The sequence below is a fragment of the Myodes glareolus genome, chromosome X (assembly GCF_982192425.1).
Source record: "Myodes glareolus chromosome X, mMyoGla1.1, whole genome shotgun sequence".
Lineage (NCBI taxonomy): Eukaryota > Metazoa > Chordata > Mammalia > Rodentia > Cricetidae > Myodes > Myodes glareolus.
In genome coordinates, this window is record NC_142053.1 from 93,703,746 (window position 1) to 93,775,834 (window position 72,089).

Below are 72,089 nucleotides of genomic sequence, written 5' to 3' on the forward strand. Positions count from 1 at the left end.
AGCAACAGTAAATAAATGGACCTTCTGAAACTGAGAAGCTTCTGCAATGCAAAGGACACTGTCATTAAGATAAAAAGGCAACCTACTGAATGGGAGAAGTTCTTCACCAACCCCTCATCAGACAAACGTCTGATCTCCAAAATATACAAAGAACTCAAGAAATTTAGACATTAAAACTCTAATTAATCCAAATAAAATAATGGGGTACAAAACTGAACAGAAAATTCTCAACAGAAGAAGTTTAAAGGGATGAAAGACACTTAAGGTCATGCTCAACCTCCTTAGAGATCAGGGAAATGCAAATCGAAACAACTTTTAGATACCATCTTACACCTGTCAGAATGGCTAAAATCCAAAACACCAATGATAGTCTATGATGGAGAGGATGTGGAGTAAGGGGAACACTCATCCATTGTTGGTGGGAATGCAAACTTATGCACCCACTGTGGAAATCAGTGTGGCGGCATCTCAGGAAACTGAGTATCAACTTAACTCAGGATCCAGCAATACCACTCTTGAGAATATACCCAAGAGATGCCCAATCATACTACAAAATCATTTGTTCAACTATGTTCATAGTTGCAATATTTGTATAGCCAGAACCTGGAAACAACCTAGGTGCCCCTCAATAGAAGAATGGTTAAAGAAGGTGTGGAACATATACACATTACAGTTTTACTCAGCAGTAAAAAACAATAACATCTTGAATTTTGCATGCAAATGGATGGAAATAGAAAAACGCTTTACTGAGTGAGGTATCCCAGACCCCAAAAGAGGAATATAGTATGTACTCACTCATAAGTGGATTCTAGCCATAATTTAAGGACTTTGAGCCTATAATCTGTGATTCTAGAGAAGCTAGATAAGAAGGTGAACCTAAAGAAAATCATATAGTTATCCTCCTGGATTTTGGTAGTAGACAAGATTGCCAGGCAAACTTGTGTTCAGGGGCGGTGGGGGTTTGAAGCAAGGGGAGATGGTACCTTCTTTATCTATTCTTCTATTGAGGGGCACCTAGGTTGTTTCCAGGTTCTGGCAACACAAATATTGCCGGGAGAAATAAGCAGAGTCAGGCAGAGTCAGAGAGCCACCCGCCATGAAGCTGCCAGGTCAGACATGTTGAATCTTTCCCAGTAAGCCACGACCTCGTGGTGAAATACAGATTATTAGAAATGGGTTGAATCAATATGCGAGAGTTAGTCAATAAGAGGCTGGAGGTAAATGTCCAGGAAATGTTTAAAAGAATACAGTCTTTGTGTAATTATTTCAGGTAAAGCTAGCTGGGCGGGTGGTGGGAAGCCGTCTGCTGTTCCTACTACAGGTAAACCCAAAGAAAAACATATTGTTATCCTCCTGGATATTGGAAGTAGACAAGATTGCCAGGCAAAAGTTGGGAGCACAGGGGTGGGGGTGCGGTGGGGGGAAGGGGAGATGGGGAGAGAAAAGGGAGAAGGGGAGGATTTGGGAGATCTTGGGGGAATGGGATGGTTTAGATGGAGAAAGGATGTATATGGAAGCAAGGAAGTAGATATCTTAATTAAGGGAGCCATTTTAGGGTTGAAAAGAGACTTGACTTTAGAGGGGTTACCAGGTGTCCAAGGGGATGTCCCCAGCTTGTTCCCTGGGCAGCAGAGGAGAGGGTGCCTGAACTGGCCTTATCCCATAGACACACTGATGAATATCTTGCATATTACCATAGAACCTTCATCGGGCGATGGATGGACCTGAGCTCTCAAGGTCCAAATGAAGAGCAGAAGGAGGGAGAACATGAGAAAGGAAGTCAGGACCTCAAGGGGTGCGTCCACCCAAGGAGACGGTAGGACTGATCTAATGGGAGCTCACCAAGGCCTGCTGGACTAGGACTGAATGATTATGTGATCAAATTGGACTCTCTGAATGTGACTGACAATGAAGGCTGACTGAGAATCCAAGGATAATGGCACTGGGCTTTGATTCTACTGCATGGACTGGCTTTGTGGGAGTCTAGTCTGTTTGGATGCTCACCTTCCTAGACCTGACTGGAGGGGGGAGGACCTTGGAATTCCCACAGTGCAGGGCACCCTGACTGCTCTTTGGACTGGAGAGGGAGAGGGAGGGGGAATGGGGGAAGGGGGAATGGGGGAGGGGGAAGGAATTGGGAGGAGGGGCGGAAGTGGAAATTTTTAATAAATAAATAAATAAATAAATAAATAAATAATAAAAAAGGTGAACTCCCCCCAAAAAAGAAAATGACTTTGAGATACCATCTTATACCATTCAAAATCACTAAGTTCAAAAACACTTATGGCACCCTATGTTGGAGAGGATGTGGAGTAAGGTGAATATTCTTCCACTGCTGATGGGAGAGCAAACTTGTTCAGCCATTCTGGAAATCAGTATGGTGACTTCTCTGAAAATTGGGAATCAGTCTACCTCAAGAACCAGAAGTACCATTCTCTGGCATATACCCAAAGGATGTTCAATCACACCACAAGGACACTTGCTTAATTATCATCATAGCAGTATTATTTGTAATAGCAGAACCTTGAAACAACCTAGATGCCCCTCAATCAAAGAACGGATAAAGAATGTGGTAACATTTTCACTATGGACTATTACTTAGATTAAAAAAAAATTACAACATGAAAATTGCAGAGTGGATGGAATTAGAAAAAAAATCATCCTGAATAAGGTAACCCAGACTCAGAAAGACAAATACAGTATTTACTCACCCATAAGTTCATACCAGAAGAAAAGCAAAGGATAACCAGACTGACTATAATGTTCAGTTCCAGAAAATCTAAGTAACAAATGGTGCTCTAACAGGGAAGCATAGAATGGTCTGGGAAGGGGAAATAGATGAGATCTTTAGGGTACACTAGGGGTGAGGGATGGTAGAGGGGAAGGTAATGGAATGATCAAGTTGGGGAGGGATGGAGTGGGTGATTAATTAAAGGTAATGGAATGGTCAAGTTGGAGGAGGGATGGAGTGGGTGAGAAACTTGATAGAGGGAGTCATTATGGGATTAGGAAGAAACCTGGTGCCAGGGAAACACCGAGGAATCCACAGTGATGACTCCAGCTTGCCCCCTAGCAATAGTGGAGAGGGTGTCTGAAATGGTCTTCACCTATAAACAGATTGGTGAATACCCTAACTGTCATTATAGAGCCTTCATCAGTAGCTGATGGAAGCAGATTCAGAGATCCATAGTCAAGTACCACGCTGAGACCTGGGAGTCCAATTGAAAAGATGGAGGATGGATTATATGAACAAGGGAGGTCAAGATCATGATAAGGAAATCTACAGAGACAGCTGAACCAAGCTCATGGTAGCTCATGGACTCTAGAATAACAGCTGTGGAGCCTCCATGGGACTGAACTAGGCCCTCTGCACGTTGGTGATAGTTGTACAGCTTGGTCTGTTTGAGGGGCTGCTGGCAGTGAGACCTGGATCTATCCCTGGTGCATGAGCTGGCTTTGGTGGGATGCCTTGCTCTCCCTTGATGCAGGGGAGAGGGGTTGGTCCTGCTTCAACTTAATGTGCTATTCTATGTTGACTCCCCATGGGAGACCTTACCCTTTTGTTTGAATGTATGGGAGATGCATTGGGGTGGTGGTGGGGGGAGGGCAGTAAGAGGGGTGGGAATGGAAACCGTGGTTGATGTGTAAAATATATAATTTTTTATACAATTACTCTAGAAAAAATTATGATCATCTGCATTTGTATTATTCTTCCCTAGGATATAGAGTATCCCTGTAACAGAATTCCCCAAATAGACTAAATACAAGGCAGTGAAAGCCTAAAAGATTATATAAGGAAAGCAAAAGAGAGATAATTTTTATTGTATAGTGGCAAAATATACAGTAAGATCTTAATCACACAAACAAGAATCATATCAGATAACTAAAGAATATATATTTCCAACATAAGTAAAGAAAATATACAATATTAATAAAAATTAATGGTTGCTGACAGATATTTTTAAAATGTTACAGGAAATAGGTGAGTTCACAAATTTTGGATTATTTGCAAAAGCAAATGAAAAAGAACACTAAGATTCCTTTATTTTAGGAAATATCAGATCACAATGGATTAATATATGTTATAAATGACATAAAGAACTTCGATTTTAAATCATGTAACTCAAAAGCAAATATATATATGTATATGTATATATATATATATATATATATATCTTCTGAAGTATTTTGAGAAAAATGGCTTATTAAAACTGAAAATTGAGTTTCAAGAGAGATAAAATGAATAATAGTCCACCATCTAAACTGTGGCAACATTCATGAATGTATATCAAGATTGATTTCTGAGCAATGTGATAATGACTACAGAAATTCAAACTAACATCAGCTAAACTACATTTTTTGGAACAGCGAATAATATCATAGCCTTATAGTGCAAGAAATTAAAAACCTAGAGATGGGCACAAATCTCAAAACTCAAGGAACAGAGCAAATGAAAGATTTCATTTAGTGAAGAGACTGTGATTGTTCCTTTTAAGATCCAGAGATTTGAACAGTCAAATGGAGACTTGGGAAATTGCTGAGTGGATGCGAGTCAGTGCTGGCTGCTCAAGCATGAGGACCTGAGTTTTGATCCCTAGCCCTTATGATAAAAATCTGAGTGTGCCATTTCATTGCTGTAACCTCAACACAGAAGACATTAAGAGACATGAGGACTGCTTGGGATTACTGGCTTCCAGTCTAGCAGAAACAACCAGTGTACTACAGGCTCAATGAATAACCCCAACTGAGGGAATGAGGCAGAGATCGAGCAATAGAGAATATCCTATGGCTGTCCTTGGTCTCTGCATACATGGGCAGGTGCACAACCCTACACAAACAGATGCATGCACATACATATTACACATGTATACACCATACACACAGAAAAATAAATAAAAAAGGGAAACTAAACAGTAGGAAGCTGTCTAGCTTTTGAGGGAATGGCATAAATAAAAGTAACCATTTATGTTAGGAATTGTTTATTTTACTTTGTTTTGGTTTCATTTTGTGTGTATATGTGTTTTACCTGCATATATGTATATATAGCTCATGTGTGCCATTGGGTGTCAGAAAAGAATTGGATTATCTGAAACTGGAGTCACAGTGAACATACCATGTGGGGCCTGGAAACTGAATCTGAGGTTTATATGGATCAAAAAATCCTGGTCAGTCTGGGTAAATGGAACATATTCTTTGTCCCCAATTTTAATTATGATCTAAGAGAATAATAAAGGAGAGTTTGTTGTGGTTTTTAATCTTAGTCATTGTAATTGGGTAAGAGGAAATCTCTAAGTGATTTCAATTTACATTTTCTTGTTGCTAAGAATATTTAACAGATTTTGAGATTTCACACTCAATTGTATTTCTTTTGAAAAAAATCTCTGTTTGGATATTTATCTATTATTTATTTATTTACTTGTTTTTACTTGGTTGTTTCGTTTGATTTGTGTTTTTCTCCGAGGCTTTTGTATACTGGATGTTAATTCTCTATTATATGTGTAACCAGCAAAGATTCCATGGCATTCTGTAGGCTCCCTCTTCACTGGATTAATTATTCCCATTGCTGTACAGATCATTTTTTTTCCTTTTTGTTGGAAATAATTTTTTCCTTATTTATTTATTTAAAGAATTTCCACTTCCTCCCCTCCTCCCAATACCCTCCTGCTCCCCCCACTCCCTCTCCTCCTCCCTCCCCATTCCCAAGAGCAGTCAGGGTTTCCTGCCCTGTGGGAAATCCAAGTTCCTCCCCCCTCCCTCCAGGTCCAGGAAGGTGAGCATCCAAACAGACCAGGATCCCGAAAAGTCAGTCCATGCAAACTAATCAAGACCCAGTGCCATTGTCAATGGCTTCTCAGTCAGCCCCCATTTCAGTCACATTCAGAGAATCCGGTTTGATCACGTGCTCGTTCAGTCCCAGTTCAGCTGGCCTTGGTGCGCTCTCATTGGATCAGTCCCCTTGTATCAGTGGGTGAACGCACCCTTCACAGTCCTGACTTCCTTGTTCATGTTCTCCTTCCTTCTGCTCTTCATTTGGACCTTGGGGGCTCAGTCTAGTGCTCCAATGGGGGTCTCCGTCTCTATCTCCATCCATGGTCGGATGAAGGCTCCCTCTGGTTCTGCTTTCATTGCTCACGATCTCCCTCCCTCTGCTTCTAATTTGGACCTAGGGAGTTAAGTCCAGTGTTCCAATGTGGGTCTCTGTCTCTATCTCCATCCTTCGCCAGATGAAGGTTCTGTGGTAACATGCAAAATATTCATCAGTATGGTTATGAACCCAGGCCAGTTCAGGTACTCTCTCCTCTGCTGCCCAGGGAACAATCTGGGAACCTCTCCTTGGGTCTGGGAACCCCTCCAGAATCAAGTCTCTTGCAAACCCTAAAATGGCTCCCTTAATTAAGATATATACTTCCCTGCTCCCATATCCACCTTTCCTCCATCCCACCCATCTCATTCCACCAAGCTCTCCTGAATCCTCACGTTCTTCCTTCTCTCTACCCATCTCCCCTTACATCCACCCCCCCACATCCCCGAGCACCCAAGTTTTGCCTGGCAATCTTGTCTACTTCTAATATCCAGGAGGATAACTATATGATTTTCTTCAGGTCCACCTTCTTATTTAGCTTCTCTAGGATCACGAATTATAGACTCAAAGACCTTTAACTATGGCTAGAATCCACTTATGAGTGAGTACATACCATATTCCTCTTTTGGGGTCTGGGTTACCTCACTCAGTAAAGCGTTTTCTATTTCCATCTATTTGCATGCAAAATTCAAGATGTCATTGTTTTTTACCGCTGAGTAAAACTCTAATGTGTATATGTTCCACACCTTTTTTAACCATTCTTCTATTGAGGGGCACCTAGGTTGTTTCCATGTTCTGGCTATTACTACTGAAACTGAGAAGCTTCTGTAAAGCAAAGGAAATAATTTTTTTCTCATATAGTATATCCTGACTATATTTTCCCTTCCCTCTACTCCTGCCAACTTCTCCCTACCTTTCCTCCCATCCAAACCATTCCTGCTTCTTTCTCTAATTAGAAAAAAACCAGACTTGTATGAAATAATAAAATAAAATAAAACAAAAACTCACACATCATACTTGGACAAAACAAGCAAAGAAAACAGTCAAAGAAAAGGCACAAGAAACAAAGAGAAATTTGTTCTTATACTCAGGAATTACACAAAAACACTAAAATGGAAGCCATAATATACATACAGAGGACCTGTAGCATAAAAAGGAAGAAGAAAAAAATATATAAGTGAAATAAAATAAAAATGATATGATAAAATCTCCTGCTTGGCATGCAGTCTAATCTTAAGAGTAGTTTGTTTTCCCAGTGAGACTCCCTTGGGGGAAACTAATTTTCAATTGCAAGTTGTTATCAATTGGGTATTACTTCTGGGTTAGGAATAAGGACATGTTTCCACTGCTCCTTTGAGCTTGAGAACTCCAAGTGGTAAAGACCCATGCAGGCCTGTGCATGGTGCTTTTATCTCTATGAGTTCATATGTGTAAGGCTCCCTAATCAACATGATCAACATACATAGGTCATTCTAGTGTCTATGAGCTTGTTTCAGCTGTCTCTGTAGATTTCCCTATCAGGTTCTTGACTTCCCTTGCTCATATAATTCATCCTCCCTCTCTTCAACTAGACTCCCAGGGCTCAGCCTGGTGCTTAACTGTGGATCTCTGAATCTCCTTTCATCAGCTACTTGGTGTCCTCCATCCTTTCTGACTCTTTTACTCTTCCTTGAGCCTATAGGGGTGGGAATTTGATGGAGATAACCTATTTGGGATTAAGCGTCCTAAGAACTCTCACTCTGCATAATTACTTTGTCTTTGTATTTATTCTTACCTAGTGCAAGAGGAAGCTTCTTGTAAAAATGTTTTTTTTTTAATTCAGTGAGGCCCCATCTTTCAGTTGTTGGTCTTAATTCCTGAACAAATACAGTTCAATTCAAAAAAGTCCTTTGCAGAATGATTGTTGAGAAAGTATACTTCTTTTAAATGACATATTTTAGGCACATGGTATGAGCATGAGTTAATTCTCATTTTTAAGGACCATTTAGCTGTCAAATAATGAGTTGTTCTGAAATTCTGCAAAAAAAAATGAGTGTGTAACAAATTTCAAAGCAATCATGTCCACGCAAAAAGAGATTAAAAAAGCAAAAATTTTATAGTGTGTTTAATGAACTACAAAGAAATTAGTTCCTTTGATTCCTTATTGCTTAAGACAATAAAAACTAAAACTATTATACATACATGTATATTGCCTTACTGAAGCAAATGTATGTCAAAGAAAGTTAATACAATTTATTATTTTAGAGATTATATCTTTTTTTCATTCCATGTGTTTAGGAATAGCTTCTGGGCCTGAAGACCACAATAAGTTTAGAATTTATCATGGAATGCTTATTGTCAACTTTACACATTAACTCAGCTAAGAGAGGGGAAGGCATTGAACTTTGCTTATGTGTGTTGTTGTTTAAAAAATATAATGATGCATGTTCCCCGAGCGGCCTGCAAGCCAGGCAGAGGCTGCCGCCAGAGGGGTGCAGGTTCCCCATGGCAAGCAGCAGAGCTTGTCCCACCATGTGGCCTGGAGAGCAGGTGAGTGGGTACAGCAGATAAAAGACTTACAGAACATAATAAATAGACGTAAGGCTAAACATAAAGGTAAACATTTATTACTTAAAGAAGAGGGAGACAGAGAGACATGAAAACAGACATAGAGACACAGAGACACGTGCGCACAGGCCGAGAGAGGGGGACAGAAGAGAAAGGTTAAGATGGCAACTAGGAGGTCAGAAGTGGCTGGGAGTGGGCGTGGCTTGCCCTTAAAGGGACCAGACCAAAAGGAACAACAATGTGTATACTTGATACTATGTGGAAAAGGAATTCTAATTGTAATCTGTCACATAATGGTAGATCACTAACCTGACATAAAATTAGAAATTTAATGGTAAAGAGTTTTTAATATATATTGATTCAATGATAGATATAGATACTGATACATCTGTACATATATTTACTAATATTAACAAATAAGTCATGACACAAAGATTTCCCAGCAATGATCACATGATAAATCATATAATGGTTTCTCACTGTTATACTTTACTGAAAGGAATAAGAACTACTTAGATGAATGGCTTATTGCAGGACCAGGAATTAAAAGAGTGTGATGCACTTAAAACATTATATTGTGACACTGAGTAGATAGATTAGAAGTCACTATGAACATCTTAGCAAGGTAGAGAAATCAATCTTAAATGGATCACAGCAGTCAAATATTGGATAATGTGAGAATCAAAGTAAATAATGAACAAATGAATTATATTCCTAAGAGGAGACTATACGACCATGTGTCTTTTAAAATGAATGATTAAATAAATAAATTGACACAGAAAATGTAGTTTTATAAATATAGGATGTGATGGAAACATAATGTCAGTATTTGAAAGCTATTGTAATGAGATAGGAGTTGACTTTCTACATTAAGTAAGGGCAGGACTAGGGTAGGTCATGTGTTAATCACATAGAAAGTGATTCAATAGCAGATAGAGAGATATCTCAGCAGTTACAAGCACTTCATACTCTTCTAGAGCATCTGCACTTCCCAACAGTCACATTTAGGTAGCTCACAACTGAGTGTAATCCCAGCTCTAGGGATATATGATGTCCTTTCCTGGCTATTCCATTTACTGCACTCATATGCACATACCCACACACAGACATAGAGAAGCAATTACAAATAAAAATAAATATGTAAGCAATAAAGACAATAACTCAATAAATAAGTAGAATTACAGAATCAATAGAACTAATTGGAGAAGAGATGGTTTGAAGGTGACTATGACATATGATAGTTCTTTTGATTGGATGAGTAACCATGATGGCTTTATGGCTGGACTGAGTAATATAGGTCATTTATTAGGTCCCTCAACCTGCAATGTACTAAAAAATGAACAAATGTAATAAAAATTGTCTCAATGTCCCTCCAGCTTTTGCCATAAGTCTCACAGCAGGCTACTAAACTAGGTAGCACAGCAGTATTACTTTGTCCAATCCTCCAAGTTACTTTTTGTTTTTACTTGTTAAAATATTTGCATTCACTAACTTCTTGTCCTTATTTTCTTATTGTTCTTGGGAGAGAGACAAAGAACTTTGAAGAAACTTGGTATGTAAACAGAGATTGTGCTTTCTTTTCCTGGCCACACAGACCCAAATAATCACACAAAACCTTATTAATTTCAACACTGTTTGGTCAATGGCTCAGGTATATTCCTAACTGGCTCTTATATCTTAAATTAACCCATTTCTATTAATCTGTGTATCACCATGAGACTGTGACTTACTGATAATGTTCTGGTATCCTTCTCCTTCATCAGTTACATAGTATCTGTCTGTCTCTACCTTCTTTCTCTCTGCATTCAGTTTATTTTTCCTGCCTAGCTATATTCTGCTTGCCCAAGCACATTCTTTATTAATCAATATTAATAAAACATATTTACAGCATACCAAAAGGAATCCCACATAAGTTCTTGGATGGTTTGATAGTAACTGATTATCAGGCAGTCTAAAAACTTAAGCTTGTCAAGAGCTCTAAGAAAGGCTCTTTGGCTCTCAATAAACCCATGCCAATAGTAAAAGTTGCCTCAGTCAAAGATTATTAGTGACTGTTATACTTCCTTGTTGTAATCTCCATGAGAAAAATTTATTTACATGCCATCTTTATTAAACTCCAGTGTGTGGAACTATTTGGGAAAGATTAGGAGACATGAGTTTGTTTGAAGTGGTGTGTCAATGTTGGTTGGCTCTGAGGCTTCAAAAGCCTAAAGTTGCAGTCTCTCTCTCTCTCTCTCTCTCTCTCTCTCTCTCTCTCTCTCTCTCTCTCTCTCTTTCTCTCTACCCCCCTCTATCTCTCTCTCCCCACTGTCTGTGGATCAGCTCCCTGCTATTGTGCCAAGTTTGCCTGTCTATATGCCAATGTGTTCCTCATGATGGTGGTTATGGAGTTATCTGGTGAAACTGTAATACCCAATAAACTCTTTCTCCTCAAAGTTGCTTTGGCCATAGTGTTTCTTCACAGCAGTAGAAAAGTAACAAAACATTTTCATAAAGAGTTACAGGTTGAGAATAACAAACAATGTTTTTATTTCCATGATGCAGAGGTTTGAAACCAAGACCTCATTCATGCACGTTAGTTAAGAAAGTGTTCTCACCCTGAGCAACATTTTTGTCCAAGAATTCAGTAAGTAGGACATCTGGATAAAGGATTTGAGAAGCGTTGCATATTCCTTTGTTCTGAACTTATAATTGTATAACATAAAATATCCAGGTTTGAAATTTTTACATCTTTTTTTTCTGATCATTCTTTTATATTGGACATTGTTCAACAATTATTCTTTTGAAATTTTCTATTACATGAATGTTATAACACAAAATTATATGGCAATATATATATATACAGGTGATTCTAGAGAAATTGTTTTGTTTTCTTTTATCAGATATCTTTTTTTTTGCAGTTTGCTGAGTCTGTTTTTATTGGTTGTTCAATACAAAGTGACTGACCACTGTGAATTAAATAATTCTAGGGTTCATCACCAGAACAGGCTATTTCTTCCTCTCCCAGCAGTCATTAGTTGCCATTAGTTGCCGTAGTTCTTTGTCTAGGGGTGGGACCGAAGATGTTTTCCCCCTTCCATGTTAGCATGTCAATTGATATCACCGTTGCTCCAGTCTTGTTTATGCAGGCATTTCTGGAAAGACTGGTTCGCAGCACACTTTCTATTATCCTGGTTCTTATAATCTTCTGGCCTCCTCTTCTTCCATGTTCTCTGAACCACAGATGCAGAAACTGTTATGTAGATGCATCCTTTAGGGTAGAGCTTCCCATGGTCTGGTGACCTCTGTATTGTGCCCAGTTGAGGTTTCTGTGATGATCTCCGTTTGTTATAAACAGAATCTTCTTTGATGAGGTGTGGTAGCAACACCTACCTGTGGGTATAAGATTAATTAAAATGTAATAAGAAATTATACTGGTCTAGCTAAGTGGCAGTGGTAGATACATGCCCTTACCAGTCCCAGAAAGCTGGCCAGGTTTCCACTACCAGGCATGATTCCCCTTCTTGAGTAGACCCTGTGTTCCATTAGAGAGCTGTTGCTCACCCCTGTGTGAATGCCACTTACTGCACTTTTACAGATATCTTGCCATGCTGGCCACTGTTGTGGTTCATAGGTGTCACAGATGGGTAGTTCTTAATTCCTTCCCTCCGTTTGCAGCTGCCATAGGATTTCCTGATACCATGGAAGTTGGTCATTGCTGGAGAGGCTTTCAGGTGAGGTGCAGCTCGAATCATCCAACTCCTGCATCCTAAGTATGTGGTGTCCTAAGCAATCGGGACTTATCTTCAACCTCTGAAAGTAACCGAAAGCAATGGCAATAGTCTATTATTTGGGGAGTCACTTGGACTACTCTGATAAGTCTTGTATGTATGCTTCCTAACTAATACCATCTAGTTAATTTGATGGCTACATTAGTATTATAGGAATTCAGGAGTTCTAAATTTAAATTTATATTTCTTTTTCTTTTTTTCTTGTTTTCTTTTTTTCTTTTTTTAATTTATTTATAAAAGTTTCCACTTCCTTCCTTCCACTCCCCCCACTCCCCCTCCCCCTACCTCTCCAGTCCCAGGAGCAATCAGGGTTTTCTGCCACATGGGAAGTCCAAATTTCTCCCCCCTCCCTCCAGGTCCAGGAAGGTGAGCATCCAAGCAGACCAGGCTCCCACAAGGCCAGTACATGCTGTAGAATCAAAACTCAGTGCCATTGTCCTTGGCTTCCCAGTCAGTCCTCATTGTCAGCAATACTCAGAGAGTCCAGTTTGATCACATGTTCCATCAGTCCCAGTCCAGCTGGCCTTGGTAGTCTTGGCTTTAGAGGGGTTCGCAGGTATCCAAGGGGATTTCCCCAGCCAGTTCCATGGGCAGCAGAGGAGAGCGTGCCTGAACTGGCCATATCCTATGGCCATGCTAATGATTATCTTGTATATCTCCATAGACCCTTTATCCGGCGATGGATGGAGATAAAGACAGAGACCCACGTTGGAGCACTGGACTGGGCTCCCAGGGTCCAAATGGGGAGCTGAAGGAGGGAGAACATGAGCAAGGAGGTCAGGACCTTGAAGGGTGCATCCACCCACTGAGACAATGGGACTGATCTAATTGAATTTATATTTCAAGGTAATGTTTTGTTTCTTTTCCTCAATAGTTTTTCCAAATTTTTTTACTGGATGTCTCTATTTCAATCTCAAATTGGTAATTTATACTAAAACCATTCAAAAATATAATTATTTTATTTCTTTGGAAACCAATTGCTGCTTCTGAGTTCCTATATTTGTTTATTTTATCAGATACCTGTCAAAGACACTGTATTGTTTCTACCCAAATTTTTTTTCTACAAAATTATATATAGAGGCTATCTCAATATCTTTAGTGTCAATTCAAATCGATATATGTTCTCACAGTACTTATTTCTTTTTCTTGTGGTCATCACCAGTACTGGAGCAGTGTACAAGATATTTGCAGCTTAGTCATCTTATTAATATTATTTTAATTAAAATTATTAGTTGTGTACATAAAGTTCAGTCTTGAGGAAACTTGGTTTCATTTGGAAGCACAAATAATTGTGTGTGTTTGTGTGTGTGTGTGTGTCCTTTCCTTCAAGTAAGGAAAAAGCATTTGTTTATACTACAAACTAGTAGACAGAGTCATCATAGGAAACTTAAAAATTTTGGAGTTAAAAAAAAAGAAAATTACTTTTCCGAACCATTGTCATAATTATGGTACTTAAAACTATAAAGGTTATGACTTCAATAACAATTTTGGGGTGAGCAGAGGAACTCAGCAATAATATGCACATCTTGTTCTCAATCTTTAGTATGTTACTGTATGTGGTCACACACCAACATATATGTTCAAACACACAGAAAAATTCTGATTATTTAAATATGGCTTAACATTTTTTTATTTTGAAAACAGGTATATGTAGTGTGTATGTACATTTGTGTACATTTGAGGGTCTTGTTAGTGCAGATGAACATGTGTTAAAACATTTGTGTGAAGACCAGTGGACTTCTCAGTCTCAGTTAAAACCCTTTTGAGACAAGATCACTTTACCCACTTCTGAATGTCAGGCTATCTAGTCTACACGCCTCTGTAATTCGTAATTCTATCTCTACTTCCCATCTTGCCACAGATGAACTAATTACAAGTGCTTCATACTACATTCAACTTTTCTGTAATTGAGCTCTGGGCATCTAAGCTACAGTCCTCTTGTTTGAACTTTAACTAACACACCACCTCCCAAGATTTCTATGTTATTTTTCTGCCTAAATTTCTTCATAAGCAATTTGATAGCTTTGAGAAACTTCCAAATCCTTTGAAATAGTTTCACAATTATTTGCCACTTGGTCTCTGTTTATCCAGAACTTGTCTTTCATTTCTGTCCTGCTTCTACTTTTCTTAGTAACACCATAACATCTTGCCTATATTCTTCTAGAGCAATGATGAATAATTTTATGACACAAGATTACCGCCATATCTTATAATTAGCTGAGATGTTCCTAGACCTGTGCTATGTGTTATGATCATACAATTCAGCTATTCATTTGTCTCTGTATTTACTGAGATTTGAGAGAGAATTGTGTTAATCATTAAATTACGGATATTCACCATACAAAAATCTGTGATAGTCTATATCACAGATCTTTATTTAAATAACTAAATAAAATATTTGTGGTTTATCCTTTTAACTATAGAATAAGTAAAATGTGCTTGAAATGTTAGAATTTTGTCATTATAAGGTATTAGTTGTAATAGTTACATTCTGTCCTCATAGACACACATATACATATACACATATAATTACTTATTTCCAAAGTCATTATTTTGTGTGTGTGTGTGTGTGTGTATGTGTGTGTGTGTGTGTGTGTGTGAACATATGTGGGTGCATGGACACAATTGTGTAGAGGCTAAAGAACACTTTGACTGTAGTCTTCAAGAAGGTTGTCTACCTTCCTGATAGTGTTTCTCATTGGCCTGGAGCAGACCATTTAGGTTTGACTGATGAGTTAGTAAGCCCCAGAGACCCTTCTGTCTCTGCTTTCACAGAAGTGGTATTACTAGATAGTGCCCCCAACAGTAACATTTTGACATAACTTCTGGTAATTTAGCTCAGGTACTTCTGCTTTCAAGGTGAACATTTTGTTGGTTGAGTTATATTTTCAGCCCCAATGGACTCATAATTGAAACTTATTTATTGAAAATCATCTTTATGAATGGCCTTATCATAGGAAAACATAGTTTCCATACTATACAACGGTATCCACCAAAAGATTACATTCTGCAAAAATTTACTTTTACTCAGCTTTCAATAATTAACATCAATTTGACAATCTACTTTTTTCTACTGAAAAATCAAATTAATTAAATAATTGATAAATTAATTAATTGATGGTGCTTTTAAGCTCTCCACTTTCTCTTATATGCCAAGCTTGGTCATAGGAAAGGATTGTGTTTAAATCTATCTGCGTTTCTCATGTTCATTTTGTAGAAAGATTACTTACATTTTAAAGCAAGGGTTAAATTTATCACAATTCCTTTTTATGGCTATAATGGATTTTGAATATATATTATTGAAAGTACCATAGGCCATGTTATTTTACTTTGTTATATTTTTTGGAAAATATCTTGGAGGATCCCTCATGTTTTTCTTTTCCATGTAAGAACTTGGAAATGAAAAGTAATCTGCTTTTAATTTTACTTTTATTTAATAAATGGATATTGCAATTACTTTTAGATGCTGTGCCACTTTTAGTAACTTTTCAGTGGTGATACAATATCATGATAGAATGTGACTTTTGGAAGAAAGATTTCAATTTGGTTCATAGTTTTAGAGGCATAAATTACCATCAAGACAGGAAGGCATGACAACATGTGGTAGGCAGAGTGGCAAGAACAGGAAGGTAAGAGATCACATCTTCAACAGTAAACATGAAGAGAGAGAAACAAGAGAGAAAGAGAGGATCAGAGATACAGAGGGAGAGAGAGAGAGAAAAAGACAGAGACACACAGAGATAGCTCACAAGAGAGAACTGAAAGTAGGGAAGATCTATAAAAATTTCTAATCCCACCTACAATGATGCATTTCCTCCAGCAAAGATGCATCTCCCTAGAAACCCCACAAATGGCATCACTAACTGGGAACCAAGTGTCTAAATACATAAACACAAATATGTTTACATCATTTCAACCATTTCCCTTTTCTCACTTCAGTCTCCCATATGCTGCTTCTTACTCTTTCAAATTAACTGATTCTTTTGCTCATTCATTGTTTTAAACACACACACAGGCAAATCTCACAAAGATTGTACAGATCAACAGATTGTTCATATTTTTATTAATTATCTTATTTGTTCTTTATATACTTCTACTTCTCATTATTCATATGCCATTTAAATAATTCTCTACACCCTCACTGGGCAAAAACACAGCAAGGATGTAAATATTGTTTTTCTTCCCCTATACTCTCTATTTATATTAAAGATTAAAAGATTGAATAGCAATAATATCATATAGAAATTTACTTCATGATAAAATTTTAAATATGAAATTATAAATATGTATTTTTTCAAAACAAAGTATGTATACATGTTTCAACAATATTTTTCTTGCTGTGAAGAGACAATATGACCAAGCTTGTTATTGAAGAGTTTATTGGGGGCTTTCTTTTACTTTCAGAGGGCTATTGCAGTACCATCATGATGGGGGCATGGCAACGCATAAGCAGACATAGGATTGGAACAGTAGCTGAAAGTTTATATCCTGATCTGTAAGCAGGAGGCAGACAGAGTAAGACTGGTTCTATGGGCTTTGAAAAATCAATATCCACTCCCAGTAACACACCATCTAATTATTCTCAAATAGTTCCACCAACCAGGGATCAAACATTTAAATGTTTGAGCATATGGAGGTCATTCTACATTCAAACTACAGTATAGATTTATATAATGAATAACTTTTGCCATGATGATTTAGACAAAAGGAAAACATGACATGTTTTTCTAACAAACTACTTTTTTACATTAAATCACAATGCCCCATAATCCCTTTCCAATGTTTAATTTACCTAAATAGTGTGAGAGGTGTGAACATTCAGATTCTCTGTTGTGTTGGATCCTGTAACAAGTGTCAGTCCCTCAAGATCATGCCCACAGGTTAATTGATTTCATATTGATGGAATTCTCTTTTGTTTATTAAGAGCATATACTCGGCATTAGTCAGTGTTCTCTGGAGTAAAAGAATTCATTGAATGAATATCTCTATATATACACAGAAAGGGGATTTATTAAAATGACTTACAGGCTGAAGTCTAGCTAATACAACAATGGCTGCTGTGAATGTAAATCCAAAAATCCAGTAGTTGTTCAGTCCACAAGGATGATGTCTCAGATGTTCTTCAGTACACAGAAGGAATGGTCTGCTAACAAGGCAAGGGCAAGCAGGTAAGGGGCAAATCTTCTTTCTTCCATGCCTTTATATAGGCTTTGAGGAGAAGGTGTGACCCAGATTATAAGTGTGTCTTCCTATATCAAAATCTAGATTAAAGGCATGTGTGGACTTACCCACTTTAAATTAAGCAAAAGTCCCTCTCAAGTATGTACTCTAATTTTGGATTTTAGGTAATTCCAGATGCAGATGACAATCAAGAAGACACATCACAATGTGCTCCAGGCAGCAGAAAAGCAGAAAAGGGTTAGGGTTAAACACTCCATTAACAACCAATATAATTCTATTAGTTGACTGCAAGAACTCTTACCTACTGCTCCAGCAGTATGTCAGCCCACATAGTCATGCTCCCTGTCATGATGATAATCGACAGAATCTGTGAATCTGTATGCAAACCATTCTAATTAAAAGTTTTCTTTATAAGAACTGCTGTAATCATGGTTTCTCTTCACAGCAATGGAAACTCAACTAAGAAAGAGGATTTATTTCCATATAACAAAAGTTTATGTTAGGATTGGAGAAGGTTAGCCCAGATAAAGCCTCTTCAAGAGCCAGATATAATAACTGGGGAGACAAGAGTTACTGTGCAACCAAAGCACTTCTCTGACCCAGAGAGTCAGAGGATGTAACAGGGAAGAGACAGTTACAATGTCTCTGGTCATGGGTAGGGCTGAACAAATGTATCAAGCCCATGGAGATTATCAGGGATAGAAAAATATAGGAAGGCTCCATGGATGAGCTTCAAGATATGGAAATGTAAAGACTCAAAGGGAATGACTGATGGTTATAGGGAAATAATTAAATTAGGCCCTCCCATCCATGCTTTGTACCTAACCTTGATCAGTTTTACAGATGTCATAATGCTATCCTCTGAGTCCTTTTCCAGTTTGGAAAGCAGCCATTGGAGAGAAAAACAGATGCAATGGTACTTTCATGTACTAAAAATCTTACTAGAGTCAAGTAAATTCAAAGGAAAAAATGGTTTGTTAAAACAGTTGCTAAAGTGATTAAATCAAATTGTACCCTATATATGTTGAAAAGTGATATGGAATTCCCCACTCTGTGCTGTGAATATCACTGGTTAATAAAGAAACTGCTTTGACCTATAGCAAAACAGAACTTATCTAGGTGGGGCAAACTAAACTGAATCCTGGGAGAAAGAAGACAGAGTCAGTGAGAAGCCAGGTAGCCCCCTGGAGACAGATACTGCGACTTTACCCAGTAATCCACAAGCCTCCTGAGTGGAGATACACAAATTGATGGAGATTGGTTAATTTAAGATATGAGTTAACCAGAAATATACTTAAGCTATTGGCCAAAACGTTTTGAAAATAATATGGTTTGTGTGGGATTATTTTGGGGCTGAGTAACCATGATTTAACAAGCAGCCTCCTACTATAGAAAAGAATACCCCAGAGTACATAAGGTTATTGAATGGAAATACCAGCACCAAGGATGGTCTACTGCCCAAAGAGTAGTTGACCAGGAAAGCTCCTGATCAACTACCATCAAGGTTATTGATACTGATGTTGGTTGCATGTCAGAACTAGACTATATGACCCTATTGCTGAAGACCATGCTTTATCTGTAGGACATGGAGAAACTAAGCTGGGGTTGAATTTGAAAGCACTCATCTGCTGGCTGATCACAATAGTAACATAGTGCTATGCAGGCTTCTGATGGAGAACTGTTACTAACATTCCTGCTCAGCTTGCATGCTTAAATACTGGCATGCCAGGCAGGGTGTTTATGCATTAGGAAGTGGTAACTGAGCAATAATGGGTAAGACCAAGAGTCTTCTGATTGAATTTAATGTTTGCTTCACAAAAGGTAGCATTCACATGTGTATGGGGGGAGCACAGTACATTGTTGGTGGGACACTTCCTGGGCTGGCGGTCTTGCCTTGTATTAGAAAATCAACTAGAATTGCATAAGCAAGCCAGAAAGCTACTACACAGCTCTATCAACTCTGCATTAGTTCCTCTTGCAAGGTTCATGCCCTGTTTGATGTTCTGCCATGATTTCCTCTAAGGATGCACTGTGATGTGTAAAAGTGCACTAAATAAATACTTTTCTCACCAACTTGCTCTTGGTCTTGATGTTTCATTAAAGCAGTATAACCCTAAAACAGCAAGTGACTGTTGTGTCATGGTGGACTAATTCTTGGCCATAATTGAACATCTGCAGCCACCTCTCTCATGGTTCAGAGATCATTGTAGACGAGGGGAAATAAAAATGTAAGAGCCAGAGTAAATGGTAGAGTATTGTGCAGCTATTTCCTCAGAAATTGAAATATTCCCTCTAGCAGGAGAGGACATTAAAATGGTAAAGAATTCTAAACAGCACCAGGAAGTCCTTGAAACTGATCAGATTCACTAAGCCTCTCCTTCCTAAGATTAAACAATAAAAGGCTACTACAAAGTACTCTCAGACAAGACAAACAGCAAAGAAGACTCAGATACAAGGTCTGCTACCTGGAAGAAGCAAAAACCAGTCAGGTTACCTGGAAGAGGCCTGGATTAACTGAGTTGCATGCATAGAACACTTTCTGAACTGTTGTAATGAATGCTGACTGTGCAAGGTGCTCCAAGTTTCCAGAATTTGTTAGCTGCCACCTCTGCTAGGGTGACCTTTGGTGACACAGCTGTCTTTGTGTCATTTCGCTTCTGTAAGACTTCACCCATATTACCCTATGCAACCCAAATAAAATTCTTTGGTTCACCAAGTTGGACTTTAGTGGTAGCTGTACTTTGGTCTGCCATGAATTTCCTATCTGAGGTGACTAGACATGTGTATTACATTTCCCAACAAAAAGTTTTGTAACACAACAGCATTGTGCTATAGTATAGGTCTGGGGGGACAGGAAGTGGAATACAGTGGTTTAAATGAAAAGTATCCCACCATTGGTCCACGTATTTGAATTGACCCATAGTTGGTGGCACTGTTTGGGAAGGTTATGGAATCTTTACAAGGTAAAGCTTTGGTATAGGAAAAACGTCTGAGGGTTGACTTTGAGAGTTTATAAATTCTCCTTACTTCCGATGTGTGCTTGCTCTCTCTCTCTCTCCCTTCCCCTTTCCTGACTGTAGCTAAAGCTGTGATCACCATCTTTCTGCTCTGTCCATCTGCTGCCATGCTTTCCTCACCATTTATGGGCTCTTCCTTCAGGAACCAGAAGATGAAAGGAACAATTTCTTCTACTAGTTGATTTTTAAAATATATTTTTTTAATTTTATATGAATGGGCATTTTATTTGTACGTATTTCTGTATGCCACATGCGTGAAATGGTAACGGAGTCTGGAAGAGGACAACAGGTCTAATAGAACTATACATATACATGTTCCTTAGCTGCCATGTGGATTCTAGTAATCAAATCCAGTTTTATAGAAGATCAACCAGTGCTTCAAATTCTTAACCATCTATCTGGCCTTTATAAATGAAATTGCAGTCATTTTTTATCACCACAAAAATGTTACCCATACATTTTTTTATTTTGTTATATGGAGCTCACAGTTAAGAGAATATATGAGCATCAGAAGAGACTCTGTCCTTTTACTTTTGAGCAATGTTGAAACTATTAAAGACTATGGATTATTTTATAGCTAGTCTTAATATATTTTGTTAACATTTATTTATTCTTTGTGGCTTTCATATCATGCATATTGATTCCATTCATCTCCCCATCCTTTTGCATCCACCCTCTGTCCTTGAAACTTCCTCTCTTGAATAAAATTTAAGAGATAAGAAAGAGGAGAGAGAGAGAGAGAGAGAGAGAGAGAGAGAGAGAGAGAGAGAGAGAGAGAGAGAATATCTCACAATGGAAGTTGTAGTGTAACACAGAAAGTCACACAGTATTCTGTATACCTTTACTTGCAAGTGATTATTGCAAAGAGTAATTGATCTGGTTCATGGCCTCTGGTTTCAGCTACACCATAGATACTGGGACTTTATTGGGACTTTTCTTGGATATCCTGTTGTTGTCCTGTGTCATGGAGACCCTGTAGCTTTGGATTTGTAGGAATGGCACCTTCATGTGCTCCAGCAGACCATAGGTAGTATGGATGTTGGGGTAGGCCAAACTCATAGCTCTTGCTGTGGGCCTGGGTAGTTGCACTGTTAGTCTCCCTTTCTTGTCATGATTTGTTTGCCCTACAGAGCAAGGAGCAAGGGATGGGTTCTTTTCTTCTCTCAGGCCGTCAAGGTCATCTTACTCATACCTACACCACTAGGGCCACATCTACTATGTTGCCCAGGTGAGTTGCAGGGGCCACTCTCAGGAGTGCTGCATCTAGAGTGGGGAGGACCAACTATCCCACTCTCATGATTTCAGGGTCAGCTTTTCCAAGTGTCACAGGTGGTGAGGGATAGGGGAGTCTCTTACATCCACACTACAATATGGCAGATGAGCGGTGGCACTAGTTTTCCCTCATTCAAGTTCTTGGGGTGGGCCATTCACCTGCATCCTCTTCAACAAGGTTACCTCCACTGTGCTTCCTTAACAAAGTGAAGGGCCTGTTTTCCTGAGTACTGCAGCTGATAAGGGGGAGAGCCAGCTCCTTTGCATGCAGCAGATGAGTCACAAAGGCAAGAGGCAGGGGACACCTTTCCCTTACCTATGCTGCCACGTGACAGACAAACAAGTCTTCAGGACAGCCTTCCACACTCAGGACTTTGGTGCTAGCTCACCTTCATCCTTACTGTGTTGCCCAGGCAAGGTACAGGGTATGCTCTCCAAAGTGCTGCAGCTAGTAAGGGGGCAGAGCCAGTACTTAGTAGTCTTGTAGACGGTGAGGGGCAAGACCAACTATGCACTGCCCTACACTCTAGGCCTTCAGTGGTATCAGGAGCCACAGATACAACACAGATCACAGCTACAGGACGGATGCAGAAACAGGAATGGGTCTTGGCAGCAGCCCAGGCCCAGAAATCAACTTGGTCCCAGGTAGCAAGCAATCCACCCGCCTCACTCAGCACATTCCTCACAGACTTCACCTCTTCGATCTGCCTCTCTCTGCACAGCACATGAACTAATCTCTCTCTCTCTCTCTCTCTCTCTCTCTCTCTCTCTCTCTCTCTCTCTCTCTCTCTCTCCACACAATATATTTGCTTGCCATAGTGATGCCCAAATGTCTGACTCATGTTTTCTCCTTGGTGTCCAGAGAAGGCTGCACTGGGTTGTCGTTTTCTGCTCAGTCTTAAGGGGGATGGTCAGGGGTCATGTTTTCTCCTCTGTACTGGGGCAGGCTTCCCCAGGCATGCATGTGTGTTGGACTGAATACATTTTGCAATATGAAATGGCCATGAGACTTTTGGGATGAGATGTGAAATGTTAGGACTTAAAAGATACATAATTGTATGTTAAGTAGCCAAAAGGTCTATTAGTGATAGTTAATAACAAAATCTATACTGAGGACACGAAATTTTTAACATATTTATGGGGCAGTTAAAGACTGGAAAAAATGAGATTAAAAGACAATTTGAATGTGTGTGATACTGTACAATGGGCTGATGTCCTACACTAAATTAAAAGAGAAATTGAGGTAAGTATCAGGATGCATCTAGTTGCTTGTACATTGTGGGTACAAGGTGATATGCTGTTTTTAAATCCTCCCACCATTGAATTGTCTACTTTCCCACTAGAATGGAATGTATTCCCTCACACTAAAGACAAAATGAAAATTTCCCCTGTTAAGTTGTTTTTATTAGTTACTTTGTTTCAGCAACTAGAGAGAAATATTTATATCCTAATATGTACCTACCACTCTGGGGGAAAGGACAAAGCTTAATGAGTGAATAAATAACTTTAACAATCTGGATATTAGATGCATCCTGTTGTAATCCCTGGAGGACCTGTAGAATGCACATTAGGAATAGAACTGTGTTGATATTGATACTTGATATTTCTTATCTAAAAAGAAGTATATTCACAACAGTTCATTTAGGATCCAACTTAACATTTTATTCATGAACATACGCACTTAATTGTGCTGAATGTTGTTTCTTTCCTATTATTCATAAAGTTGAAATTCAGTCAAAGCTTCACAGAAATGTAAAGTCTCACTTTGTTTTTAATATTGACTACTTCTTCCATACATAAAAATGGTTCTTTCATAAAACTTCAATTTATAGATAGAATGCCATTACTAAACCTTTTTTAAAATAAGCTTTCCAATAAAACTTTTGTAGTTGTTCATAACATAAACACCTGAGTGAAAATTATATGAGTTTTTCAAACTGTATCCCCTCCCAAACCATGCTGCCAAAATAAAATGTTCTTGAAAAGAAGTTATCACTCAGGGGTGACATATTATACTATGTTATGGTAAATTTTCTTCATATAAAATTGAGGCCTATTATTCATCCTATTAGCTACACATTTTATCATATTCAAAAGTCCATAAAATAAAGATTTTTTAAAATTATATTTTTTTCTGTTTGTGATATTTATCAAAATTTATTTGAATCAAAAGTTGAAGGCCTCATCTTATTTTATGAACTAAGTTTAGGCCTTTTTGGGGGAGGTTCTTCTTCCTCTTCATCATTGTCATGATGAACATTACTGTCATTTTCATCATCGTCATCATCATCATCATCATCTGAGTAGTCCACTAAAGGAATCTTCCTGCTATAGAGTGGTGGCCTACTCATTCCTCTAGCAGAAGCCTCAGAATGAGATAAACAGCCAAATTGAAATGATTTTTCTTCTGACTGTTTTACTTCATTTTCACATGTCTCTTTTATTTTCATAAATGTGTCATAAGAATTTAGCAAGTCCCCTCCCGATGGCAGAACATCTCCAGTATTTACTCTAGGACACATTTCCTCCTTGACATTTACCTCCATAGCTTTCATACGCTTGAAGTATAATTTCTCGAATATTATATCATGTAAATTTCTTCTTACTTTATTTTCTCTTTCCTTCTCTTCTTCATATTTAATTTTCAATCCTTTAAATGTCTGGACATACTCAATTGAATCAAAAGCCATATAAAATTTTTCAACAATGTTTGTAATAAGACACTTGATGTTTTCCGCTCTTATAAATTCAAATAGTTCAATAATAGCTGAGTTTAACATATTATATCGTCTTCCATTACGAATTAAAGAACTTATAACAGGTTTAAAAAGATTTTTCCTCACTATGTAAAGATTATAAATTTCATCTTTAAGGCCAATCATCTGTCTCATCAGCCTGAGAGCAGACAAAACCAGAAGAGTGTGCTTTGAATGCATCAACACCAGGACTTTACTGAGCAAGTTGTTTCTCAAAATATATTTTTTAATATAAGTTGTGTGGTGCTTTACACAAAAGCTGAGCATTTCTAAAACTACTTCAAGCATTTGTGCATTTTGGTCATTATAAGAACAGATGTTTACTGTGTTATCATCACCATCATTTTGTCCTGTGATAGACAAAATTGGTTCTGCTAAGTTATCCATGCAATGTGTATAGAAAAAATTCATAAATTCACTTCTTTCAGATGCATTAGCTGTTATACACATGTTTTCTGGATCAAGAAGAACATGGAGAACTGCTGTCAAACTTAAAACACGAGAAGATTCGGGATCAGGATCACAGATGATTTGTTTGATCATTATATTGATGAGAAGGTCATCCTTATTTTCACTATCTTGAGTTTCATCCACTGCATACACGCGGACTATTTGTGGATTATATTCTACTATGTAAGTAAATATATGTATAGCAGCTACTTTTATTTGAAGGTCTTGCATACATACTGAAACTTTCAGAGCCCTCATGATTCCAAGCTTTATCACTGTTTTCAATAATGCATCTTTCTCTAGAACTTTTAAGGTCATGGCAAATTCACAGAATTCCTTAAGGAAAAATAACAATTCGCAACGTCTTTTATCACCTACAGTGTTATTTTCTAACTGGGCAAAAATTTCCAGCAAAAACATTTCATCTTCCTGCAGCATGGTAACTATTTCTATTTTGTTGGAAAAAATGAAATTTGTAAGTTCAGAAAGACGATTCTCTTGAAATTTGGATGGTATAGGTAATAGAATGTCACGGATATATTGCATTTTGTAGGTCTGGTGTATTTTTTGCCTAAGTTTGGAGTGTGTTATTGGCATAACTTCCTTAAATTTTGCATTTTCAGCCAAGAATTTCCTGTGCCGACATGGCTGATCCAAACCAGGGTCATACTCAAGGCATCCTACTACATCCATGATACATTCATCAGAAAACATGGTATTAAATAATTGTGCATCATTGAGAAAGAAAAGTCCTTTAATAATGATATATAAAAAATGTAAGCTTTCCATGTTCTGTTGATCTTCGCATGTGTGGAACACCTGTAGCAATTTTTTAATGTAATCTAATTTACCTAAAAGCAGTGCCAGACATTTCTTGTGGCTTGGCGAATCTTTCACAATAATAAGCAAATCTGCAATGTTTTCAAGCATACTGCATTCAGAGGTAGGTTCCTCAAACAGATACTGGAATTGAGGCAATTCATGAAAACTGGCTAAGTTAACTGCAATTTCTTGTGATGTTTGTACACTAGGATCTTTATCTTGAACTTGGCAGATATCTTCCCAGATATTTTGACAACACTCTGGGTCTGGGAAATATATTGTCATAGTACTGTTATTAGCTTGAGGCCAACTAATTAAATGTCTGTGTTGTTTCTTATAGGGCACATCTGGATGTATTGTGCACTCTAATAGCAGAGAGCCATCTGACTCTGAGTGAATGAGCAGGCACAAACCCTGAAGCCGTTCGATGTATTTGGTGGAAATTTGTCCTCTGCCTATTTGTTTCCATTGCTCATCTGCCTTCATGACATAGACTTTTACAGTATTAAGTCTATCGTTCATGGGGATTTGTGGTCTTATCTTGCTAGACCACATCTTTGTGCAGACCTCAGCTTAGATACTCTGGTCAAGGTAACCACCTTGTCAAAGAACGTTGCCAAGGTCTCAATTCTGAAAAATCATAATACAGTAGATTAGTGGGGGTTAAAAGAATGATAGCAGCTAAGACAGGGTATAAGGTCATTAGAATTACCGGGGAAGAAGGCAATGATACGTGTCAATCCTCCGCTACAGAACTATCCCCGACAGATCTCTCTTCCTTACACTTGGCGTCTCCGAGCCTGCCTTAGTTCTGGAAAGAATCTTGTGGTTCACCCAAGGTTCTTCCTAAAAAGAATGGGCTTATGTAACAGATCTGTTAAAGGAACTTGCTTCCCCAACCTTAAAAATGGAAGTCTAGAAAATATGCTTTTGGGTTTTGTTTCTTGAAAGATTTTCACTCATCAGAAGTGTGGGGTTAAGGCAATGAAGCAAAAACAAATTTAATTAGCAATGTTTTGGCCAAGTCTACAATTCATACTGTATGTCAATTAAAGGCTGGCTCTAATAAGTAGCAAGAATGTATCATCTATAGACAAAATGCTTTCACAGACGCATTAAAATAATATTTAATTTTTCTACAAGATGTGCTCTTAAGTCTATCATATTTCTACATAGTAAGGGAAGATCTTGTTCTAAAAACGAATATATCAGCTGAATAACTCCAATTTGTTCAACCTGAAATTTCACCTTTTAGTAAAGTGGATGCAACATTTCCTCAAATGTTTTCCTTTGACTAATCATGCACATGGTTGTTTTCAAGACCTAGGTCAAAGGATGAGTTAGTTAAAATGTGTTAAGATTGAGAATTAATACTTATAATTATTTCATTTTCTTTCCTTTTCTCTAATTTTGTATATTTATTGGGCTTTGAACACGCTGTGGTCATTTCTGATGGTCTTGGACTTGCTAAGGAATGACTCTAAATCATTATTTATAATATATATTTATAATATATCATTATTTATATCTGGTAATTATGATGAAGATAAGAATATCTTCACAGCTGCTAACATTTCTGTGAGTACTTGTTATAAAGAAAGTCATTAACATAATAGATCAACTATCATAATTGAAAGTTTATTACATTTAAAACAGCATGACAAGGACTTTACCTTTTTGCCTAATTTTCATAATAATTTAGCAATATAACTGTATTAAAATAAGAATCCCTTTAGGGTCAGGAACCACAAAAATTCAAATAAATTGTCAAAGTTCACACATTTAATAAATTGATAGTCCTAATTTATACATTTCTTTCTAATTCCACAATTGGTTAACTGTGGAATTGAACTGCTATTGCCTTCTTTTCTTGGCTTTCATTACACTCTACTTCACATTCCTCCCATCTATATAATTTGTAATCAACATAAAATAATCAAGACAAGATGAAAGCACATTTCCTCCTTTAGATCCACATCTGTGTAAAGACAACAGAAAAATAGAAGGTTGGATATGGCAACTCTGTTAAATATAATTTTAATAGTGTCTAAGTTGATTTTTGATGTGACAGCAACTTCTGCAGTTTTCTTCTTCAAGAAATATTTCTCTGAAATATTAACCCTCTTATTTCAAGAGAAAAACTGCCAGTTGACTACATTAATCCCCCTTGAACCTGCATGTACTGGCTGTTTGGGATCCTAATCTGTTTGGATGCTCACCTTCCTAGGCCTGGAGGGAGGGAGGAGGAACTTGAATTTCCCACAGGGCAGGAAACCCTGACTGCTCTTTGGACTGGAGAGGGAGGAGGAGAGGGAGTGGGGGGAGGAGAGGGAGTAGGGGGAATGGGAGGATGTGGGGAGGAGGGGAGGAAGTGGAAATTTTTATAAACAAAAAAAGATTGTTTTTCAGAGTAAATAAAGAACAAGTCTCAAGAAAAAAAGTCTTATTTGTAGTAATCACTTCATTTTCCATGTAACTTGTAATGTGTGACATTTAAGTAGCTAACAAAAATATTACTATATGCTTCTCCTGAAACATGACATTCAACAGACTATGCACTAGCATACTCATCAGGAATGTACTGTACAGCTTGAGAACTATGGACATTGAGCGTAAATGATAACCATTTATAAAAAAAATTCAATTACTTATAGAATACTATTAAGTTCAGAGAGAAAAAATATGAATTGTGTAAATATGGTGCCCTCAAGCACCATACTATGGAGAACATACAGCACAAATCTATGTATTCTAGTTTATCCCTTGGTATTTCTTTCTGGGCAATAAAGTTCCCTTTATTTTTATTAGGTTAACAAGAGTTGCCTTAAAATATAAAAGTGCCTCTAGGTCTCAGTTGTTATTGCTACAGCAATTTAGGTTTTTTTTCATGTTTGAGGGAATAATATTCATTTTTTCTTTAATAATTATACCTACCCAAGGCTATTATGCTTCTATTTTGGTACCAGTTGTTTCCTAGGGAATAAAGAAATATATGTAAGCAACTATGTATTCTATGGAATCTAAGAGATTTATAGTTCATTTTATTTTTTTAAAACGAATCATCAAACAGTCATGGTCAGAAGAGGATATTACTGTCAAAGTCTAGAGAAAAAACTTCGCAAATCAAAAATTTCATCAAGCATTTGGTGTAAATTCTTACAAAATATATTGGTATCAAGGCTTGCGAAACGCAAGCCTTTTTTTACTTTCAATTTTTCTCGTTTGTCTTCCCAATATGAAATGTTACTTCATAGACAAAATGATTTTAGACATCACTAATAATAAAAAAAAACATAATATTTATTTTTTTTTGTTTTTTCAGGATGTGGTTTCTCTGTATGTTTGGAGCCAGTCCTGAAACTAGCTCTTGTAGACCAGGCTGGCCTCAAACTCACATAGATCCACCTGCCTCTGCCTCCTGAGTGCTGGGATTATAGGTGCGCAACACCACCATCTGGCTAAAAAGCCATTGTTTTAATTAGGGTCTTTACGGCCCAATCATTCTCTTGCTTAATAGATCTAAATTCTGTACCTAATAGTGTCTTTCTTATTTATCCTGTTGCAACTAGGAGCAAGTAGGTGTGCTTAAAATATATTAGATATACTCACATCTCAGGGCCTTTATACTGGTTTGTATACCTGTTGTCACTTTGTACCCATTTTCACCAGTTATTTACTGTTTCTCAGCAAGGACTTATCTCAAACATGACATTCAATACTAATTTTCTTCACAAATTTTTCAAATTCTCCTTTGGTTTTTCAGAGACTTTATCCATTTCTTTGATAATATAAGGACTACCAATGTCTTCCTTTTATGTGTCTTTTCTCCATAGCAGTTAGCATTTTCTGAACATTCACATTTCATTAATTCTGTTTTTAGGAACCAGTCAGTTGACTATGCTTATCTAAATGCATTATATCCTTTGAAGATTTGGCTTATTCCTAATGATGTGTATGTATGTTTGCATGTATGCATGTGTGTGTGTTTAACAATGCTAATTGAGAAGATCTGTATCATCATATTTTTAAAGTAGGAATGACATAGCAGTAAAGAATGTATTTAAAAGTTTTAGTACGTTGTAATTTATTAATTTACTGTATGTGTATTGGGTATAAGAAATACATGTGCCATTGTGTATATATAGAGGTTAGAGTCAATTTGTGGAGGTCAGTTTTTTCCTTCCAGTGCATGGATTCCAATAATGAAGCTCAGGTTATTTACCTAATCAAAATGTGTCTCCACCATCTGATTCATCATACCAATCAGGAAATTTAATTTTGATTTCTACAATAAAAATAATTCATAAAATACTCCACCTTTGTTTACACAGTTATATCCAAATATGTTTAAATTCCTTAAGATATTTACCAAATGCTTGTTAGACTATAATGTTTAACAAAGATAAAATTTCTTGTTACTTCTTAAATGTAATGATTGTTTAGTTTATATGTACCTTAGACATCTCATAATTGCTATACTGACAGATCCTATAAAGTAAATCTTAACAAAATATCATTCTTATAAAATAACTTTAAGCGCAAGCTTTGTTTGAGGGATTAGTTGGTTGGATTATTACCAAGAACACTGAAATACAGGGGACATATTTAATGTCTAGAAACAATTAAAGCTGCATTACCCTGTTGTAAAAAAATAACAATAATGCAAAATATCCACATGTGTGGTAGGCAAAGTTTCTTCAGGTTGAGAATGACTACAGGCAATCATGAAGATTTAAAAATCAGGACAGATTCTCTACAGCTTTTTTTCATTTCTGATACCATACATGAAGAAACTTGAAATTCTGTCACCTCAAATTTCGTTTAACTAGAATTTGCGCAGTATTTACTGTAAAACAGCAAGTGGCATTCATTATCAGGCCTTTCTCCTAAAAAAAAAAGTTAAGAAAATTTGCTACTTTTAGCTACTCCATTTTATTTCTCCTGCTGGACTTCGATTGCAGCACACAGAGATCTTCATAATACTTTACACATTTTTATCTTCCCAGGTTTCACCTCTTTATGCTGCTTTTCAACTATCCTCTTTCCATGTTGCCCCAGCTCACTGGTCTTGTTGCATTGTACTGGTTCAACTGACCTTCTTTTCAGATGCTCACCTTTACCAGGACTCCCTGACACTATATATTTCACTATATATTTCAAATAAAATTGTATTTTACTGTTCACTTGAAATGTCAGTTCTTCTTCCTCTCTCTCTCTCTCTCTCTTTCTCTCTCTCTTCCTCTCTCTCTCTCTCATACACACACACACACACACACTCACACGCACATATAAACACATAGTTGGGAATTAGATCTCACATAGAAATAAGTTGCTTCTTTCATATAAAGGTAGGGGCCAATCTCATGCCAAACACATATGACCTGTTACAATTATTATTTCTCTTGTAACTGATAATTGATATGACTTTTGTGACTGCATGAAAAATATAATTCTAATATATAAAGGAATTCTCCATTATTCTAAAATTGCACATAAGTAATTATACAACATTTCTGTTGTAGGTATGCTGTCCTTGACAATTTCAGCTTTTATTTTCACTTTAACAGTGAAAATACAAGGCTAAGAATATGCCCTTATTTTGCAATAGTTTTGAAGTTTCTCTGAGTACATACCTATGGAATCATCTATGATTTATTAAAGATAAGTACAAAGAAAAGCAAAGAAAATTGATAAGTCATATCTATTCACTAGGGCTTTAATGTTCAACCTCAATTGAAGTCCCAAGTATATTTTAACACCTAAGACTTTTGATTTTAAATATGTCCCTTGAGTATTTTCAGTTATTTCAAGGAAGTGTTTGTTGATCATGATACAAGAAACAATTACCCTCATGCAGAAAATTGATAAAAAAAGATAGGAAGGAAAAAACCTTGTTAGTGATACAAGATACTGAAAGAAGAAAGTTTACAAAGAAATTGAAATGAAAGAGCACATTTTCAAATTTGGCATAGCATATAATAATTCTTATTTCGTATTTGAAATAGAGGTAGTGGCATATAGCTATATTCATTTATATCAATATTTGCACCCATATTTATATTCAGTCATATATACATATATTTCTAGTTTCACATTTCTCCATTTATCTGAATGTGTAACTAAAAAGAAGTAGGTTTGGAGGTAAAGGGTTAAAACATTAAAAATAGATAACTGAAGTTTAAAACCAAGTTTTTTGAGGCAATTGTCAAGTGGCATGGCCAAAATACTTAGCATGTTTATGTCTTAACGTGCCTATTTAAATTTAATTTAAATAAAACCATTTTATACGTCATTGCCTTGTTGTAATATTAAAACACAATCACAATGGACCTAGTGAAATCATTTAAACACATTGTTTCGTTTTAAAATTTTGTATCTTAAACGCAATTCACTTGTTTCAAAGCAGAATAAATAAGACCAAGAATATTAAATATTTTTGTCTTCCTTGCTTCAAGTAGCTAGATATTATGTGCATACTAATCAAAGCTTTATGTGCATTTGGATGGTTTGGAAAACCTAGGGAGCCAAACTAGAAACATAAAGTTCCCCCTTCCTAAGTCCCTGGCCCCAGCACTGGATGAGGTGAAGGTAGCACAAAAATATATTCAACAAAATCATAGCAGAAAACTTTCCCAACCTAAAGAAGGATATCCCTATGAGGTCACAAGAAGCTTACAGAACACCAAATAAACTGGAAAAAAAGCCCTACCATTATCATATAATAATTAAAATGCAAAACATGTAAAATAAAGAAAGAATATTAAGAGTTGCAAAAGAAAAACGTCAAGTAACATAAAGGTTGACCTACCAGAATTACACTCGACTTCGCAATGGAAATCATGAAAGCCAAAAGTTTCTGGGCAGATTTGCTGCAGACACTAAGAGATAACGGATGCAAGCCCAGACTACTATACCCAGCAAAGCTTTCAATCACCATAGGCAGAGAAAACAATATATTCCACGACAAACCAGATTTAAACAATACCGATCCACAAACTCAGCTCTACAGAAAATACAAGAAGGAAATCCCCAACCCAAGGAAGCTAATTGCACCCACAAAACCAAAGGCAACAGATAACCTCCCACCAGGAAAACTCAAAGAACGGAAACACAAACACTACTACCGAAATATAATAGGAATTAACAACCACTGGGCAATATAGAATCACAAAGAATGGGCTCTTATGACTGCTTCATGCCTGAGATTCTTTAGAAAAGGGCCTTGTCTCAGGTGACTGTTGGAGTGAGGTTTTGAGTGTCTTATAATGTATAGTAGACCTTCTCTTCAACAGTTTTTGGTGATCTTGGTAATCTCAGTGTTTTTTTTTTTTTTTCCATTAACCTCGGTTTTAATTAGTTTCCTTGTCATATGGGTCAAGTTGTTTGATTTCTCTCACAGACTGACCTCAAAGAAGAAGTAATTTGTGTAGATTCAGCCATTTCATGTATTTCAATCTGAGTAAGATTAAATGACTAAGGATGCTAGAATTGTGACATATCCTTTAGGGGTTAAATACTCAGCACTGAGTTGGGAAGTTTCATATAGTTATGCTTTGAACTTTAAGGTGAAGTTTCCAAAATTAGGTGTAATTTAATTATGTATTGGCTCCCTTTTCGATTGAAAAATGCTGAATTCACAGGTGCTCAGGAGTTTCCATTCTGTTGACAATTGACAGTGTTGGGGAGGGTCACTTTCCTTTAAGAGTGTGGTCTCTGGTAAATCGACAATATTCTAGTGGATGGCCCCCACCCATTCTTGGGTGGACTTATGAAAAATAAGTATTATAATTTTGGAGGTGGGATGATAGATCTAAGAGGACATAGGGAATGGGTTAGAGTATGGATACAATGAAAATGCATTGTATGCATATTAGAAATTCTCATAAAATTAAAAATATTATAAAAATAAACAAAATAAATGGCAAAAGGTGGTATAATTTTAATAAACAGAAATTTATCAGTGAAGATATATACATATTTTAATAAAAACATTTATATCTGAATTTAGCAGAATATAATCTCTCTTGAAAACTACTACATGTGGAAGTTGAGCATTCATCTTAAACTCAGAGCAATGTGAGTTTTTATCTTGGTTGTTATATTTTCAGTGTGTCTCTTGGGAGACCATCTAAGTGGCCTATACTTAAGTCATTTCTGCATCAGTTCCCACTGTGGTGTGAAGAAACTGTACCTATTATTTTAATAAACAATTAAGCAAATAATAATTTGTGCCTCTTGGGAGACCATAGTCATCATAGTCAAACAAGAACAACCAAGATGAGAATCTTTCTTGATACTGAGAAAAGGTAAAAAGCCCCATGACTAAACATAGATAAGAATTATGGGTTAATTTAAATTGTAAGAGCTAATTAGTAATAAGCCTGTGCAATAGCTTAACCAATCTATAATTAATATAGCCTTTGGATATTTCTTTAGTAATGGATGGCTATAGGACCAGGTGGGACAGAAACTTCTGTCTATAGATGCTCTTTTCTTCATTTGTTATTTCACCAAGTAATAAAGTTAAAAGTATTCTGCACCGAAATTTGCATTTAAATGCTGAAAATATCAGAAAATGAAATTCATGCTCATCTAACAACATAAATCATTATTTATATCTAAACAAATATCATATGGCTGATAATTCAATATTTCAAGCTGAAGTTGATATTTATAAAATTATAGAAGATTATTTCAAATATCTGGTGAACATTTCCTAGTTCCTATGAAATTTGTTGATGACACAGAGGTGAGTACTAAAATAAAAATTACCTTTAGTCCTTCTTGAAAATTTAGTCTTGAAAGGGAAAGAATTAAGGAACTACAATGTAAGCACCTCATAAGACAATCTAAGTATATCAAAGACATTTTCTCAGGGATAAGATTATGCCAAACACTGAAATATAGTTAGGATTACAGATGTGTGTGGCAGAGAGGGTGGAAAGGGGAGAAGAGGAGAAAGGAATAGAGCTAGAAGAAAATGGGGAGAAAGTATTAGATTGTGAAATTTATTTAACTAAGTAAACTTGATAGGATAAGCATTTCAGTTTCCTTCTTGTTTCAGAACTGTATGGAGAATGGGAACATGCCTGGGCTCTTAATAAAGGATTCTGGAAATATCTTAGCAAGGCATGGCAGTAATCTGAACTGCAAGGTCAGCAGTGAAGATAAAAAGATAAATTCAAGAGATATTTAAGGATTTTAATTAACAGAGCTTCCTGATTGATTAGAGTAATGATGAGCTGAGCAAGTAGAGAGACAATAAAATTAATTATCAACTTGGGAGATGCTGATGTATTCAATTATAAAAGAGGGCAAGTTTATGGGGGAAAAGATTAATTTGGACAAATTGAGATTGTGGTACTTAGAAGGTAGTTAGAACATCATAGAAATATGGTAATGGTCTAATACAATGACTATTTAATCTTTTGATCCTCTTTATGTTGGTTTAACACATTGATGATCTTGGAAAGCAAGAAGGGGAGTTAGCAATGATGAACTAAATGTTTCCATGCTTTTTCTGTAGAAAAACTCAAAATAACTCTCAGTGCTGAAGGGAAATTTCAGTGCATAGTAGTGAAGAAGCACAACTAAAATGTGGAGCCTTGTTTTACCATTTTGACATTCTAGTCTTATTGCACTATTGTTTGCTTTCCATTTTCAGGTTTGTCTTTATGTAATTACTGACAAAACATTAGTAGATAAATAAAATTTGACTGTGAATAACAAATTTGAAAATTATTTCCCTTCTTATTTTCTACCACCCACATATTTATTCCTGGGGACAAGTCAGAAATATCTCATATGAAACTCGTGTTCTTTCCTCATCATTTAAAAATAAACTCCTGTAAATACTAGTATCCAAAAGATGGGTAGAATGGAAAAGATATAATTTTTGTTTCAATTTAATTTGTCTTTGTGTGGTTTTGGTATCAGGGTAACTGTAGCTTCATAAAAAGAGTTTGGCAATGACTCTTCTGTTTCTATATTGTGAAATACATTAAGGAGTATAGGTATTAGCTCTCCCTGGAAGTTCTGGTAGAATTCTGCATTAAAACAATCTAGTCCTGGACTTTTTTTGGTAGGGAGATTTTTGACAACAGCTTCTAATTCTTCGCGACTAACAGGTCTATTTAGATTGTTCAAATGGTCTTGGTTCAACTTTCTGCCGTTTGATTAGTTTGGATAGGGGTTTGTCAATCTTGTTGATTTTCTCCAAGAACCAGCTTTTTGTTTCATTGATTCTTTGGATTGTTTTCTGTTTTTCTATTTTGTCTATCTGTCTTTTGTTTGTCTGTCTGTGTGTCCATCCATTCGTCCATCCATCCATCCATCTATCCATCCATCCATCCATGTATCATATAGCTATCTAGTTGTATGCTTGTCTATATACAATGATTTTTAACCACCTGTAAAATACAGTAGGGTGTTTCTCATGCTATGTGACATGATGAATGAAAAGATCTTCTCTTTTCCAGCACTTAGAAACAAAGATTTATGAAATTAACTTCTAGACTTATGACAGACTGTAAGGAATGGTTATTAAACTCATTTATTACCTCTAAACTCTACAACATAAAAGGCTTATTTCATGTTTTGTTGGACAGAAAATTTACATAGTTTTACTAAACATAGTGAATGTCAGTAAAACATAATTCTAACAGGTAACTCCAAGTATTAATATATTTATCAGAACACATTAATGATTTCTATACCATTTATACTAACACTTCTCAGGAATTAAATTCCTTCTTGATTATAAGGATATTTGATTTGAATAAATTGTATTGCATTTAAGGAATATACCTTTTCACTTTTTTAAAAGAATAGCTTCTGAATTTGACAAATACCTGGGCAAGAATCTTAGCGTTGGTTACGATTTTAAACTACTTAGTCTTGGCTGTGCCAGAATTTGACTGGAAATAGAAGAGGAGCTGAATTCCAGTAGAAGCAAATTGGGAAAGGAAATACAGATTCAGAGGTAGTCATTGCAAGAGAAGGATGCTTTTGCCTTGGCTTCTAGACTGCAATATTTTTGTGTTGCCCTTTATCAACTTGAACTAATAGATACATCAAGTTGAAGCTAAATTCATTAAGAAACTGTCTTTTTCAGAATATTCTTTCTATTAATCTGGCATATACTTCATAGATTATATAATTTAACACTTAGATATTGAATGCTATATGCACTGGGTTCATCTGTTTCCACTATATCTCCTGTCAGCAGTAAACACAGCTCCACACTGTCAACCTCAGCAACCTGAGAAGTTCTCTTAGTCTCTGGGGCACTTGAAAGAAGGAAAACAAGGATTCAGGACACAGAGAAAGAGAAGAACTTTAGACCTTTTGAGTTTGATGCAGAGTTGGAGATTTCATTTAACATAGTTTAGTCTTAGAACACTGAGGCTGAAGGGAAGAGGAGAATCAAGAATGTGGCTGGCCCGAAGTCTTTCTGAAAAGCCATTGACTATGACACTGGGAATTGTTTCCTCTGCATATACTGGATTTTGGGGATCCAGTCTGTTTGGATACTCACCTTCCTGGACCTGGAGGGAGGGGGGAGGAACTTGAACTTCCCACAGGGCAGGAAACCCTGACTGCCCTAAGGGAAGAAGAGGGAGGAGGAGAGGGAGTGGGGAGAGTGGGAGGGTGTTGGGAAGAGGGGCGGAAATGGAAACTTTTATAATTTAATAAAATTACTTTCAAAAAAAAAAAAAGAAGATAAGGCATACTCAGATTTGGGAAAAGAGTTGCAGAAAGTGAAAATTTTCCATGGTCCTCAAATCACAGTCATTACTAACTGTCTTAGCATTTTCTATATATAAAACTTTGGCAGTTTTCAAGTTATATCTCAAAATTTAAGTAAAGTTGGAGAGGTTTCTCAGTAGTTAAGAACATTTGCATCCCTGGAAGAGAACTGAATTTAGTTCCCACATCAGACCGCTTACTATTGTCTGCAACTTCAGTTCCAGGGAAATCTTATGTTCTCTTCTAGCACCTGCATGCACACGGTACACATATAGGTAAGCCAGTGAAAACACATATGCCTATAATAAAATAAGTCTGAGTCTGGAGAGATGGCTCAGAAGTTAAGGTAAGATCACTTGCTGCTCTTACAGAAGATTTAGTTTCAGCTCACAGCATCCTTACAGTAACTCACCAGAATTTGTAACTCAAGTTCTAAAGATTCTGATGCCTACTAACTTCCATGAGCACTGAATGAATGTAGTACATATACATACATGTACGCAAAACACATAAACATAAAATAAACTAAATCCTAGACATAAGCAAAGATATTTTATTTTTCTTTCTATCTCTTTTGATAAATTTATATAAGTAAGGCAGATTACCATAAGCCTTGTGTATTGTGCAAGGAGTTTATTACATGCATTTTTACCTGTAAATGGAATTTTTCATGATATTTTTAGATAATTTTAAATGTATTCCTAGGAAGTGAGAAAGGTCTTAAGTCATTGTTAATTATATTGTAATTACTGCCTAGCTATTGGAGAGAGAATTCAGATAGATTTCTGGTAGAGAGCTCCTCACCTATCTCTCGTCCCTATAATTTCCATGTCTTTCTATCCTGGCTTAGTTAAATCATTAAATGTTTTCCAAAGACAATACATATTGTGTTCATATCAAGGCCTTATAGATTGTGTCTTTGCACAACTATAGAGTTAATGAAGTTAGTCATAGGAAAGTGCAGAGAATTATATAATACATGGCTAGTGTAAAGTTTAAACAGATTTTCTTTTATTCTTCTTAACAGAATTTGGAAGCTGTCTTGCCAGGAGACACATGAGAGACTTTAGCTAGACGGAAGCCTCTATCCTCCCTTGAAGCCTGTATCTCTCACCTGTAGTAACTTCTGTGTTCTAGATTTTAACATGCTGTGTTTGTTGCTTTAGGCTATCAGAAAGGTTAAATGTGGTAATTTATCAGCACCCTTTTGCTTATAGTCACTTTAATTTTACTGCTTAACATCTCTCTTCCTGGATACAGGATTAATCAAGTGTAGTACCTAGGTCAATCAGTGTAACTACTTCTTTTCCTAATTGCTATTGCACTCATCTGTGATGTACTGGAACTGCCAGGGACACTAACTATACACGTCTCCTCTATGCTAATTCCCAGTTGTCCCTGACTTTTTTCTGATGACTTCTTTTCTACTACAGGTATCAAGTAATCTGGGTTGAAAGCATATTATTTTCAGAAATATTTTTCAATTGTTTATAAACTATCAATTTAACAAATATTTTCTAAATACCAATTTTATCACATACAATGCAATTGCTGGGGATTTCAAAATGGATTATATGTGGTTTTCTTATAATGCTTCCATTATACCTTTGGAGTTTTAATTCAAAGGACCTAAAGCAGCCATGAAACTATCCTTACAGGCTTGAAAATATTCTATAGGAATATTCATGTCTCTTCCTTTGATTATAAGACATGTATTTATTAAGATTTAAATTGTGACCTAACCAGTGATATGTAGTGGAGAATATTTATGATACATTTTTAGGAAGTTTTGGATATATGAAGTTGATGCTTCTTGGGTATGTGAAGTTGATAATATGAAATATTATTCTAGTCAACTTTTTTAATTGATTTTTCTACCTGGCTGCTCTGTTTTTTTGTAGAAGTCATATTTAAATTGTACACTATAATCATATTTTTAACAATTCCTGTCATCAGATAAGCCTATATTTACTTATATAATTAAATGTTCTGATATGGGAAGGATATACTTATAATTTTCTATGTTTTTGTTGAATTGAATTTTTTATCTTTGTATTATAACCTTTCTTGTCTCTGTAGATAGTTTTTGAGTTCAGCGCTGTTTTGTCTGATGTAAGAATGGCTGCTCCTGCATATATCTTTCTTTATCGCAGAAAACTTTCTTTGAAACTAAGATTTATATCAAAACCAGGAGCAGAAAGAATCAAGAAGTAATCTTCTTGATGTTTCTCAGAGCTAAAATTTTTTCCATAAAATTCTTTCCTTTAAGAAGTCAAGCTTCATTGTCTTTAAAAAGTTTCATCTACCTCTGCCACGAACTTTTTAGAGTTACTAAGTCTCAAACCATGATCTGAATTAAAGTCTTGTATTTAAATAAATATTTTTAAAAATCTGAATAACCTAAATTAGTAAACTATCATTTTAGAGTACTTGCAATATATGACTTTTTTTTCTAATAGCACTGTATCTCAGATTTGACTCTGCTAACAAGATAGTTCAGACGGTGAACAAACTCCTTTAAGTTGTCCTCTGACCTCCACACCTTGACCATGAAACATAACTGTCCATAATGCATACAGATATACACAAAATAAATATCAAACAACTTTCAAAAACCTTAAACTCAGTATGACAGCTAGAAAGGAGGCTTTTTTCTTTTTTATTTATTTATAAAAGTTTATTAATTTATAAAAGTTTTCATTTCCGCCCCTCCTCCCAACACCCTCCCACTCCCCTCATTCCCTCTCCTCCTCCCTATCCATTCCCCAGAGCAGTCAGGGTTTCCAAAGGAGGTTTTGTATTAAAATGTTTTCATGTCAGTTTAATATAGTTAAGAAGTATATAAAGTTTGTATCTAGTTCCTAATTTTTCAATCACCAGTGCTTAAGCATTTGGAACTTAAATACATGGATTTTTAAATTTAACATCTCTCAGTAATTTTGTTGTCTGAACACCAATTTAACTCATTATATATGAATTACATGCCAATTATTAATCACTGTGTTATAAATTCATATGGGGCTATGCTTATAGTTCAGTTAGTACAATGCTTGCCTAGCTTCCAAGAAGCTATAGTTTAGATTTGTAGCCCCACATAAAATACACGCGGTGGTACAGGTCTGTGATTTTAAACAGAGGAATAACTGTTCAAGTCAGGTGAATGTAAAACCATGCTGAAAATAGAAGTAAGTCTTTCCAAAACTATGTAAAATAAAACTTGTATGACTTAAAATATGAACAGATATTGACACAAGTGTAAAGAAAATGCAAGATTGTACTTTGAATATGACAAAACTTGTTACTATATTTGTTTCTTATCGTACAATGTGAATTATCTATGGTAAGTTATTTAGAGTCTCAAAAACTCACATATATGAAATATGTACTGTAATTATCATTATCCTATCAGTCATTAGGATTAATGTATAATATATTTTAGGTTATTACAAATATTCAACTGTTATATGGCACTGGCAATTTTCTTACAGTTTGTTCTAAAATAGATATGCCACTTTGTATTCAGACTATTAAGTAACAAAATCACTGCCATTTCTTTCAGAAGTCTGTATTTTCAGAAACTCCCTTCTCACTACACCTTCAGAGACTTGTTAATGAAAACATAAAATCTATTTATTTCTTTCCTTATCTATAATTTATTTAGATTCCCCTACTTCATCCTTCTAAATAATGGTTCAGAAATATTCAATGAAGCATAAACGTGGAGAGAAAAGAAGATGGGGAGAGTAAACATACATTTTTATGGCTTAAAACCAGAACGAAGATTCAACCTAGAATATTATCAAACAAAATGTGTGAAGTGGAAACTAATTCAGCAGGGTGGAAAGGAGGGTGTCCAATAGTTAGTTGTGACCATATTTATTCAAGTTTTACTTCTATATATATTATTGTGACTGAAAACACTTCTATCATCCTTCAAATCTAGCATACATATGTTTTGTGTTAACTCTAAAACTTAAGGGCATCCTCTGAATCTATCAAAATAAGACAAAATGAATATTCCATATAGAAGAAAAATAAATGTATGGCTGCAATCGTCCATTTGTGGCAGTTCTCCACAGGTGGAGGTACATGAATATTTATGTATTCTCTACGTTACCTTTAAATATTATTTATTTCTTGTCTACTGTCTTTAAAAAACAAATATAAACAGTCTCAGGAGTCATGGCATAAAAGCAAGCTTCTTTCCTTTTCTTACACTCTGATATTTATTTTATTTTCCCCTTACCTTTATATTTATGGGGCAAATTGAATTACACTAATTCTACATAGCTAATAGCCAATGAAAAAATAGTTAAAAATATCTTTTTCCAAAGTATTTGATTCCCTAATAACAAAAATATCACATCTCTATTTGATCTATTTTGATGCAAGTCATTTTTTTTCTAATTGCAGTTTTAAATGGGTCAACTGCCTGCTTTCCTTCTGAAGAAAGCCTCTCCTGAACTCTGTTTTTCTTTAGGAGAATTAATTTGTTGTTTTTCAATCTTCCATATGATCATGATCATCTTAGATCAGTCCTAGCTTATTCAGTACATTTGAACAAATAGAAAAAATTAAACATTGTGTCTTGAAAGGTTTTGAAGAAAAAGAGCAGATAAATCACCATGTCTTCCATGGTAGGCCATCTCCCTTCAAAACAACTAGAACAGTTACTTTTCTTTTGATATCTTGCGGTTAGCTCTAAACCCATGCTCATATACATGTCCCTGGTTAAAACAAGTGAGCTACAAAACAAAACAAAGACACAAATGGGGGAAAGACTTAAAGGTTAAAAAGACATAGGAGTGAAAAATGTACATCCAGGAACTGTCAAATAACAAATTTAATAAAGTTTTATTTTAAAAAAAGAAACCCACCGTCCAGTGGTGGTGCACACTTTTAATCCCAGCACCCAGGAAGCAGAGGCAGGTGTATCTCTGTGAGTTGAGGTCAGCCTGGTTCACAGAGTGGGTTCTAGGAAAGGCTCAAAATCTACACAGGAAAATCCTGTCTCAAAAAACAAAACAAAACAAAGCAAAAGGAAACACATTTACTTATTAGGAAAACTGGTGCAAAGATCTTAAAGATAAAGAGAGTGATCAAGCAGAACCCAACTCAACCTTTAATGACTCTGGACAATCTAGTAAACATCTGAGTACAGGAATCTTGGATCCACTAAATGAGCCCACTCATGAGCAAAGTATATGGACTGATCATGTTGTTGCCCTATAGAGAAATTTGGTTTTCAGTACACAGGGTGCACAACTGGTAATATTGTAGATTAATTTTGTTCCCTGGAAGTCCTTAAAATACTTTTTTTGTAGTATAAGAGTTAGACAAACTATTAGAAGCTTCCCATTTATTTTCTGCTTGATTTTTTGGTGTCCTGCAACCACCGCATGAGGAGTCATTAACAATACAGACTAATCATGTAGTTAAAGTGGGTAACCAAAAACAGTGATAATATTGTTTGAGGGGACCTCATTAGCCTCCTCGAGTAATAGCTTTGTATTACTTTTCTATTGTTGTGATAAAATATCGTGACCAAGGCAACTTATAGAAGGAATAACCATTGTGATCCCAGAGGGATAAGTACACATTATAGTGGTGTGAGAGAATTGTCTGTATTCTGTCAATCATGTTTTTAAATAAATGCTGATTGGCCAGGCAGGAAGTATAGGTGGATCAACCAGACAGGAAGTAGAAGTGGAGCAATGAGAACAGGAGTATTCTGGGAAGCAGGAAGCTCCCTCCACAGTTCTTCCCAGATCACCGAAGAAGCAACATGTGAGCTGCTCTGCTCAGAAAGGTCCTGAGCCATGTGGCTAACATAGATAAGAATAATGGGTTAATATAAGCTACAAGAAATAATAAGTAGCCTGAGCTAATTGGCCAATCAGTTTTATAACTTGTGGAGATCTTTGTGTGATTTTCTTTGGGGATTACCAGCTGTGGGGAACTGGGCAGGATATAAGCCCCAACAATCAGGCCCCCTCATGTTATATTATGGTGGGGAGACATGGGAACAAGCGACAGGCATGGTGGCTGTTGAAGAATGCTGTGAATTCACATCCTTTACCATAACCTTAAAGCAGAAAGAGTGAACTAGAAATAATAAAAGCCTTTAAATTTTCAAAGCTTGCCTCCAGTGGCATACTTCAAGGCCAAATTTCATAACCTACCCATATAAAACAGATGGGAAATATGTTTTCCATTATCCAAACCTATGCGGGACATTAGCTTCCAATGCACCCAAAATCCTAATATCTCACCAGTAGGAGTTTCATTTAATAACATATAAGGTTGCTAATTTTTAACTAGCCATGAAACATAACATTTCCTGAGTACTCAAATAATTGTGGCTGCAACTACTGGGGATAGTAGAGGGGTTAGTTATTATATTGGGAGGAAACTTTAATTACCTCTGTATAGACACAGCCTTCTAGAATGTCGGGATATCACAGTTAGGTAATTTGGGCAGACTATGAAATATCAAAATGCTCAATAAGCAATTTCTTCTTTATGGCAGTTTATGCAATTTTTTTCTGGAATCCTGAGCTTCTGTTTAAGAAGTAAGATCACAACAAACTACTCAGTATATGTCAAGCTAATTTTTTTCTTGCCATAATAGATTTAATCCTGTTCTTAACAGAAAAGCTAATTATCTTGTGCTATATATTTCCATATATTTTTTATTATAAAAATAAGACTGTTGGGTCTGTAGAAATGGCTCAGTGGTTAAGAACACTTGTGGGTTCTACAGATATCCCCAGTTCAATTCCTAGGACTCAACTCAGGCAGTTAACCTGCAAGGAATACAACACCTCCTTCTGAACTCTATGAATACCTGCAGAGAAGTGCATTTATCCACCCATGAACACACATATATATTCTCAATTTTTTAAATAATTAATTATTTTTAAAAAGCTGTGGTAGTATGACAGAGTTCGTTAAACACATATAAGAAGAAAAGTGTCAATATATTATATTCCTTATGCAATTGTATAAAATACCTGGATCCTTAGCCCATCTAAATTGGCCTTTATGCAGTGACAGTCATTTGATGCTTGCTTTCTTAGAGTTCTTACTTTGACTCTATTTTATTGAAATATTTGAAAGTTCTAAAACTACATAAGGAGAACTTAGTCACTGCAGCTGTTTCTCTAATCAATGAAGAGGAGTCAGTTCTCCTAGAATGAGCTTCCATTGGGATTAATGTTCACATTGTTAATACACTAGAATTAGCCACTATATTCTGTGTTCCGATTTTCTACAGCCAAGAAATAAAAGGTTTTGGTTCCTATGGAGTCAACTATTTGGATAAAATATCTTAAGTTATGTCAGTATAGCCACAAACATATATTCACCATCAGATGATACTAATGTAAGACTATTTTAATTTTTTTTGAAAAATTGAAATTGATATTTATACTCATTTCCCTTCTTTTAAAACATCTGGAAATAAGAGAACAGATTTATAAGTACCCAAATATATGTACACAGGACAAGGACTATTTGCTGTAAATTTCTCAGTGTTTAAGTCAACTTTTTTATGGGGATTTTGAACTACCTGGAAATATTTTGAGGATGATAGGAGCATCCTGACTAACACAAACACAGCCATTCTTTCAGAATCAGGGCCACCATCTTAAGTCTACATAGAATACAAGACATTGATATAGACAAAATTTCAATGTACTTGTTTGTGGAAAAACAGGTATCTTTTATGTGTAGGAAAGTATGTACAAGGTCCAGGGATTAGTAACCCAGAAATATTGATTAATGACAGTTAAAATAAATCACTGATGCCAGGAGACAGAACATGGTTGAAAATCTGTTAATCTATAGACTTTAGTGAATCAAAGTATTTATATTTTCACTCACTCTTGAACTTGAAAACCACGTTAGCAAATAAGTACATTGATCTAAGGAACATGCATTGGAACAGATGTTATGTTTCAGAAGTCAGAGATGGTTTGAGGGTTCCTTGTCAGAGAGAGTTCTTTGATGCTTGTGATACTTGAGGTAATATTCTAAAAATTGTGCTTGTTAATTTTATGTGCACCTTTAAAATGCAAGTATGTTGGTATAAAGAAATATGTAGGTGATGAAAAATATATAATAACATACAAATTTCATCATATTAAATATCAACAATCCAAAATCAGATACGGACATTTAGATGAAGCAGAATGTCCATAGCCTACCTCTAAGGCCCTTTACTTGCCTGGTTTTTCTCATTGTATAAAACTATTTTTTTTTAGTTAGCTAATTCTTTTCAGTGTAATATGTAGTATTTTTGTTTGTTTGCTTCACATTTTTCTTCTGTCTGCTGCCAGTGGTACATTGGAAATGAAGGTGATTTGGACAATATGTGACACAGATTCAGTGGACTATTTCTGTGGTTTTTATTCACCTCCAAGTAAAGATATAATTAGCTATTTTGGAATGGTTTCCATAAAATGAAAAAAAATCTGTAGTTGTGTTCAGACTGACACAGTGTTAAAAATAGAACTTGAAAGACAAAAGTCTTCCTATGTTCTAAAATGCTTTAAGAAGTTTATCATTGAAGGATTGTAAATGGATACAGAGGAAAACCATTCTAGGTGTATGAATCCAGAAGATTATCTTAGCTGAAATCAATTCCATTCAGGCATAATCTTGACAAAGCACTATAAATCTTTGTGGCTGTACCAGAATATTTCATGTTTAGGAAAAGGCATGAATAAAAGTCTATCTAAATTCCTATCCATGAATGCTAGAGTAAAAAGCCTGTACTACAACAAGAGTCAGTGTTTAAAAAATTGCATACATTATGAATCTGTCCAATGGATTGTATCTTAATGTATATATTGTGCTAAAACAATTTGTTTTTTGAAACTCATTCTTGGAGATCTTGCTGAAAATATATACTGAATTTTTTAATTTCTGTGAGAGAGCAAAACAAAGTAAAATGAAGAGTCAAACATATGTGCTGACATGTAAATATATAATGATCACAAGAAGAGTGATAATAATTGTAGTGATACTTCATTTGTATTTTAATAAATAAGGCTTGCCTGAAGATTAGAAATTAAATCAGCCACCCTGGCTAGCCTTACAGACCAGGCAGTGGTGGCACACACCTTTAATCCCAGTAGCCACTCTAGTTTGCCATAGAAACTGGGCCATAGTGGAATGATTTTTTTTTCACTCTATAGGCAAAGGATTGTTGGTCTATATTGAGAGTGTGGTTAACTGTTTATGACAAGCACTTGTGCTTGCCAAGATAATGGGATAAAAAGGAAAATGTTATCAAAATTGCATTTGATTTACTTCCTGAATGATTTTTCAAATAATTATAACATGGATTTATTTTTCCTCAGGATATTTTATTATTCCTGGTTTATTACTTAAAATAAAATGTTAAAAAACTAGGTATGTGGCTTAGTGTGTAAAAGCACTTATTGTTCTTGCAAGCACATAGGATCAGTTCCCAGCACCCATGTGATGGTTCACAACCATCTGTAACTCCAGTTCCAATAGGATTACATTTTTATTGGATAACTCCAATTCCAATTGGATTCCAAAAAGGAATACAATAACTTTTTCTGAGTGTCTCAGGTGCCAAGCATGCATGTGATGAACATTTGTACATGCAGGGAAAACACTCATATACATGAAATAAATAAATCTAAATCAATAAAATTTATCTGAATAACCCAGTGTAAAAATGTCAAAAGGAAAGAAAAATAAACCTTTAGATACTGAGTTTTTGTGAAATTCTTCCTAAGGTTTCCTAAGAGCAATTATGCTTGATTTTTAGCTATACTAAAGATAATTTAAGCTTATTCAAAGTGACATTATATAAATAGAAGCAGTTTATTATAATAATGTAGTGATTTTACATAAGATTAAAATCAAGTCACCTATTATTTCTTAACTATGTTTATTATACAGAAACCTAAAAAATTATAAATGACATTCTGATATATACATGCATCACTAATAGTAATAGCCTGCAAAAGGCTATCACCCAGTGGAATTTCTTTAAGGTATTTATCATGATCCAGGTCTAGGAACTCAATATTTTCCCTGTTTCTCTGCCATCAGATTTAGAGATGTTAGTCCATGTAATGAAATTCCCAGGATGTTTCAGAGTAATCCTGAACACTGACCTGTTAATTTACCATGTGAAAACATCTGTCAACCTAAGAGTCAGTTCACCACACCAGCACATTCTTTCCCTGTAGAAAATATCAAAAGGCAGTAAACTATAATTAGAAAAGTCTAGTGAGCAAGTTGCTTGAATGACTCAAATATAATATAGTCTCAAGCATATATGTCTCCTGCTATGGCAACTTCTATCAGGATCTGTGAACCTTCCATAAATCATTGTTAAATCAAAGAAAAATTCACTAAGAGATGTTACTGACAGAAAGTCTAGATGTTAAGAGTTTGTTGAGTTTGCAATCTTTAAGCTAGAAAATGTGGAGATAGAATTCAAATGATTAAAAAGGAAGATTCATATATCAATTCTAAAGCTAAACCTTGGAATTTGAAGAACAATAATTAGCAATTTAAATTGTATATTCATGATTTGATTAAATTTTTTATCAAATAATCCACTCATAATATTATATATAAATCATATCTATGTGTGAAGAAACATAAATGAAGGTAGAGCAATTTCAGTTTATTAAAGTCCACCTGTAAACAAAACTCTCCTATACTTGAATTTATCATGTGCAAATGATTTTGAGATGTGTTTTTATAGTAGGAAAAGTAAATGTATCAGTATTTCCACCTATTTATCATTTATAATCTAGGACAGAGAAATATTTAGTGAAACCAGCAAATATTAAATCAAATTTATATGTGAATTAAATATTGTTAGACCATTGTGATTTAATTTTAGGAGTCCATTTGACTAGTGTAGTAAATTTTCTGGGTGTTTCTATGGCAATGGTTCCAGAGAAACTTAGCATTTGAGTTAGTTTACTGAGGGGAAAATGTTGTCTCAATGTAAACAATATTCAATGGGTCAAGGAGACCAGATAAAACAAGAATAGGAAAATTCTCTCCTCCCCTCACCCCGATAACTGCCACAGAGCTGGAAAAGCCTTTTACTTTCTGTTACTGTCAGAACTCTGGGTTCTCTGGCCTTTGTACTCTAGTACTTCCCTACCAGGTTTTTAGGCTTAGAGCTTGGAACTGAGTATTACATTACTGATCTTAATTGCTCCAAGCTTTAGGTTTCAACAACCATGTTATTAGTATTCAATTGTCTCTAGCTTTCATATGGTCAATTGTGGAATTTCTTAGGCTCCATAATTATATGACAAGTTCCTCTGATATCTATCTCTCTATCTATCTATTGATCTATCATCTATCTATCTATATCGATATCTGTATATATAGATAGATATCATCTGTATAGATTTTGTTGTTATGCCTGAAGCAGTAGTCTTATGAGAAAATTTGTTTTACTCACAGTACTGAAGTTTCAAGTACATGGTACCAGCATATGCTTGGTTGTAGTAAGAACCCTCAAAGCATTGTTACATCATTTCCTGTGGTCACATAGTAAATTCCTTGGAACCAAAGAATATAATCTCAAACTGTAAGCTTAAGAGTGAGAGAGTGAAAGCAACGGAAAATTGGAGACGAGAGAGAGAGAGAGAGAGAGAGAGAGAGAGAGAGAGAGAGAGAGAAAAGAGAGACAGAGAGAATAAAAGAGCAGTAACAGATGAGAGTCAAACTCAGGCTTTCTTAGCAGTTTGCTCTCTTGAGAACTCATACTAGGAGAATAGTGCACTTTACTGAGAGTAGTACCCATAATTCTCTAAACACTTTTCATTAGTCCCATTTCTTTCCTTAAGTTCTAATTTTAATTTTAATTATATGTGCATCTGTGTGTTGGGGAGGGTATTCACAAATGAGAGCAATATCCACAGAAGAGTGTTGGCTCTCCTGAAGCTGGAGTTAAAATAAGTTGTTTTCAGTCCCTGACTTGTTACATTTCTTTAAAGGCCCTATGATGTTAGCATTGTAGTGCTGAGATGACAGTTTCCTGAATAAAGTACTGTGGGGGACAAACCACATACATATTACAGCATTACTCATTAGTCGTGCCTCTCTGATAATCCCCAACACAGTCACTTATACTGGTACATCAGTGAGATAGATATCTTTATGAGAAGGGATAAAAACACTGTATCTGTTTAGAAAATTGAACTTTGAACTCATAGGGGTAAACCTGCATTTTACTTTGTGCACTTTGTCTCCTGATTCCTCAGAAATTATATCAATCTAGCCAAAAGGACAGAATCTTTTTTTGGTTTTTCGTGACAGGGTTTATCTGTAGCTTTGGAGCCTGTCCTGGAACTAGCTCTTGTAGAACAGACTGGCCTCAAACTCACAGATATCAGCCTGGCTCTCCCGAGTGCTGGGATTAAAGGTGTGCACCACTACCACCACCTGTTTGACAGAATGTTTTTTTTATATATATAATTACTGCAACATCAATCTTCATTGGTTTCTTTGTCCTTTCCTTTTCTGGAGTGTGTGTGTGTGTGTGTGTGTGTGTGTGTGTGTGTGTGTGTTTCGGTGTGTGTGTGTGTGTGTGCGTTGATAGACAAAAAACTCATTGCCTCAAATGTGAACTTGATCATTTGGTTGACATAGTTTTATTGACGCTTCTGAATTACAATGATACTATTTCTAATTTTAATTAGCAACTTTTTTGAGTAGACATTGGTTTCATTCAATTTCACCAATGTTAATATTCATTATTTCATCTTATCTGTGACAATCATAGTGATGTGTGTTAATAAGCAAATTTTTCATTTTGTTTTTAAACATATTATTTGGAATTCTACTATGAGAAAGAACTCTTCCATCTCCCTTTATTGCTTATTTGGAGAATTATTTGTATCCACATGTACTTGGGAATACGCATGCCATTTTTTAGTATAAAACCATTGTTCTTTTTTTTGGTTTGTTTCTCCAGAAAGGTTTTCTCTGCGAAGTCCTGGGTCTCCTGGAACTCACTCTTTATTTCAGGCTTGCCTGGAACTCATAGATAATCATCTGCCTTTCTGTGGAGTGCTGGGATTAAAGGAATATACCAGCACTGCCTGGCCAATTGTTATGGTTTTTTTTTATGAACAAATTTCATTAACTTTGCCAGAATCCCTAAGATTAGTATAGTGATTCCCTGGGGACTCCAACTCTAGGTGCAGGCACAGATTAATTTTTTCCTTAGAATACTTTCAGCAGCCCTTTCTTCTAGTCCACCTCCACTCCCTTATATATACCTCTAAAACATGAAAATACTTTTTTGTTATCAGGGGCCCCTAGTGGCCAAACAGAGCTGGAAATGAGCTGGTCATTTTCATTATCCTTCCTCTCCTCCATTACCATCTCTCCATTTTCATATGAACCCTGTAGCAAGACTCATTGCAGGTGTCCCTTCTCCCGTGTCAACTCAATTAACTCTTCTTTACAGACCTAGGGTCTTCCTAGCTCTTTCATTCCTTTCTCTCAAGACATACTCGGTATGCTACTGCTGTACACTTGTAGTAGCCTTTCCTCAGACATCTCCAATATGGACCAGATACCATTAGGTCTTTTCCTTAGCCTCTCTGAGCCTTCTTTCTCCTATGCTATCTTTATTCCTCTCTCTCACCCACTGGCATGCAGAAGCACTTTCTACAAGCAAACCCACAGCCACCATACTTTGATAATATTCAAATAGAGCAACGGAAACCAAAGAACGGAACATCCATGAAATGAAGGACATACCAGATATCAAGAAAAACATGAATAACTAAAACAATATGACACAGTAAGAACCCAGTAATTCTAGTACAATAGGACACAAGTAATGCAATACAACTTAAGAACAAGACTAAGACTTGAAAATAGTAACTATAAATATGTACAAGGACCTTAAGCATGATATGAATAAATCCCATAAAGTAATTCATATAAACAGAAGTATATAGTTTCCCCTCAGCAGCTCACGGACGCAATGCAAGACTCAACAGATACAAGACCCTACATCCTTACGAACAGGGATTTAAGCAGGATATAAACAAGAACAGAACGTTTATGTACTCAAGGAAACTGAACTCAGTACTAAATGAATAAAACATATCCACGCAGAAATTAAGAAAGAAACTAAAACATTTTTTAGAATTGAATGAAAATCAAAACTCAGACCTTTGGGAAATGGTTAAGATGGTTCTCATAGGCAAGTTCAGACCATTAAATGACTATATAAGAGTTGGTGAAAACTCTTAGTAACAATTTATCAACACATCTGAAAGCTCTTGAACAGAAGAACTAATACTCAAAGACTAGATAACAAGAAAATAATAAATTACTGAGTGAAATTAATAAAACAGAAACTTGAAAAACAAAATTATAGAGGAAGAAGATGCAAACCAATAAAATTAGAGATGAAAAGATAGATATCACAAGAGATACCAAAGAAATTCAGAAAATTTTAAGAACTTTCAAAATCTGTACTCTACCAAATGAGAAAACGTAAAAGATAGATGGGATTCTTGATATATATGACTTTCCAAAGTTAAATTACTAAGAATTAAATCAGACTAGCAATTTAATAGATCTATAACCACTCATGAATTAGAAACAGTAATTAAAGTCTCCCAAGCCCCACCCCAAAACAAAACTCAGTACAAGATGAACTGAGTTGGCAGAATTCTCACAGATTTTCGAAGGTGATTAACAACTGTACTCTTCAAATTATTCTGCAACACAGAAACAGAAGAAATACACTCTTTCTTTTGAATGAGGCCTCAATTACTCTGCTATCTAAACTACACAAAGACACCCCCACAAAAGGAATTGCAGAATAGTTTCCCTTTTGAAAAGATGAAAAACAAGGAAAAAATACTTACAAACTGAATCCAAGAAAACCAAAAATATTCACCATGATCAAGAAGGTTTTATCCAAGAGATGCAAACATGGTATTGGACATACAAAAAAAATGATGAACATGATCTGCCACACAAATAAATAGAAAGACAAAAAACCACATGCTCATCTCAGTAGATATAGAATAGTGCTTTGAAAATATCTAGTACCCCTTCATTATAAAAGTTCTAGAGATATTAGTCACACAAGGGACATATATCATCATAATAACAATAATTTAGTGAAAACTGATAACATCCACCTACATGGAGAAACTCAAAGTTTTATGACTAAAATCAGTAACAAGATGAGGTTGTCCAGTCTCTCCATATCTATTCAATACATTACTTGATATCTTGTCTAGAGCAATAAATAAGACAACTGAACAATATCATGGGGATCCAAACAGGAAAGGATGAACTCAAAGTATTTTTATTGATGACAACTTAAGATGATATGATTGCACACACAAACACCCTACGAAATCCACCAGGAAACTTCTAGTTGACATTACATATTCTGTAAGGAAAGGAGATAAAAAATGTCTCAACAAAATCAGTAACCTTACCATATAAAAACTACAAACTAACAAAGATGTCAGGAAAACAATACCTTTTAAAATATATCAAAAAAGGATAGTTCTAATCAAACAAGTGAGAAACTTATATAATAAAACCTTTGTGACATTTAAGAGGAATTACATATTAGAAAGAGCTCCCATGTGTTAAAATTCAAGAATTACGCTGTACTCAACTGCAGCCACTTGGAGTACTCTCTTATAAAAAAAGTAGCCCCCTCCTATGTCTGTTGCTCTCTTTTTTCTCCTGTGGCTCCCAACTCCAGAGGCCAGTCTCTGCCTTTCCTGATCCTCCCCAATAAACCTTCCATATAAGTTCTGCTGTATGGTATAACTTTCCTTCCCACCACTGTCATAACCTGTGAAACAACACTATGCTCGTGAGTTGGTAGAATTATTATAGTGAAAATGCCCTTCCTATCAAAAGCAATCTATAGATTCAGCACAGGTCCCATCAAAATTTGTACATAATTCTTCACAGAAATTAAAAAAAACAATTTTCAACTAAATGTGGAAGCACAAAAGAATTCAGGATATATAAAAGCAAAATCCTGAGTAATTATAGAACTCCTGGAGGTATCACCATCCTTACCTCAAATTGTACTACAGAACTGTAGTAATAAAAATAGCATGGTATTGGTAAGAAAACAGACACATTGATCAATGGAATTAAACTGAAGATCCATTATGGATGATGATTTTTTTATAAAGAACCCAGAATCACACTTGGGAAACAAGGCAGCATCTGCAAAAAATGGTGCTGATCAAACTGAATGAAAACATGTATAAGAATACAAATATATCCATACTTATTACTGTGTACAAAACTGAAGTACAAGTGGATGAAAGACTCAACATAAGGCCAGATACTCTGAATCTGATAAAAGAGAAAGTGGGGAATAGCCTTGAACTCACTGGCACAGAGACAACATTCTGAATAGCAAACTAATAGCACAGACACTTAGGATAAAAATTAGCAAATTGGATCTCATGAAACTGAGAAAAGCTTCCATATGGGAAAAGACACCATCATACAGAGTAAATGGAAGACTACAGAATGGGAGAAAATCTCTACCAAATACTCATCTGATAGAGGGTTAGTATCCAAATTATATAAAGAACTTTCAAAACACAACATAAGAAAACAAATAACAAAATTCTCAATAGAGGAATCACAAATGGCTGAGAAATACTTAAAGAATGATGAACATCAAAGAAATTCAAATCAAAACTATTTTGAGATTTTGTCTTACATCTGTCAGAATGGCCAAGATCAACAAAAAATATGTCAGCTTATGCTAGCAGGGATATGGGGAAAGATGAACACATATTCATTGCTGCTACATTGGAAATAAATATGGTGGTTCCTCAGGAATCTGGGAATAGGTCTACCTCAAGATTTATGAATACCACTCTTGGGAATATACTATAGGGACTCTGCATCCTACTAGAGATATGCTTGGTCAATCATGTTAATTTCTTCTCTGGTCATAATAGACAAAATGGAAGCCATCTAGATTTTATGTTTATCAACTGATGAATGAATAATGAAAATTTGATTCATTTCTACAATATAATAGTAAAAGACAAAAATTAGAATATTTGCTGTAAATGAATGGAGGTAGGAAAAAATAATTCTAAATGAGATAACTTAGGCACCAAAAAATTTCCAAGTTTTTTCTTTTATGTGAATGTTATGTTTTAAACCTTCCTTAAGTGTGCTACACTTTCTATAACCAGAGAGTTTTGGTACTGAGTGATCAGGAAAGAAGGGAGTTAAAGTGAGATGATTAAATGAGAGGAAGGATAGAGAAGAAGAGTAAAGGAGGGAATGTGGGGTGGGACAAATAACACTAATGGCTATTTAAAGGGCTATATAGAAACATCCTAATATAGAAGCTTCCTAACCTATATAAGTATATTAAAGAAATCTAAATGCAGCCACCAAAGTCCCAGCTAGACATCTTATGCCATCAAGTGAAAAACTTCAATAACCAGGAATATTTACATCTACTTGACTTGGTAGCCAAAGGGACCCGTGAAAATCCCAAAATATTTCAGGCTATTGCCACAGCTATTGTTTGCTCTCCAGAAACTGAGAGTAAGACCCTATTGTTGAATACAACACTTTCATACCTCATTGAAAATGGAGAAGTGGAGATGGTACTTAACCAGAAGCTTCAACCATACTGGCTGGTGTTCATGGTACTGAATAGTCTCTGCAGATACTAGAGAAGAAAGTTAAACTCCAAACCAGCTACAAATCTTTCAACCTACAATTGAGGCAGGCCTGGAAGACATGCTGGGGTGAGAATGGCATAAATGTTGTGAGAACAAGCAACAACTGCCTGGTAGGATTTTAGGCCCACTTCCTAAAATGAACCCTGTGGTGATCTGAATGAGAATATACCGCATGAGATCATTGATTTGAATTCATGGCCACCAGGAAATGACACTATTTGTAAAGATTAAGAGGTGTGGACTTCTTAGAGGAAAGTGTTACTGGAGGCGAGCTTTGTGATTTCAAAAGCTTAAGCCAGGTCTTACTGACCCTCTCTTCCTGTTGCCTGTGGGTCCAGAAGTAAAATTCTAAGCCTCTTCTCCACTACCATGTCTGCCTGAAAACCACCATGCTCCCCACCAGGAAAATGGACTAAACCTCTAAAACTGTAAGCAAGCTGTAATTAGATGCTTTTTTAAAACAGTTGTAGTGGTCATGGTGTTTCTTCACAGCAATAGAACACTGACTAAGATAGACCCCATGACTGACAGAACTCAGTTGGGAAAGAACCTGAGACTGGAGAGACCATGGGTCTAGGAGCAAACCAAATACTATTATTTTGCTAAAAGATCTTAACAATAGGATGACTCTTAATGATCTATACACATAGATCAGTGGCTTGCTCAACCAACATCAGAAAACTTCTTTCTGTAGTACATGGGAACTAACATGAATTCCCACAACAACTCAATTCATAGTTTTTGGAACCCTTGGTCCTAAATGTGATGTTTTCCTCAAACCCTTTCCCTCAGGGCCAAATGAAAGTGTAGGCAAAATATTGTAAGAGCCAGAGAGGATGAATGATACAAAGGAAACAGTGTCCTTAAGGCACAACAGGACTAGTACGCATATGAACTCAGAGAGACTACAACAGGTTCAAGCCAGACAGGAACTCAATTCTGATAGTAGAAAGTAGACACTGGTTCCCATCCCTAACCACAAAGCTAACTGCAACTGACACCTTCTTGTAAAGAAAGTATTTCTCCAGTGGAATTTCACTGGGCATACTAAGCACATTAAGGGTAGGGTCCTTGCCAAGCAGCAGAGCACCAATGATACTTATTGTCTCATATTGTTTGTTGAACATTTTTGTCTTACAAGTCTTTTTCTTGTATATCATGGTTTCTGATTTAGTGGCTTTTTTGTTCCTTTATTTGCTTTTTAGTGTGTGTGTGTGCGTGTGTGTCTTTGTGTGGAAGTGCATGTGGTGTATTTCTTATGGGCCTTTTTCTTTTATTGATTTGTTATTTTTGGTTTGTCTGTTTGTTTTCTAGAGACAAAGAAAGGCCATGCAGTTGAATGGGTAGGAGGATTTAGGAAGAATTGACCATGTAGAAAAGTGTCAAGAAAATATTTTGAATTAAAAAGCTTAATTTAAAAAAATATTGGCTACAGTGTCATTTCTTTCTTCTTTAAAGGAAGAGGGGTTTATTTTGGCACAACATGCCAAAAACTTTGCGACAGAACTGAAATCCCTGTCCACATTGTATTCAAGCTCAGAAAGAGGAAAAAGTGCTAAGTGATAGCTCAGCTCACTTCCTCCTTTTCAATTCATCTTGTACTTTTCTCTTGTCTATGGTATCATGAGATTTTCAAGATCAATCTAATAGTTTCCCTACCACAGCCTTGAAATCATCAAATATTCTAAAGATCTCTACTTCTTTTTGTTGAAGAATGGAATTTGTTTTAACAAAAGCTGATTCTTCCAGTATGTTCTTTCAAGGCCCTCTTAGGGTTAATAAGTAAACTCACATCTTTGAATTTCATGTCTGGCCCTTTCTTTGATGTCTACTTTTGTAATTAATGCCCATTACTACTGCTTCAAGCTATAACATTTTCCTTTTCAACCTTGTTATTAGCATAAGAGCAGATATGCAACTATATGAAGAAAGGAAAATTTTTGGATAGCTTAAATTTCTTCCTTTCATTAAATAGAAAACTTAGGTTGTCTGTATGCACACATAAATGTATATTTATTTATACATGCATATATAACTTTCCTCCATATACTTTCTCCTTCTATTGTCTAACTTGAATCCTTTGACTAAGTATTAAATGCTGCCACTTCTTAGTATGCACAATATGAGGGATATTCTACTTTTTGGTGTGACTTTAATACTCAGTAATACCAGTTTGCACCTATCTTCTCATTATTCCAAATAAAACCCAAAGAAATTCAATAGCCATGAGTGCATTCCTGCCAGTGTGTGTGCGTGTATGTGTGTGTGTTTGTGTGTATGTGTGTAAGAGACAGAGACAAAGACAGAGAGAGATAGAGACAGAGAGAGACAAAGAGAGAGAGAGACACTATGGATTGAATACATTAGGCAAGTATTTTGCTACTGAGAATGTTTAATCTCAAATTTTAAAAAATATGTCCCTTTCATATATTCTTCTTCTGTTTTCTACTCAAATTTCTTCTGATCTCTTACTACAAACTTTTCAAAAGTCATTTCCTACACTAACATAATAATTTTTCAGAAATTAGGAAGATAATTAATTGTATGATTCCTTATGACATTTTCAGACATCCTTGTTCTTATTTTCACTCATCTCTCCAATTTTATTTTGCATAATGTTATTTATTTATTTATTAAAAATTCCCACCTCTTACCCGCCTCCCTTTTCTTTCCCCCTCCCCACCTCCCCCTCTCCACCTTCCCCTCCCCACCTCCCCCTGCCTCTCCAGTCTTAAGAGCAGTCAGGGTTTCTTGCCCCGTGGGAAGTCCAAGGTCCTCCCCCATCCATACAGGTCTTTAAAGGTGAACATCCAAACAAACCAGGCTCCCACAACGTCAGTCCATGCAGTAGAATTAAATCCCAATGCCACTGTCCTTGGCTTCTCAGTCAGCCTTCATTTCCAGCCACGTTCAGAGTGTCCATTTTGATCACATGCTCCATCGCTCCCAGTCCGGCTGGCCTTGGTGAGCTCCCATTAGATCAGTCCCACCGTCTCAGTGGGTGGACGAACGTCTTATGATCCTGACTTCCTTGCTCACGATCTCCCTCCTTCTGCTCCTCATTTGGACCTAGGGAGTTAAGTCCAGTGCTTCAAAGTGGGACTCTCCAATTTTAAATGCATTTATTTGGCATGAAAAGCCTTTCATCATTTCATGCATGCTTAATATTTAAACTTATTTCATACTGATGTTCATTGACAAAGAACATCATGATGCATCGGGTTGCTCCAATAAATGATGCTTTCATTTTCCTATAGGTCTTATTATGAGCTATTTCTCAGTGCTATCTATCTGGACATTTTATTCAACTCACAAAATACATCTACAGATCCTCCACCCCTCCTTGGTTCCAATTTTATTCACCAGGCAGGGGCAAAGATTGTAGAGCAAGTAATACTTTCATATACTGCTGGCACAAGCATAATTTAAGACAAACACTTGGGGACATTGTTAGACAGTTTCCACTAAAGCTGAAGAAATGTACACCTGTGCCTGTGACCCAGCTGCTCTCACCACACACACACACACACACACACACAATCTCTGCACATACTGCTAATACTCGCATTCAGTAAGTACCCCAGGAAGGCATGGACATCTCCCAGATACTGAGGCTATGAGGGGTCCTTGATAAGGCACACATTCATTCAGGACTTCACTGAGGCTTTTCTGCTCCCCAAAGCATCTGCTTTATCTAATGAATAAATGATTAGATTTATGTGTTAGAAATAGCACTTGATTACAAGGAAGGAGGGTTGAGGTGACAGGAGTGCCTTTGAGCCATTTCAGGACATGTCAGGAACCTTCTATGAAGCACTAGCCACTATTTGTAGTCTTTGTTTCATCTCATTCCCAGGAAAAGTTCCAAGGCAGGGATGGTAAAGTCTCTGGAGGTAGTCCTCAGGCAATGCATTAACGAATTTTTGACCGGGTCAATGTGGAGAGCAGTTTTCTGCATAGATTAAACTCAAGATACCTTTTTTTAATTACGTGAAAATAAACCCTTTGAATAGATTAATGTTCTCCCCTCTCTCATTCTTTTCTTAATCATTGACTGCCTCCTCTATGAATGATAAGACACACATTTTACTAGTGAAAAATAAAAATAATACATTTGAAAATAGCACTGGTTTTACGGAGAAAGTTCTAGAAACAAATCTGGGAATTGGATCAATAATCCAATTATAGATCTAGGAGTGGGATTCCATGAGTGGGAGCTGGTAGACTCTGGACTGACAGCCTGGGAGCCTGCAAGGGACCAAGCTAGGCCCTCTGAATGAGGGTGGCAGTTGTGCGACTTAGTCTATTTGTGGAACCCCTGGCAGTGGGACCAGGACTTATTCTTGGTGCATGAACTGACCTTTCAGAGTCCGTTGCCTATAGTGTGATACCTTGCACAGCCTTCATGAAGTCAGGAGAGGGGGAAGGGACTGGCCCTGCCTCAACTTGGTATGCCAGACTTCATTGATACCCCAAAAAATACCTTGTCCACTGCAAGGAGTGGAAGGGGGCATGGGCTTAGGGGAGTTGGGAGAGGAGGTAAAGGGGAGGGAGGGGGAACAGTGTTGTTGGTATGTAAAAGGAAAAAGAAACTTAAATAAAAATATTTTAAAAGTAATGTTATGTAAGAAAAAAATTCCTGGTACATATTTAAAATTACAATTTGTTAGTTTTGGCTGCACATGCCTGTAACCCCAGCATTTAATGAGTTACAGGCCAGTGAAGGCCAAACAATAAGGTCCATGGCCACCTGAATATACTCTTACCTTAAAACAAGTAAAAAACCAACCAAAAACAAAACATAAAGTAATTAAATTATATAATTCCTCGTTTTAAATTACATTGAATCAGGTACATACATTCAGGCCAAGAAATGCAACATTTTATTCTGAATTTGTGCTACTATTAATATCTTTTACAAATAATTTTCAATACATATTAATTTGCATCTTCAGTGCTTTGAATATACTTTTACTATTTAAATTTATAGACTGAATCACTAAATGAATGAGAATTAATTATAAGGAAATTGATTTTCCTGAAAGTATCAACTAAAAAGTATTAGAAATTAGTATCTGTCACTAAGTCAACTGATATAACTGAAGTATAAGAAGAAATATAATTAAAGTAAGGTTTTCTTTCCCACTACTAGAACAAGTAGATTTCCAATGTTCAAAACTGTAAAACCAGAGACTGGCATGAATAGTTTGCTTTTTCAATGATTTATTTTTATTATTTTATATTATTTATATTTATTATTTTATATTCATGTATTATATGTGCATCATGTTTTTTGTGTATGCTTTGTGAGTCCCAATGTCTGAAAAAGCCATTTAGTAGGATTCTCCAGACGAGCAGAACTGATAGACTCTGTGTGTGTGTGTGTGTGTGTGTGTGTGTGTGTGTGTGTGTGTGTATTAGAGTGACTTACAGGTTGTGATCCTGCTAGTTCAACAGTAGCTCTCTACCAACTACCATCCAACAATCTAGTTAAGTACACAATTGTGGATATCTCAACCAGTCTTAGTATACAATGGAATCCAGTTGTAGACACTAGTGACAGTGAAAGAATAGATTTCCCAGCAAGGACAAAAGCAAACAGACAAGGAGCAAAAACTTTCTAATTCTATATCCTTTAGATAGGCTGCTGGGAGAAGGTGTGGCCAAGATTAAAGGTATATTGTCCTGTTAGTACATGGTCCAGGAATAGATTTAGGTTAGGAAAATTCTGACTGTCTGTGAGAAAACTCCAAGAAAACAAGACAAGTATCTTGTGATAACAGCTTCTTTAAAATATTGAATTGTTTTGAAATGTGGTTTTGTGCTCCTCCCAGGTGTAGAAGATAAGAAAGAGTTTATTTCAAATTACCCATTATTGTTTCTGTTGGTATTCAATGATTCCTCTAGGGAATAAAAAGGATTTGCCACGTATGGCTTGTACTTGGGATTGTAGACAGCTTGGACATATTATTACTCTGTTTATGTGACCTTTTATAACCTTCAGAGTATACAACAATTGTCTGAGGCTCTGAATAAAGTTGGTTATTGCTTAAAAACCACTTATGAGTGAGTACGTGTGATACTTGTCTTTCTGTGTCTGGGTTACCTCACTCAAAATGATGTTTTCTAGCTCCATCCATTTTCCTGCAAAATTTAAGATGAAGAGGATTTTAAACATAAAGCAAAAAAAGCCAGCCTAGAAATCACAATCCCAGAGAACTTAGACAACATTGAGGACTCTAAGAGAGACATACATAAATCTAATCTACATGGGAAGTAGAAAAAGACAAGATCTCCTGATTAGAGAGCATGGAGACCTTGGGGAAGGGCTGAAGGGGAGGGGAGAGGCAGGAAGGGAAGCAGAGAAAAATGTAGAGCTCAATAAAAATCAATAAATAACTCAAAAAACCCCAATACTTAATAGTAGCAATATTTTAATAGAGAATGTTAATAAATCAAAAATAATGCAAAAAAGTTGGCTATTGCATGAGACAGTCATATGCCTCATTTATTGGCTGCATTCTCCCAGGTCCCATAGCTTCTAAAGTGGTGACATCTTCCCATTTCAGACATTTGAAAAAAAGTTGGGTAGTCCCATTTCAAATTATTTAACTTAAGAAAATTCCTTCACAGGACCCTTTTTTTTTTTTAAAGTTTCAAGGTACATTTATTTGTGGTTATAAGGATAAATATTTAAAATGTAACTTGGAAATATGCTGGTTTAGGAAAGTAGCAGTTGTCGGTTCTCCTCCAAAATCTGTATTTTTTTTTATTAATTTATAAAAATTTCCACTTCCGTCCCTTCTCCCACTACCCTCCCACTCCCCCCACTCCCTCTCCTCCTCCCTCTCCAGTCTAAGGAGCAGTCAGGGTTTCCTGCCCTGTGGGAAATTCAAGTTCCTCCCCCCTCCCTCCAGGCCTCGGAAGCTGAGCATCCAAACAGAGTAGGATCCCAAAAAGCCAGTAAGTGCAGAGGAAACAAGTCCCAGTCAGGATCAGAGGAAACCTTCATCCGAAGATGAATGGAGATTGAGACAGAGACCCACATTGGAGCACTGGACTGAGCACCCAAGTTCCAAATGGGGAGCAGAAGGAGGGAGAACATGAAAAAGGAAATCAGGACTTGGAGGGATGCGATCACCCACTGATACAAGGGGTCTGATCTAAGGAGAGCTCACCAAGGCCAGCTGGACTGGTACTGAACGAGTTTGCAATCAAACCGGATTCTCTGAATGTGGCTGACACGGGACTGTCTGAGTTACATGCTGTTTTGAGCCACCAGATGTGGGCGCTATGAAACACACTTACGTCTTCTGTAATAAGCAGTGCTCTTAAGCTTTGAGTCATTTCTACGGCCCAAAGTTATAGGTTCTTAAAGGTAAATCATAGTGCCAGGTGACAAATACATTCCTATGAATTGTTAGCCAGTATATCTCTAAAGGCTCCGAAAACAACATAGGCTACTGCCATTAATCTTGGGTAGGAAAGTAAGAACCTGGGGCTGGAAACTCCACAGACTGGTTGCAAGTATAAAGAAATGACTTGGTAAAGGGACTGGAAACATTTTCCTTGTTGGCTAGCATTCATAGTGCTGGAGGGTGCTATGCAGGTTGATGTGGTAGAAAAATCAAAAGTTTAAGCCACCTGTGAACACTGCATTCTAAAATACCAACTTGCCAGGCAAAACATGTACCTCATATAACAGGTGTGTGTGTGTGTGTGTGTGTGTGTGTGTGTGTGTGTTTGTGTGTGTGTGTGTGTGTGATGGAGGTAACCACGTACTCTCTGATTGGACAGAAAACATTTTATGTGCATTGTATTATTCTTCTCATAGCAACCATGGTTTTTATCCATTAAATAATTTAATAGCTTAAGAAAAGCAACTGTGTGTGTTAACAATAATATCAAGATCACTAATCAATTCAGACACAATGATACAGTAATTTAACAAGAATTGTTTTGCTCTCCTACCAGCATGTCAGATCTAGGTTTTAATTATTTTTTTGCCACCTCTATATTTTTGCATATTCAAAAAGCATGTAAATTAATGTAATCTTTCATTTTAAGAGAGCTAAAGAATAAGAATTTCTCTAGACCATTTTCTCCATTGACTTTTATCTTCTTTCGTATAGAATTTACACAAAAATGCAGACATTCAATTCTGGAAATTAGATGGAATAGAATAAGGAATTGTCAACTAAATGGACACTAACCTTAGAATCTGTAATGCGTAACTGATGAAAATTGGGTAAGAATTTTTAAATGAATTTCCAAACCAAGACATTCAGTCGGGTAGGCTGCCTCTAAAATGTCTATGTAGTCAAGGCTAACATTGAATTTGAGGTTCTCAAGACTCTCTTTCCCTAGTGTTGTGATTATAGGCATTACATATTGTACATTATATGTAGTGCCAAAATCCTGATTCTAATAATCAGAGACAGTTCTGTTTTATACTTCACATACATGCTGTGGCACACATTTGCTCCCTTTAAAGACATTAATTGAAATCCGAAAATATTGCCAAATACATATTCTACAATATGTTCAATAAATACCTTATTTGGTTAAAAACCTATACGCAGATAACAATAATCACATCTAACTGAAGAATGTGCTCACTTGCCAGTCATGTGTATGTGTAAAAAGATGTTTCTTTCTTAGGCTCTGAGCAAATTAAACACTTGCTAAAGTTTATAGAAAAAAAAGAAAGTGACATATCATTTTCAAAATTGTATCTGTATGAATATGTTGATAATGTTCATCTTAAAACTGGAAGGAAATTTAAATTAAGAAGCTAAAATGGTAAATTAACTTTAATTTTGTACATTATACCAATTTTGTAAATTATATCAATTAAACATTATATTATATACATTGACATTTTAGTAATAAAATATAACAAGAGTGTACTTATATATTGATAAAATCTATATTTACTACTATTTGAAAAGTAACCCAGAATAAATAATTAAATACAAACATATAATACTCTCACTATCTTCTACAAAAAAGAATTCAAGGCCAATATTCATGAGTTTCTTATAGTTAATTTTTGAGTGTCAACAAGATTTTGCGATTATTCTTTGTTTACACTGATTATTTTTATTTTATGCATATGAGCATTTTGCCTGTACATATGTTTGTACACCGTGAACATGCAGTGCTAGGGGAGGCCAGAAGAATGAATCAGATCTCTTGGAACTGGAGTTATAACAATCTGTGAGGTGACATGTGAATGCTGGGAATCAAACCTAGGTCCTCTGGAAGACAAGCCAAAGCTCTTAAACACTGAGGAACATCTCCAATACAAGTTTATTATTTTAATTCTTAAACATTTTTCTTTTTGGATGCTGGTTATTGATTCTAAAGCCTATTCCAAATACTAAGAAACAGCATTACCTCTGAGTTATATCTATTTTTAATTTTAACTTTTCAATTTTATTTTTCTTTTCATTTTTTTTGTATGTCTGTATATGCCATGTGTGTGTAGGTACCCATTAAGGCAAGAATAATTAACTGTTTAGCTATCTCTTAAGCCCTTTCAAAAAATTTTAACTTTCACTACAAATGGAAAATATTTTAAGATTTGAACGTATAAAAGTATATGCATGTTATTGTCTGCACAGTAATTAATTAAAATGCAATATTATCTTTCTTTATAGATAATAATATTCTTGTCTTGTCATTACCAAAGTATTTTTAAAACTCTTTCATAACCAGAAGTGATTACATCCAAAAAACTCTTAATGAAATTTAGAATTAAAATTAATTGAACATATTTCTATGATATTCACATATTGCAAAAGATAAATATCTTAAATTTTCATTCAACATTGGGTACATGTATAAATAGGTCTTAAATCAGAAATTATTTTATTATGGGCAATGCTGAGAATTGAACACAGAGCTTTGTACATCCTAGGAAAATGCTATATTAGGTGAGCTACATTCACAGAACAACTTCAGTTTTGAATGATTTACATTACTAGAATATCTTTTCTAATTTCTTTCTGGTATAAGAATAAGAAAGAAAACATGGAGTATTTACATACACAGAACTCAAATTTCAAGTTCTGACTTGTTCCTAACTCTGTAATACTGATGAATTTTCCTTGAAATTTTTTTAGATTCTTTTACACATCCCTTTCTTAGTAGTCAATATACAAGTAATGCTGTGTAAAATATCACAGATTAAAATTAAGGTCAAGTTTAAACAAAGGTAAAAATAATACCAGAATATATAGAAAAATTATATCTATAAGTCTTATAATATATGGCTTGCTTTTATTGGAGAAAAGTAAAACTATGAAAAGAAAAAAAAGGCTACAAAAATAACATTTTACTGAAAATATAAGGTATATTTTTGTCCTCTAATTCACATACCAAGGAAACATGCTGACTCCCAATGAGAATGAATCATGTTCTACTTTAGACTGAAAAACAATGCAACTCTTTATGCAGTACACAATCAAGCTGTAGAATTCAATTCTACAATATATCACTTTGGTAAATAGTTTGGCAAAATCCAGGAAAGCATTAAATGTTTCTATGAATAAGAATGACATTTACAGTCATATTAAGTAGGTCACAAGGTTTAAACAGCTCTTAGCTCTGTTGCAATGGAACATAAGGAGAATTTGTGTGAAGGTCAAAGAGTATTCTTTCCTCTGACCTTTTTTTATGTGTCTCATACAATATGACAGATTTATGTGACTCTTTGTCAAAGCTTGATTTTTAGGGTAGCCTACTTGATTAAAAATGTCTTTCTTACCTTCAAAATAGAAATAAAATGAACCTATCACACAATCAATAGCTGTTATAATTCTATAAACTCTAACTAAAAATTAAATTTAAATATTGTTTCCAAAGAGAAATAAATGAATGGAAAGTTTTGATGATTGTAGAATTTTAAACAGCTGGAAATTAATGAAACACAATAATCTACACTTCCATATTTAAAAAAAATATTTTTAGGCAAAGTTTTCAATCAGTCTAAATAACCTAATTCTGTGATATAATGACATGAGTAATTAGTTTCTGATTGTAAACTTACATGTTTGGACTTCCCAATGCTTCAATCTTCTTTTGCTTGCTGACAAATATTTATCCTAATGATATTACTATTTAAAAACTTAAATTTGAAATCAAGAGCCCTATATTAAATAAGTTATTATTTGAAATTATTATTATAATAGAGAAAACGTTGTGAATCAGTCTATGCAACAATGGATAAAAAATTGCTTTAAAAAGTATAAACATTTTTTAAGTATAATATGAAAATAAAAGAACTGAGTGTTATCTATATATTCACTGTGATTCTCATCTAAATATCAAAATAATGGCATGCTTCACAAAAATATATTAAAATCCTAAAATTTTTATTGAATCATCAAATATCCTGATAATCACAGAGACCAGGAAGGATAATAAAGCAGAAACAATCAGAATATGCTATATATACATATATATGTACATATATTTTATGTATATTATATACATAATATATATGTATATTAACCAAGACAGAAAGTTTTTGGCATAAAACTGACAAAGACATATAGCACATTAGACAGGAAGACACAAATACCTATATACAACTAACTGATTTTTGACAAAGCAATCAAGAACTTACATGAGAGAAAGTATAATATCATCAATAAATGATATGCATATGCAGAAGAAAGAAATGAGATTATTTTCTTTTATCATACACAAAAACTAGCTTGAATGATCTAAAACACTAAATGTAAGACATGTGACTATGAAATTAAGACAAAAAAGACTTTGATACTGGTATAAGTAATATTTTATAGAGGTCTCCAAAAGGACAGAAAAAAAGCAAAAAAATTATATTATAAAAACGAGACACTACAACATTGTAAAAGTAAAATAAACATAGTGAAGACACTATTTATAGAACTGGAAAATGTTTGCATCATATTTTTTTTCAGTATGTGCTCAATGTCCACAGTATATAACATAATTTTTAAAGTTTACAAAAATAATCAGATATAAAATAAGTTAAATATATAAATATGCATTTCTTCAAATAAGGTACATAAGTAGTCAAGTATATAAGAGTGCTCAATATCATTAATTATAAGTAATATCAAAAACTCAACCATCATGGGACATCACCTCCCAATTTTATGTCATAGTTTTTGTTTTAGCTTACTATATTTTATTTTGTTATTTTTTAAAGAAAAAAATGAAAAAAAAAGCAAAAGAATGAAGGAAAGCCTAGCTTCCAGGATAAATGTTAACAACTTCACTGTTTTGTACACATTCTGGGAGACAGAAAATCAGTTTTCTTCAAAGGAGTGACATCAGGTATATCAACCAATCCAGGACAGACTTCAGGTTCAGGAGTACTTGACCAGCAAATAATGGACTCTACAGTTTGTGTGTGTGTGTGTGTGTGTGTGTGTGTGTGTGTGTGTGTGTGTCTGTGTGTCTGTGTGTCTGTGTGTGTCTGTGTTTAGTTCCAGTTTGTTTTTTGTTTCACGTTTTGTTTTTGTTTTTGTTCTTTTGGTATTGGTGTGTTTGTTTTCTATACTTTTGGGGTTTGTTTTATATAGTTTTGGGTTTTTTTTGAGAAATTTGGGTGAATGGGGAGAAGGAAGTGAACTGCAAGGACTTGGGAGAAGACAGGAATGTGTTTAACATATATTTAAATTTAAAGATTCTTTTAAGTAATAAAAATAATGTGCAAATGTAATTTATGTCTCCTCCTGAGAAATGTACTTCATTAAAATATTTTCTTGCTGGGCAGTGTTGGCACATGTCTTTAATCCCAGAACTTGGGAGGTTGAGGTAGGTGAATGTTTTTAAATTCAAGGCAGACTGACTGGTATACAGAGCAAGTCCAGGACAGCTAGGGCTGTTACACAAAAATCCCTGAACCCTGCCTCAAAAAACCATAATAATAATAATAATAATAATAATAATAATAATAATAATAATCTTTTCTCTTTTGATTATTTTTATCGTTTCTATTCAAAAAATAAAGGAAAAACAAATAGTGTGTTGTGGGAGTAACTTCCGCTGCCTCAACCAATAGTCGCTGAAATACGAGCCCACAGTGCAGCGGGGAGCGACTTCCGCTCCGTCAGCCAATAGCTGCTGAAATACGAGCCCACTGGGGCGTGGTATATTTCTCTTTTAAAAAGAGAAGCAGATCCGGATCAGGCCCTCTTGGTTCCGGTGCTTGGTCCAGGCTCCTGCTCCAGGCTCCTGCTCCTGGCTCCTGCTCCCGGCTCCTGCTCCAGCGACTAGGCTCCCTTCCTGCCGGTTTATGGTGTATGTAAGTTTTACCCCCCAAAATAAATAACCCCTTAAAACATAACTGGTGTGGGATTGATTCACCGATAATAGTGGTCAGAATATAGAGAAATAAAATCCTTGGACAATGTTGCTTGGATATTATATTACTATAGTTATTGTGAAAATAATGAAGGCCCTCAGAAAAAATAGAATGATAAAATGATCCTGCTGCCTACTGATAGGCGCAAACCTCAAAATCCTGAAATCAGCAAGTCTAATTAATTTCTGCATTTCTATTATCACAATACTAATAAAAATTAAGATAAGAAGTGTGAATTAATGAAGAACTGATTAAACACACACACACAGAGTTAGAAAGTGAGGAGGAGAGGAGTGAAATGCATAAAAATTCTACCATCAGGTTCAATATATAAGCTTTTATGCTTAGTGAAATTAGCTAAGTCAAGCAAGTCAAGCAATGTAATGATTTTATTTACAATTGTTGAAAAGTGTCAAAACTCCTAGAGTAACAGAATGAGGATAGAAATTGTCATAGTTTGCTTTCAGTTGTTTTGATGATCACCATGGCCAAAAGCAACTTGGGAAGGAAAGTGTCTAAGTGTCTATATCATCTTATAACTTACTAATGTAATTAAAGGTGAGAACTCAAGGCAGGATCATGACAGGATCATGGAGGCAGTAGTTGAAGCAGTGAGAAAGAAGGAGCACTGTTTACTGGCTTATTCTTCACTGCTTGCTCACCCTGACTTCTTATATAACCTGGGGCTACCTGTCCATTGGTGGCACCAAGCCACAGTGGGAAAGATCATTCTGCATCAATCATTAAACAATAAAATTCTACACAGACATGCCCATAGGCCAGTTTGATGAAGGCAGTAGTTCATATCAAGTTGACAAAAACTAAAAACTGCAATTGTCTACAAGTAAACTAGTAATTTGAGATAACAAAGAAGAAATATTTAACAATGAATTAAGTTTTACTAGATGAAGGAGGACATTCCTTGTGGCATAATTGTAGACTTTGTAATGTGTAATACAATATTTGGTGTATTTTAGAACAGATGAAGTAGAAAATTTGAATACTTTCACCATAAAATTGGAAATATTTGGTGCAACTGATATATAGTTATATTAGTTGAATAATTCCATATTGTATACAACATGCAATGAAACAGCACACTATATTAAATGTCATTTTCAATGCAAGTAATATAATTCAACATCTTATTTCTCCATGTATCTTTGCTTTATCAGAATCTTATTACTACTGTGGTAGGAGAATTTCCCCAAGGAAAAAGTCTTGAAGGGTTTTATCTAATATTTGTATAGTTTTGATATGATAATTTGACCAAAAGCAACTTTGAGAAGAAAGGATTTATTTGGTCTAAGAACTCCCATGTCACATTCTGTCATCAAGTGAAATCAGGACAAGAACCTGGAGACAAGAGCTAAATCAGAGGCCATGAAGGAGTGATCATCACTGGCTCTTACAACACAGCTTGCTCAGCCTCTATTTTTTATATAAAACCCACCACATTCTTATGGACACATTTTCTCAATTGAGATCTCCCTTTCCAGACAACTCTAGATTGTGATTATGTCAAACTGACAAAAACTGACAAAGACAGGGTTTCATAACCTTGTTAAAGATGTCTTATTATACATTGATGAAAGAAGACTAGAAAGAGAGCGGAAAGCCTCAACATTAAATAAAAGAGAGAGGGGAGGGCCTTGGACTTCCCACAGGGCAGAGTTCCTTGCCCTCTCTTAAGGAAGGAGGGGAAGGGAGAAGGGGAAGTGGGGGAGCCGGAGGTGAATAGGAGGAGGGGAGGAAGTGTAAATTTTTGAATGGAAAAATAAATAAAAAAGAAAATAAACCAGATATTTATGATGAAAAAAAGAAAAAAAAAGAATTTTATCCATTTAATATTTTTCTAATATTTCGATCTTTAATTAATGTATAGAAATAAGAGTAAAGTTTTTATAATTTTAAAGTATACTTTTCACTTCAGCCAACTTTTTTAAAGGAATACAGTGTTTGAATAAATGACCTAAGGAGCATTAGGGTCATTGGAAATGGAAATAGTTAAATTTATATAAATATTGATAAAGTAGTGATCAAAATTTTATATATCCGTATATTCATAGACTACTATGCAATTGCTGCTTACTACTCATAAAAATGTAGGTAAGATTTCTTTTAAAGTGCTGAAACAGTGATTTCTTAAAAATAGGAAGGAGAAGCTGGAGGGATGCCTTAGTAGTTGACAGCACCAATTGCTATTCCCAAGGATCAGGGTTCAGTTTCTAGCACCTATATCGGGAGACAATAATGGCTACAATTTCAGTTCTATAGGTTCTGGTATCTACAGGCACTTGTAAATACATAGTCCACATATTCATTCTGGCACACCCACATACATACAATAAATAAAACTTATTTAAAAATTGACATTATGATTGTTAGTTTGCTGTTGTCATGTACTACCAGTCTTTTTTGACAAATTATAGATTTGGGGATGTAGCTCAATTGGTGTAATATATCATCATTATAGCCTAAAACAGGTCTGAGTGAATACTTGTAATTACCAGCACTGGGAAAGTAAGACAGGCGTATGAGAAGTTCAAGTTCATTCTCCACTACATGGTGAGTTTGAGGTCTGCCTGAGATACTTGAAATCCTATTTCAGAACATGGTATAAGTTATGTATTTGTAAATTTCAAGGCAAAAATAATATATCTTAGTACTCTAAAAAATGTCCAATGACATAGCCATTTTCTAGAATCAAACGAAGTGTCATTTATTTTAGGCTTACCCTCTCTTATTATGTGTGAGGTGCTGTGTAAGAATATATGGAGGTCTATATGTTGTGTGCCCTGATATTTTATTTAAAATTCAATAAAAAATGAAAGCAGCAATATGTATAGTGATTATATAACAAAATACTAGTAAAAAATATGCTAAATTGTGCGATTCTATTTCTCTCTCCCTTATTCTGTCTCCCTGTATTTCTCTCTGTCTCTCTCTGTCACTATCTCTGTGTCTCTGACTCTCTCTTTCTCTCTCTGCTTCTCTGTGTCTCTCTCTGTCTCTGTTTCTCTGTCTCTCTGTCATTCTGTCTGTCTCTCTGTTTTTCTGTGTCTATTCAGGGGAGTCTGTAATATTGAGATTTAAGTTTGATTTCTTTCTCAAACACTCTTTACCTTATTTTTATATCAGGGTCTCTGAATCTGGTCATCACTGATTTGACTACACAAGCAAGAAGGCCCTGAGGTTTTCTTGTCTGTGCCTCCTAGAGCCAGGATTATAAGCATATGATACCATGCTTAGCTTTTTACCCAGGTGTTTGGTATAAGAACTCAGGTTCTCATACTTGCACAATTAGCATTTACACACTTATCACTCTCACCAAATG

The 72,089-nt window shown here is 35.6% G+C and overlaps 1 protein-coding gene and 1 long non-coding RNA gene across 2 annotated transcripts; both read right to left on the bottom strand.

Annotated features, from left to right (window-relative positions):
- Nucleotides 1-23,564: 23,564 nt before the first annotated feature.
- On the bottom strand, nucleotides 23,565-26,522 carry LOC146889115 (protein PPP4R3C1-like). Its single transcript, XM_085684512.2, has one exon. The coding sequence runs from the start codon at nucleotides 26,450-26,452 to the stop codon at nucleotides 24,062-24,064; it is 2,391 nt and encodes a 796-aa protein (XP_085540638.2). The 5' UTR covers nucleotides 26,453-26,522; the 3' UTR covers nucleotides 23,565-24,061.
- A 2,305-nt stretch (nucleotides 26,523-28,827) lies between these two features.
- On the bottom strand, nucleotides 28,828-49,199 carry LOC125410277 (uncharacterized). The gene is made up of 3 exons (XR_015000429.1): nucleotides 49,119-49,199; nucleotides 47,803-47,871; nucleotides 28,828-28,870 (listed from the first exon to the last, which is right to left on the bottom strand). It is a non-coding gene; the product is annotated as an uncharacterized LOC125410277 (long non-coding RNA).
- Nucleotides 49,200-72,089: the final 22,890 nt, after the last annotated feature.

What these genes read in the sequence shown, in the direction of transcription:
- LOC146889115 (XM_085684512.2), bottom strand. Translation starts at nt 26,452, where the DNA reads ATGTGGTCTAGCAAGATAAGACCACAAATCCCCATGAACGATAGACTT.